Source organism: Oncorhynchus clarkii, unplaced genomic scaffold, assembly GCF_045791955.1.
Source record: "Oncorhynchus clarkii lewisi isolate Uvic-CL-2024 unplaced genomic scaffold, UVic_Ocla_1.0 unplaced_contig_7596_pilon_pilon, whole genome shotgun sequence".
In the NCBI taxonomy this organism is placed as follows: domain Eukaryota; kingdom Metazoa; phylum Chordata; class Actinopteri; order Salmoniformes; family Salmonidae; genus Oncorhynchus; species Oncorhynchus clarkii.
This window is the reverse complement of record NW_027261112.1, coordinates 6208-78296: the sequence shown is the minus strand read 5'-3', so window position 1 is coordinate 78296 and position 72089 is coordinate 6208. Positions and strand designations below refer to the sequence as shown.

The window sequence follows — 72089 nt, the reverse complement described above, 5'->3', positions numbered from 1 at the left end:
TACTTACATTTGCTCCCATCCTAGTATTTTTGTCAGCCATCTTTGCTGAATAAAGTCTCCAGCCTTGGGTCTCCTAGCATCAAATTGGTAATGGGAACCACTCAATATGATTGGTCATCGCCCAGTGGTCGCCGCTGGTGATGTGCATAAAGTTGGGAAATGTTGAACTTTTTCACTGCCTCCCACTCCACCTACGCGCCGCACAAAGATCCCCCGCCCTCTCCGCTTCTCACCGCTTTCCTTCCATTGAAAATGAATGGGAAGCAGTGTTTCACAGCGCGGCACCACCTGCTAGTGTACAAGGTGCATAAGGGTAACGATAGGTAGGACAGTGGGTCCATCTGGGATAGAAACCCAAATCCCTCTGCAACAGTGCCCCCTGGAGGTACACTGTGAATGCATTACTTACCTGCAAAAAATGTCCCACCCTGCAGTAAAGACAACACACACACACACATGCACACATACACACACACAGATACACACAGATAAACAGACACCAGACACACATGCACGCACAGACACACACACACACATGCACGCACACACACACCCCATGCTGTGTTTGGGAGCGGCTGCAACGTCGCTGACCTCTCCTTTCATCTCAGATCCAGTAACAACCATGTTGACTTTTCAACCCAGCCCCAGTAATAACACTGGGACTAACAAGCTTTAGACTGATATCCCTAACATCCACAGACTGGGAGCAACAAAAACCATTACATTCGTCTCAGAGCTATGGGATCTGATGAAGCTGAATGGGAGATATTTCAGTTTTATGCCTCTACTGCCTAAAACACATGCAACGTGTGACAAATCTGTTGAGCCACAGAACAACATGATGAAAAAAGAGAAGATTTCATCAAACATTTCAACCCTGTTCCCTGTACTAAACACGGCATGTCAGAATAAGCCAGTGTACCTTTTAACATTCTGAACATAGAAAAGAGAAATCAGAAACTGAGGGGAAAACGCTAAAGATCAAAAGAGCCTTTTCATGCTATCGTGTTTCTGCTCTGCCTGCTGATGATGCTAACTGATGTTGAAATGCACCACATTCTTGGTGTTTATAGAAAACCTTTCTTCTTTCCTTTCCAATAACTTCAGAAGCCTTTAACACATTTCTCTCCTCTCTCTACAATATACATGATTGATTGACATTTTCCTTTGCCTTTAATGTGAACATGATGGATCTTCCCCATTGGGTTCTACATCGCTTCTGGGAAATGGTCAATTCAGTCAATGTCCTGGTGGAGAAGATCAGACCGTCGGAACACACCCAGTTAAAGGAGAGAAAGCAGAGGATGATCCCAGGTTGTCACCTCAAAGGGAGGAAGATTATGTTGAGGAAACAGATGGGCTGGTAACCTCTTTCACACCTATCTGGACAGAGGGTCTTTACGAGGGGTTGTGGGGGGACTCTTATATCCTTGGATCTCCAGGGCCAGTCAGAGTCAGTGGGTCCAATCCCTGTGTAATCCCCCACCAGTTTGTTCTGCACATTTCACGCCAGGTGGGGGGAGGGGCATAACTCACAGGGCCCCATAACTCACAGGATGGGGTCTGGCTGCTTCAGGCGAGGTGGCAGGTACCCCTGTCAGATGAAAGAAGACAACAAAGACAGCCCCTTTGGACACAGAGCGTGGCAGCCCAGGGGAAAACGGGCACCCCAGTGGCTGATGGGACGAGATGGGGAGGAGTGACACCTCGTGACTCTGTGAAGTCTGTTGAGGGTCTGTTTCTGCCATCAGGATCAGTAGACGTCTCAGTGACAGTATCACATCATTCTGAAGATCCAAGTCATCACCAACCTGGGCTCCATGTTTTTACAGGACAGACAGGAGTGGTTGACTAACTGGGAGAAGAGGATATTGGGCAAGGGCTTTCTGAATCTCTACAGGCCCTTGTTATGATATGGGGGGGGAGGTTGGTGTTATAGACAAACACACTACCATGATACACTTCCACACTCCATCCCCAGGTGGCAGCACTAAAATGGTCTATCTGCTGAGCCAAGCTTTTATTTGCACACAGGTGCTGCCAATTAAGATGATTGTCAGTCCGGGAGAGAGAGGAGGTCGGAAACCTCTCAGAGGCCTTTCTTTGTGTTAGTCAACCTCTGAAGTTGGGAATGCTTTTTTGTAGTTATTTTTTGTTGTTGTACATATTTATATTGTCATCATGAATAATCTGCTTGGATTGGTCGACCATTGGAGTCATGACGGAGCTGGCCCTGGCCCTAAGGTGGCTGTCTCCTGGGCACATTCAACACCTGGTCGCATATACTTACTTCTCACATTTATGCACACATCAAATCTGAGCACTGCTGCACTAGGGAGAGAGGCTTGCTCTCTATTGCTGCAGCTGCGGAGGGGCCGGGGTTTTTTGAGATGGGAGCGTGCAGATGGAGGGAGAGAGAGGGAGACGCTGTAGCCAAGGCAACTCGGCGACAGCCAAGACTTGCTAACTTGTAGCAGCCACAACGTTATTTATCATCCCATATAACAGTGCCTGTCTTGACTGGAGTAGCCTAGAGAAGCTAGCTACACAGTATAGCTAGCTAGGCTAATTGAAGCTACATGCTGCGATTCGGGTAAACCACAACCCCATTCAGTAAAACCCAACCCCATTCAAATAAACCACAACCCCATTCACATAAACCACAACCCCATTCATATAAAACACAACCCCATTCATATAAACCACAACCCAATTCATATAAACCACAACCCAATTCATATAAACCACAACTCCATTCAGATTCATATAAACCACAACCCAATTCATATATAACCACAACTCCATTCATATAAACCACAACCCCATTCATATAAACCACAACCCCATTCATATAAACCACAACTCCATTCATATAAACCACAACCCAATTCATATAAACCACAACTCCATTCATATAAACCACAACTCCATTCATATAAACCACAACCCAATTCATATAAACCACAACTCCATTCATATAAACCACAACGCCATTCATATAAACCACAACTCCATTCATATAAACCACAACCCCATTCATATAAACCACAACCCCATTCATATAAACCACAACCCAATTCATATAAACCACAACCCAATTCATATAAACCACAACCCAATTCATATAAACCACAACTCCATTCATATAAACCACAACCCCATTCATATAAACCACAACCCAATTCATATAAACCACAACCCCATTCATATAAACCACAACCCCATTCATATAAACCACAACTCCATTCATATAAACCACAACCCCATTCATATAAACCACAACTCCATTCATATAAACCACAACCCCATTCATATAAACCACAACTCCATTCATATAAACCACAACTCCATTCAGGTAAATCAACAGCCTACCTGTTGATTGCTCGTTGTAGCCTACTCCTGTTCATTTCACAAACTTTTAATTCCGTCATTTTATTCCAAGTTTCATTGCATTAGTGAACTCTGCTACACACTTGCTACACATTGAGCCTCTTTGCTGCTTTGACTGGGCAACGTAAACAACAAGCTCCACATGGGTTGGCCACCGGTCTATTTATGGGTTGGCCACCGGTCTATTTGAAAAGTGTGTTGTTCTATTTTTTTACAATTTCACATGTATACTGACATTTTATTTAGAAAAAGCCTTTCAGCGTTAAAATACATGAAAGCATATGAAAATACAGTGACATAGCAGACATTGTTTGTCAAATAAAGTTGAAGTCAAATTGTAGTTTAAAATTAAACAAACAAAAAAATACCTTCCTTTACCTTTAAAAATATATATATATTACAGAACAGGGAAAAAAAGACAAAAAACACAACATTAATCTAACATAAACACTTGCGACAGCCTCTTTAATTTCTTCCATTTCTCATCCATACAGGATGAGACATGAATGATTCATGGCCCAGCATGCACTGGGACAGGAAATGGAAACAAATAGAGGGAGGCTTAGGTTGCGTCCCAAATGGCACCCAATTCTTTATAAAACACTGCTTATGACCAGGCCCGGGGAATAGGGTGCCATTTGGGATGTAACCCAGGCTAAAACCCCAGCCAGCCAGGTCCCCCAGCCCCAGTCCCCCAGCCCACCTCTCTCCTGCAGCCTGTCTGAGTGACTGAGAGAGCCCCTCTGTGGCGCAAGGCTACTCCCCCGGTAAGTGCAATGGGGAGTATCAACATTCCTCCAACTAGGCTATACAACAGTACAGCACTGCCCACTCATTTATAAAAGAGAAGCTGTTGTAGGAGAAATGTCGTGGTCTGTCTGTAAGGACTGCTCTGACCCTCTCTCCCTCAGTGTGGCTCCAGCTGCAGGTGATGTTGCGTGGGGAACATTGGAGTAGAGGAGTGAGGAACATGACTGGAAATGAGGGATGAGTTACCCTACATACAGTACTGTGTGGAATGTTCTCCACTAACAAAACTGAGGGATGAGTTACCCTACATACAGTACTGTGTAGAATTTTCTCCACTAGCAAAACTGAGGGATGAGTTACACATCTCATGGTGCTCCACACCATGTCTCTGGTGTTCCTATCATGACAACACACTGAGATAGACTCCAGCGCTCCACACCACATCTCTGGTGTTCCTATCATGACAACACACTGAGATAGACTCCAGCTCTCCACACCACGTCTCTGGTGTTCCTATCATGACAACACACTGAGATAGACTCCAGCGCTCCACACCACGTCTCTGGTGTTCCTATCATGACAACACACTGAGATAGACTCCAGCGCTCCACACCACGTCTCTGGTGTTCCTATCATGACAACACACTGAGATAGACTCCAGCGCTCCACACCACGTCTCTGGTGTTCCTATCATGACAACACACTGAGATAGACTCCAGCGCTCCACACCACGTCTCTGGTGTTCCTATCATGACAACACACTGAGATAGACTCCAGCTCTCCACACCACGTCTCTGGTGTTCCTATCATGACAACACACTGAGATAGACTCCAGCGCTCCACACCACATGCCTCTGTTTAACCTCACACACACACATAATGCATACACAAACACACACACTTGCGCACACACACACACATACAGTAGATGAATATACTCAGGACCCTCGCCCACTTGAACCAGCTGCATTTTTCATGCTCTGTTATCCCCTGCTAACATTATACTGTAGCAAGATAGGAGGGATGCTGACATCCCTCAGACAGACAAAATGTAATCAGAACACATCAGAGCATAAAAGCCAAATATAGACCGCCCCAAGAGGATACGTCCCAAATGGCACCCTATTCCTGATATAGTGCACTACTTTTGACCAGAACTGATTTTAGCCAAGGTCAAAAGTAGTGCACTAAATAGGGAACAGGGTGCCATTTGAGATGCAACCCAAACCTCTGAGGCCATGCACTATAAACCTGTCTCTCACCTCTCAGCCTTCCTCCTTTCTCTGAGCCTCTGTCTGTCTCCACTTCTTCCCAATCTGGCAATACAGTACATATTAAGTGTCCCAATCTGGCCCTGCCAAGCACTACACATTAACTGTCCCAATCTTGCCCTGCCCAGCACTACATATCAACAGTCCCAATCTGGCCCTGCCCAGCACTACATATCAACAGTCCCAATCTGGCCCTGCCAAGAACTACATATCAACAATCCCAATCTGGCCCTGCCCAGCACTACATATCAACAGTCCCAATCTGGCCCTGCCAAGAACTACATATCAACAGTCCCAATCTGGCCCTGCCCAGCACTAGATATCAACAGTCCCAATCTGGCCCTGCCCAGCACTACATATCAACAGTCCCAATCTGTCCCTGCCCAGCACTACATATCAATAGTCCCAATCTGGCCCTGCCAAGAACTACATATCAATAGTCCCAATCTGTCCCTGCCAAGAACTACATATCAACAGTCCCAATCTGGCCCTGCCGAGCACTACACATTAAATGTCCCAATCTGGCTCTGCCGAGCACTACATATCAACAGTCCCAATCTGTCGATGCCGAGCACTACATATCAACAGTCCCAAATCCCTATAAACAGCATATATACCATAATGTATACATAACTTACTCATTATAGGAAAGCTATTACTATCATGTATCACATTGTTTTGCAGGTAAAGTAGGTGATCAAATAAATGAAGATCCTACATCTGTAATATGTACATTTAGGTAGGAAAAATAGTGTCTGTGTGTGTGTGGGGGGAGGATTGCGTCATCTATGAATCTGTTGGGGCAGTATGCGAATTGGAGTGGGTCCAGGGTGTCTGGGATGGGTGTTGATCTGAGCCATGACCAGCCTTTCAAAGCATTTCATGGCTATAGATGTGATTTCTACGGGGCGATAGTCATTTAGACAGGTTACCTTGGCGTTCTTGGGTACAGGGACTATGGTGGTCTCCTTGAAACATGTAGGTATTACAGACTGGGTCAGGGAGAGATTGAAAAAGATACTTGCCAACTAGTCAGCGCTCTGAGTACGCGTCCTGTATCCTGTATCAAATTGTACTGCAAAGTAGGTGAAATGTTCTGTATAAAACATGCATTTATGAAAAGTTATGGAGAGATGTTTTCAGCCTCAATCATTTCTGAGGAGATACTGTGAAAAGTACATAGCTTGAATGGAAAACTACATTATATTTTATCATAAGCGCATGACACAGTTTATCAAGTGATTTGTTGGCATATAGCTAATATTCTTGTTTATTGCCAGACAGGCATGAAACCATTTACTTCCTGCCCTCATAACTAAATGCTAAGTAGGTAAATAAATAAATACAAGAAGCATTTGACAGAAGAGCACACTGTTGCCTGGTAACCTAATGGCATGCTGAGGATTCATCTCGGAATTAAACAGAACAACTACCACAGCCTACAAGCCTTTCAATTGCCCTCTATAGAATTCTCTATTCCCAAATGACAACAATGTACTACAATATACAGCATAACGTACACATATAGTCTCCCTACTGTCTGATGTATAGCAACTGTACTGTCTGATGTATAGTAACTGTCTGATGTATAGCAACTGTACTGTCTGATGTATAGTAACTGTACTGTATGATGTATAGTAACTGTCTGATGTATAGTAACTGTATGATGAATAGTAACTGTGTGATGTATAGTAACTGTACTGTCTGATGTATAGTAACTGTCTGATGTATAGTAACTGTCTGATGTATAGTAACTGTCTGATGTATAGTAACTCTCTGATGTATAGTAACTGTCTGATGGATAGTAACTGTCTGATGTATAGTAACTGTACTGTATGATGTATAGTAACTGTACTGTCTGATGTATAGTAACTGTCTGATGTATAGTAACTGTACTGTCTGATGTATAGTAACTGTCTGATGTATAGTAACTGTACTGTCTGATGTATTGTAACTGTCTGATGTATAGTAACTGTCTGATGTATAGTAACTGTCTGATGTATAGTAACTGTACTGTATGATGTATAGTAACTGTCTGATGTATAGTAACTGTATGATGAATAGTAACTGTCTGATGTATAGTAACTGTACTGTATGATGTATAGTAACTGTACTGTCTGATGTATAGTAACTGTACTGTCTGATGTATAGTAACTGTACTGTCTGATGTATAGTAACTGTACTGTATGATGTATAGTAACTGTACTGTCTGATGTATAGTAACTGTACTGTATGATGTATAGTAACTGTACTGTCTGATGTATAGTAACTGTACTGTCTGATGTATTGTAACTGTCTGATGTATAGTAACTGTCTGATGTATAGTAACTGTACTGTCTGATGTATAGTAACTGTACTGTCTGATGTATAGTAACTGTACTGTCTGATGTATAGTAACTGTACTGTATGATGTATAGTAACTGTCTGATGTATAGTAACTGTATGATGAATAGTAACTGTGTGATGTATAGTAACTGTCTGATGTATAGTAACTGTATGATGAATAGTAACTGTCTGATGTATAGTAACTGTCTGATGTATATTAACTGTCTGATGAATAGTAACTGTATGATGTATAGTAACTGTCTGGTGTATAGCAACTGTACTGTATGATGTATAGTAACTGTCTGATGTACAGTAACTGTACTGTCTGATGTATAGTAACTGTCTGATGTATAGTAACTGTACTGGCTGATGTATAGTAACTGTATGATGTACATTAACTGTCTGATGTATAGTAACTGTATGATGAATAGTAACTGTCTGATGTATAGTAACTGTACTGTCTGATGTACAGTAACTGTCTGATGTATAGTAACTGTCTGATGTATAGTAACTGTCTGATGTATATTAACTGTCTGATGAATAGTAACTGTATGATGTATAGTAACTGTCTGGTGTATAGCAACTGTACTGTATGATGTATAGTAACTGTCTGATGTACAGTAACTGTACTGTCTGATGTATAGTAACTGTCTGATGTATAGTAACTGTACTGGCTGATGTATAGTAACTGTATGATGTACATTAACTGTCTGATGTATAGTAACTGTATGATGTATAGTAACTGTCTGATGTATAGTAACTGTACTGTCTGATGTACAGTAACTGTCTGATGTATAGTAACTGTCTGATGTATAGTAACTGTATGATGTATAGTAACTGTCTGATGTATAGTAACTGTCTAATGTATAGTAACTGTCTGATGTATAGTAACTGTATGATGTATAGTAACTGTCTGATGTATAGTAACTGTCTGATGTCAAAAATGGCATTATTTATATTGTTACTGCCTATATATCTACTGTACGTATGAAACTTACAGTAATAAGGTTAACTGCTTTATGTTGTTGAAACTGATTCTATAATGCATTTCAATTTGTCAAGTTAAAACTGATTACTGTTGGTGAAAATGCTGGTTAAATTGACGGCACACATTTTCAATGTGTGAAATTCAATGTGTGAAATTTGACTAACGTCAGAGCTTCTCGTTTCGGTTGGCATACGGGCAATAATTACATAGCAAAATATGATCAGTTTTTTTTTTGCTCCCAATTTTCCCATTTTTCGATTAGTAATGTTATTTTTTACACAGTCATGTTATAAAGCACATGCCTGTTGACTACTGTGCTGTATATCATTCCTCTGACCAGTGTCATCATACATACTTCCTCTTCCTCCATCCCAAATGGCACCCTATTCCCTATATAGTGCAACTACTTTTGACAAGAGCCCTGGGGGGAATAGGGTGCCATTTTGGACACATCACTGTTGTGAACCTCAGTACTCCCAAACCCTACACTCTCACATCACTTTAAAACTGTCATTAGTCTGGTGAAAAGGCCAACAAGGGGGCTCCCAAAGGCCATTTCATATCAATAGGAGAATAACAAAAAGAACAAAATGTTCAGCATTTCTTCTTTCAGTTCCCTTACATGTCCCTCACTACATTACAGGTCAGGTTTCAGTAAGATGTGAGGGAAAACACAGCCAGACACACTGTATAACAAGGCATCAAATCAAACCTGCTATGGAGACATCTACTATATCAAAGGAGTGTTTGTGGAACAGAAACTATGATGACCAAGTCATTCAACAACAGGCCTTTAGTTTCAATTCCCTCTAAACTACAAGGCAATGCACACTTCTCTTTACTGTAACAAGTCCCATTTGAAACAATATCTACGTCCTAAATGGCACTCTATGCACTCGACAGTGCACTACTTTTTTTTACCAGGGCCCATGTTCAACAAGTGCTGTTCTAACTGGTTGAATGAACACATTCACAGGCATTATTCTTTCCTGTGTACAATGTGTCAAAACAATAAACAATTATCATCAAACTCAGTAAACACATTACATTACATTCACTTTGCATTCACAGTGTTATCGCAGAATTGGACCGACAAGTTAAATATCCAACTAGACATGAATGTGTTGTCAGTGTGTGTTGACTAGCAGCACGTACTGTGCTGTGCCTCATTGGATCTGACTTGCCAATGTGCTTAGTAATATGGCCACACCTCTACGGACGTACATTATCATAATCTACAAGTGACTAACAATACCTGTCAAATCAACGTGTTTCGTCCCTCTGTATTTAATCCCAATAAATGTTTTCATCTAAGCAACATTTTGGTACCATGAAACTGAGGCAGCATCCCAAATGGCGTCCTATTCCTTATATAGTGACCAGCTCTGTCAAATGCAGTGCACTATATAGGGAAAAGGGTGCCAATCAGGATGCACTGTGTCAAACCTACTGTAAGTGCATGGAGCTGTTAAAATGACTCGGTCCATCCATGACACAGCTCAGATGGTACCTGCCCCCTCAAGCCATCTGAACAGCACAGAGTGGACATCTGTGAGCCCTCGCACTGCCAAGAAAAAGTCTGATGTAAAAATATCATCATTCTGAGGTGGAGAAAAGACTGAAGGGTCGTTTGCACGTGGTCTGAGAAGGGCTTTCGTATCAAAACACATGAGCATTTTGTTCTTGTCACAGTTGAAAATGTCAAGTGAATACTGGCAAGCCCCCACTTCCTGTGTGTTCTCATTACCACGCCGAAATAACAGTTGGCTTTTGTCAACATCTGACACCTCGAGACAGAACATTGGCAGATACAATAGCTTCATAAAACCTGAAATGTACTCAAAAGTGGAATCAAAGCCATCTAGCAGCATGTCTGCAATAAGTTACCATAGGAAACTTGGCAACTCAAACACTGGGGTCAACAAGACAGTCAAATATGCCCTTTCACCAATATCACAACATCCCTACAGCCAATGCTGATTGATATTTCATTGAGCTGTCCACTCTTGGATTTAGAGTCAAATCTGAAAAAATATTTTAAAATTGCAAGGAATCAATGTTGACATCCTGTTTTTGTATCTTAAGATACGTTTTATTGTGTAGGGGGAATGGGAGGGATGTCACTTACCACTAGCTGGATCTGTTGGTCGTATGGTTGTCTGTGAGACGTAATGCTCGTAGGCGATCAGCCAGGATGACCGTGGTGGGTTTATAACTGTGCTGATTTTTTCTTCTGTGCTGTTGTCCTGTCTTTGCTCTTTGGCTGTTTGACTAGAGAAGCTGACTGTAGAACAAGAGATCCACAGATATTATGATGCTGATGAGAATGGACCATCCCTGTAACCAACAGGTGAACAATCTAGATAAGGGATAATACAAATATACTGATAGCGTGTATTGTAAAACAACACAGACACACACACACACACACACACACACACGTACACACACACACACACACACACACACACACACACACACGTACACACACACACACACACACACACACACACACACACACACACACACACGTACACACACACACACACACACACACACACACACACACACACGTACACACACACACACACACACACACACATATACACATACACACACGTACACACACACACACACTCACCACACGAGGTGGGTGGCACCTTAATTGGGGAGGAAAGGCTTGTGGTAATGACTGGAGCAGAATGGTAGTGGAATGGTATCAAATACATCAAACACATAGTTTCCAGGTATTTAATGCCATTCCTCCCCTCATCAGCCTCTACTGACATAGCTGGCCATATAAACCTTATGTAAATGCATTTAAACAACCACTTTTTAAGTCAGCTGCTTAACACCATGTCTATCTATCTGTGGAGATAATAGCAGAGATGATACTGTTGCAGGCAGCTAACTCATTGTTACTTCAGTCACGTCTGGTGGTGAGATCATACATGTGGGCATTGGTCTATTTATAGTCTGGCTGTGGTACTGCTTGGAGACAGAATCAATGCGCATGGCATTTTATCTGTCTACCGGCGTAAAACAATAAGGGGGACAATATCGGGTAGTTTATGCTCATGCAGATTAATGTGAAGTATGTGCAATATGAATTCAGTTAGGTTATTATTAAGTAAAACATTTTGTATCATGTAATAAACAACCTCTTACATAAAAAGGCAAGTGGCAAGATACAGGTGGGCTATGAATGAAAACATGGAAGTCACTTTTGAACTGTGATAAAATACAATTCAGTTCAGACCAAGCTAGAGTTGACAGTAATAGGCTAAATAACAGTAATACATTCAGATTCAAATTAGTAGATTCTCTACTAAAAACATGATCATGTTTGCTACTGTACCGACCTGGTGCACTATTGTATCTCATTGCAAGGATTTGACACTAGCTATCTTACCTTCTGTACAACAAAACCACGTTGAGTTGAGAAGAAACTCGGTTGGATCAATTTGGTGAAAGTGAATTTAGTACCCTGCTCGAAGGCAGATAGAGGGCTTCGGGTCAGGCGAGCGCCGTGTTTTAAAATCGAAGCGAATAGAAATGCTCAGTGTCTAAAAACGGTATGACGAATGGGCTAAAAATAACTACGAGGAGAGAGCAGGAGCGGTACAATCAAAATTGTAGCCTATGTGGTATTGAGGGACTGTAGACATAGCAACGGTGTTTATAAATACATGTGGATATAAAGTGATGTTATATTTCAACCTCTACAAGATTGCACTGGATAAAGAAGAACTAGTCTTAAAAATCACGCCTTGTTACAGGTGCCAGTGAATATCTTGATTACCCTACATACATTTAAATAATACTAGACTACCTTGTGATTGTGTTTTTACTTTGTACTGCTATTACAATAGATTGCATGTCACAAAGGAATGGTATTAATGAGTGATAGGGTTTATATTTAAGTTTGTCTTTGTGAGAAAGTGCAGTTAGTATGCTGCAGAGCAGGCTGCTTATGTTCTGTTGGTTTGGGCTGTCTGAGGTGTCTGGGGTCCACTGTGGTGGGCGGGAAGCTATGGTCTGTGTATGTGTATGGGTGGCGGGGGTGGTTGTCCTCAGGGCCACTGAAGAGAACTTTCTCCCCTGGGTGTCTTGTGGCAACCTGGTCTCAGAGCATATCGTATTATTCTGTAGGATGATATGTTACGTTTCGTATGGTATGAATTCATTTGTGGCTGTCCATCACTCATTTCGTATCATATGGTACCAATTACAATTAGTATTATATGTTACGAATTTGCAAAATGCACAATGTGTTATAGATTTGTAAATGCATGATATGTTACGAATTCTAGCTAGGTGGCTAACGTTACCGAGCTCGCTAACATTAGCTAGTCTAGCGATTGGGGTTGGGGTTAGGGTAAAGTTTAGGAGTTAGGTTAAAGGGTTAATGTTATGGTTAGGGTTAGGGGAAAGGTTAGCTAAAAGGTTTGAGGTAAGGGTTAGGGGAAGGGTTAGCTAACGTGCTCCACAAGCACTTCGTATTATTCTGTATGAAAATCCAAGGCTAGCTTTTTTCAAACAGAAGTTTGCATCCTGTTGCTGCAAAAAGTTTTGGGACACTGTAAAGTCCATGGAGAATAAGAGCACCTCCTCCCAGCTGCCCACTGCACTGAGGCTAGGTAACAATGTTACCACCGATAAATCCACGATAATCGAGAATTTCAATAAGCATTTTTCTACGGCTGGCCATGCTTTCCTCCTGGCTACCCCTACCTCGGCCAAAAGCTCCACACCCCCCCGCAGCTACTTGCCCAAGCCACCCCAGCTTCTCCTTCACCCAAATCCATATAGCAGTTCTTCTGAAAGAGCTGCAAAACCTGGACCCGAACAAATCAGCTGTGCGAGACAATCTGGACCCTCTCTTTCTAAAACTATCTGCCGCCATTTTTGAAACCCCTATTACCAGTCTGTTCAATATCTCTTTCGTATTGTCTGAGATCCCTAAAGATTGGAAAGCTGCCGCGGTCATCCCCATCTTCAAAGGGGGTGACACTCTAGACCCAAATTGTTATAGACCTATATCCATCCTGCCCTGCCTTTCTAAAGTCTTCGAAAGCCAAGTTAACAAACAGATCACTGGCCATTTCGAATCCCACCGTACCTTCGCTGCTGCCCGACTAGCATCACTACTCTGGATGGTTCTGACAATGTGTGGACAACTACAAATGCTTAGGTATCTGGCTAGACTGTAAACTCTCCTTCCAGACTCATATTAAACATCTCCAATCCAAAATTAAATCTAGAATCGGCTTCCTAATTCGCAACAAAGCCTCCTTCACTCACGCCGCCAAACATACCCTCATAAAACTGACTATCCTACTGATCCTTGACTTCAGCGATGTCATTTACAAAATAGCCCCAAACACTCTCCTCAGCAAACTGGATGCAGTCTATCACAGTGCCATCCGTTTTGTCATCAAAGCCTCATATACCACCACCACTGCGACCTGTGGCCTCTCGTCAACTGGCCCTCGCTACATATTCGTGGCCAGACCCACTGGCTCTAGGTCATCTATAAGTCTATGCTAGGTAAAGCTCCGCCTTATCTCAGCTCACTGGTTACGATAACAACACCCACCCGTAGCACGCCCTCCAGCAGGTATATCTCACTGGTCATCCCCAAAGCCAACACCTCCTTTGGTCGCCTTTCGTTCCAGTTCTCTGCTGCCAATGACTGGAACGAATTGCAAAAATCACTGAAGTTGAAGACTTATATCTCCCTCACTATCTTTAAACATCAGCTATCTGAGCAGCTAACCGATCGCTGCTGCTACACATAGCCCATCTGTAAATAGCCCATCCAATCTACCTACCTCATCCCCATATTGTTTTTATTTACTTTTCTGCAATTTTGCACACCAGTATTTCTACTTGCACATCATCTGCACATCTATCACTCCAGTGTTAATTTGCTAAATTGTAATTACTTTGCTGTTCTATGGCCTATTTATTGCCTTACCTCCTCACGCCATTTGCACACATTGCATATAGACTTTATTTTTTTCTATTGTGTTATTATTGACTGTACGCTTGTTTATTCCATGTGTAACTCTGTGTTGTTGTTTGTGTCACACTGCCTTGCTTTATCTTGGCCAGGTCGTAATTGTAAATGAGAACTTGTTCTCAACTAGCCTACCTGGTTAAATAAAGGTGAAATAAAAAATATATTAAAAAAACACTCCATTTAGTATGATATGTTATGTTTAGTATGGTTACAGGAGGGTGGAAATTTAACGTGAACGTCTATAAGTAGTTGCAAAGTAGCTCAAACGTAGGAAGTAGTTGAAAGGTTGCTACTTAGGTAAAATGCTAAAGTTGTCTGTGATGAGATTTGAACTTGCAACCTTTCGGTTGCTAGACATTCACGTTAAAAGCCCATCCAACCACCATCCTTTTGTTTTTTCTGTCTTATGCTACCATACCAAACAAAGTATAGCATACTAAATTAAGTGTCTCAGATTTACGTACAGAATAATACGAAGTACTCTGAGACCAGGTTGCTCCCCTGTTAGAGGAGGGGAGCCACGATGAGGGATGAACTCTGATTTACTGAGGATTTATATGATTTATGGCTGTAGTGTAAAGTATGTGAGGTATTTGTCAGAATCAATTGTCGTGGGAGTGTCAGGACAAAAACTTACCTGAGGATTTCAGTAATACTGCCTGTCTCCTAAATGACACCCTTTTTCCCATAGAGCTCTGGTCAAAAGTAGTGCACTTTGTATGGAATAGGGGTGTCATTTGGTACACAACCAATGTGTTGAGGTATTTGTCAGAATCGTCATGGGAGTGTACCTAAAGTGTACCTGAAGATTTCAGTAATACTGTTTGCCTAATTTTGACCACAAAAATATGCAACCTATATCGTTTATGCATGCCAATAAAACAATCACTCAGAGTTATGTGAGGAAGGAAGGGTTACACAGAGAAGCACTTGAACAAATAAACAGTGTTGCTGTCTGTCTAGCTGCAGCTGGGTGCAGCAGGAAGGAGCAGATAAAACACTGGTGTTCACTCTTCACCTTCTAGGAAACAGCTTCCCCTGCTGCCTACGTCTGAAGTTGCATGGAGGTCCAACAACTGTCTTATAGCACGTCTGTACCACTTCCAACAGTTGTGGCTATCTACCAACCAATAATCTATCACCACCAGCTAAGCCTATGCTGCACTAGTGACATATTTATGATTCTCTGCTAGGGATACCCCTACATATTTATGATTCTCTGCTGTAGCCCATTCTGCACTAGGGATACCCCTACATATTTATGATACTCTACTGTAGCCCATTCTGCACTAGGGATACCCCTACATATTTATGATTCTCTGAGGTAGCCCATTCTGTACTAGGGATACCCCTACATATTTATGATTCTCTACTGTAGCCCATTCTGCACTAGGGATACCTCTACATATTTATGATTCTCTGCTGTAGCCCATTCTGTACTAGGGATACCCCTACATATTTATGATTCTCTACTGTAGCCCATTCTGCACTAGGGATACCCCTACATATTTATGATTCTCTGAGGTAGCCCATTCTGTACTAGGGATACCCCTACATATTTATGATTCTCTACTGTAGCCCATTCTGCACTAGGGATACCTCTACATATTTATGATACTCTACTGTAGCCCATTCTGCACTAGGGATACCCCTACATATTTATGATACTCTGAGGTAGCCCATTCTGCACTAGGGATACCCCTACATATTTATGATTCTCTGAGGTAGCCCATTCTGCACTAGGGATACCCCTACATATTTATGATTCTCTGAGGTAGCCCATTCTGCACTAGGGATACCCCTACATATTTATGATCCTCTACTGTAGCCCATTCTGCACTAGGGATACCCCTACATATTTATGATTCTCTACTGTAGCCCATTCTGCACTAGGGATACCCCTACATATTTATGATTCCCTTCTGTAGCCCATTCTGTACTAGGGATACCTCTACATATTTATGATTCTCTGAGGTAGCCCATTCTGCACTAGGGATACCCCTGCATATTTATGATTCTCTGAGGTAGCCCATTCTGCACTAGGGATACCCCTACATATTTATGATTCTCTACTGTAGCCCATTCTGCACTAGGGATACCCCTACATATTTCTGATTCTCTGAGGTAGCCCATTCTGCACTAGGGATACCCCTACATATTTATGATTCTCTGCTGTAGCCCATTCTGCACTAGGGATACCCCTACATATTTATGATTGTCTGCTGTAGCCCATTCTGCACTAGGGATACCCCTACATATTTCTGATTCTCTGAGGTAGCCCATTCTGCACTAGGGATACCCCTACATATTTCTGATTCTCTGCTGTCACCCATTCTGCACTAGGGATACCCCTACATATTTATGATTCTCTACTGTAGCCCATTCTGCACTAGGGATACCCCTACATATTTATGATTCTCTGCTGTAGCCCATTCTGTACTAGGGATACCCCTACATATTTATGATCCTCTACTGTAGCCCATTCTGTACTAGGGATACCCCTGCATATTTATGATTCTCTACTGTAGCCAATTCTGTACTAGGGATACCCCTACATATTTATGATTCTCTACTGTAGCCCATTCTGCACTAGGGATACCCCTACATATTTATGATTCTCTACTGTAGCCCATTCTGCACTAGGGATACCCCTACATATTTATGATTCTCTGCTGTAGCCCATTCTGTACTAGGGATACCCCTACATATTTATGATTCTCTACTGTAGCCCATTCTGCACTAGGGATACCTCTACATGTTTATGATTCTCTGAGGTAGCCCATTCTGCACTAGGGATACCCCTGCATATTTATGATTCTCTGAGGTAGCCCATTCTGCACTAGGGATACCCCTACATATTTATGATTCTCTACTGTAGCCCATTCTGCACTAGGGATACCCCTACATATTTCTGATTCTCTGAGGTAGCCCATTCTGCACTAGGGATACCCCTACATATGTATGATTCTCTGCTGTAGCCCATTCTGCACTAGGGATACCCCTACATATTTATGATACTCTGAGGTAGCCCATTCTGCACTAGGGATACCCCTACATATTTATGATTCTCTGCTGTAGCCCATTCTGCACTAGGGATACCTCTACATATTTATGATCCTCTACTGTAGCCCATTCTGCACTAGGGATACCTCTACATCAAATCAATCAAATCAAATCAAATTTTATTTGTCACATACACATGGTTAGCAGATGTTAATGCGAGTGTAGCGAAATGCTTGTGCTTCTAGTTCCGACAATGCAGTAATAACAAGTAATCTAACTAACAATTCCAAAACTACTGTCTTGTACACAGTGTAAGGGGATAAAGAATATGTACATAAGGATATATGAATGAGTGATGGTACAGAGCAGCATAGGCAAGATACAGTAGATGGTATCGGGTACAGTATGTACAAATGAGATGAGTATGTAAACAAAGTGGCATAGTATAGTATAAAGTGGCTAGTGATACATGTATTACATAAGGATACCGTCGATGATATAGAGTACAGTATATACGTATGCGTATGAGATGAATAATGTAGGGTAAGTAACATTTATATAAGGTAGCATTGTTTAAAGTGGCTAGTGATATATTTACATCATTTCCCATCAATTCCCATTATTAAAGTGGCTGGAGTTGAGTCAGTGTCAGTGTGTTGGCAGCAGCCACTCAGTGTTAGTGGTGGCTGTTTAACAGTCTGATGGCCTTGAGGTAGAAGCTGTTTTTCAGTCTCTCGGTCCCAGCTTTGATGCACCTGTACTGACCTCGCCTTCTGGATGATAGCGGGGTGAACAGGCAGTGGCTCGGGTGGTTGATGTCCTTGATGATCTTTATGGCCTTCCTGTGACATCGGGTGGTGTAGGTGTCCTGGAGGGCAGGTAGTTTGCCCCCGGTGATGCGTTGTGCAGACCTCACTACCCTCTGGAGAGCCTTACGGTTGAGGGCGGTGCAGTTGCCATACCAGGCGGTGATACAGCCCGCCAGGATGCTCTCGATTGTGCATCTGTAGAAGTTTGTGAGTGCTTTTGGTGACAAGCCGAATTTCTTCAGCCTCCTGAGGTTGAAGAGGCGCTGCTGCGCCTTCTTCACGATGCTGTCTGTGTGAGTGGACCAATTCAGTTTGTCTGTGATGTGTATGCCGAGGAACTTAAAACTTGCTACCCTCTCCACTACTGTTCCATCGATGTGGATAGGGGGGTGTTCCCTCTGCTGTTTCCTGAAGTCCACAATCATCTCCTTAGTTTTGTTGACGTTGAGTGTGAGGTTGTTTTCCTGACACCACACTCCGAGGGCCCTCACCTCCTCCCTGTAGGCCGTCTCATCGTTGTTGGTAATCAAGCCTACCACTGTTGTGTCGTCCGCAAACTTGATGATTGAGTTGGAGGCGTGCGTGGCCACGCAGTCGTGGGTGAACAGGGAGTACAGGAGAGGGCTCAGAACGCAACCTTGTGGGGCCCCAGTGTTGAGGATCAGCGGGGAGGAGATGTTGTTGCCTACCCTCACCACCTGGGGGCGGCCCGTCAGGAAGTCCAGTACCCAGTTGCACAGGGCGGGGTCGAGACCCAGGGTCTCGAGCTTGATGACGAGCTTGGAGGGTACTATGGTGTTGAATGCCGAGCTGTAGTCGATGAACAGCATTCTCACATAGGTATTCCTCTTGTCCAGATGGGTTAGGGCAGTGTGCAGTGTGGTTGAGATTGCATCGTCTGTGGACCTATTTGGGCGGTAAGCAAATTGGAGTGGGTCTAGGGTGTCAGGTAGGGTGGAGGTGATATGGTCCTTGACTAGTCTACATATTTATGATTCTCTGCTGTAGCCCATTCTGTACTAGGGATACCCCTACATATTTCTGATTCTCTACTGTAGCCCATTCTGCACTAGGGATACCCCTACATATTTATGATTCTCTACTGTAGCCCATTCTGCACTAGGGATACCCCTACATATTTATGATTCTCTACTGTAGCCCATTCTGCACTAGGGATACTCCTACATATTTATGATCCTCTACTGTAGCCCATTCTGCACTAGGGATACCCCTACATATTTATGATTCTCTGCTGTAGCCCATTCTGTACTAGGGATACCCCTACATATTTATGATTCTCTGCTGTAGCCCATTCTGTACTAGGGATACCCCTACATATGTATGATTCTCTACTGTAGCCCATTCTGTGCTAGGGATACCCCTGCATATTTATGATTCTCTGAGGTAGCCCATTCTGCACTAGGGATACCCCTGCATATTTATGATTCTCTGAGGTAGCCCATTCTGCACTAGGGATACCCCTACATATTTATGATTCTCTACTGTAGCCCATTCTGCACTAGGGATACCCTTACATATTTATGATTCTCTGAGGTAGCCCATTCTGCACTAGGGATAGCCCTACATATTTATGATTCTCTGAGGTAGCCCATTCTGCACTAGGGATACCCCTACATATTTCTGATCCTCTACTGTAGCCCATTCTGCACTAGGGATACCCCTACATATTTATGATTCTCTACTGTAGCCCATTCTGCACTAGGGATACCCCTACATATTTATGATTCTCTACTGTAGCCCATTCTGCACTAGGGATACCCCTACATATTTATGATTCTCTGAGGTAGCCCATTCTGCACTAGGGATACCCCTACATATTTCTGATTCTCTACTGTAGCCCATTCTGCACTAGGGATACCCCTACATATTTATGATCCTCTACTGTAGCCCATTCTGCACTAGGGATACCCCTACATATTTATGATTCTCTACTGTAGCCCATTCTGCACTAGGGATACCTCTACATATTTATGATACTCTACTGTAGCCCATTCTGCACTAGGGATACCTCTAGATATTTATGATTCTCTGCTGTAGCCCATTCTGTACTAGGGATACCTCTACATATTTATGGTTCTCTACTGTAGCCCATTCTGCACTAGGGATACCTCTACATATTTATGATTCTCTGAGGTTGCCCATTCTGCACTAGGGATACCTCTACATATTTATGAGTGATGTACTACACATATAACTGAAGTGGTAGGTGTGTGCTTCAAATCACAGGTCATACATTTATATTGTCCAGTAAACATCTTGAAGTCATGCAATAGCATATGTGGATGTGTTTGCCCTTACCTAATGTGTTTAGGGCCAGGTATCAATGGTGAGGGTCTGCGTCCCAAATGGCACCCTATTCCCTATGTAGTCAACTACTTTTGACCAGAGCCCTGAGGGGTGAAATTAGTGTATGTGGGCCCTGGTCAAAAGTAGTGCCCTATATATGAAATAGGGGCCCATTTGGTACACAACCAGGGTCTTCTCTTGTTCCCCATCGAAGTATGGGGTAGGGTGGGTTGGGGTGGGGTATGTCACGATGTGTCACGGTGTGTCACAGCAGCCGGTTGCTCACTTCAAAGCCAGTCAGTGAACCAGAAGCTGTGGGCCCTCAGACCTGACACTTTCCCACTCCTCTGGTGACATCACCGGTCATTGCTGGGAATGTAGGGAGAAGAGAGATGCTTTTATCTTAACCAGGAGCAAAGGCATGCACGATTAGGGCAGATTATATGCAGATTTGTCATCGTCATAAATCCACAGCTGTCCAGGGCCTCACATTTTTATTTGTCACTTCAAAGGCATTCTTCACTGTCTCTCTTTGGTTCATTGTTTTGGGCATGGGCTGCCGGTGGACAAATGCATTTTCAGTCAGTCAGTGTGAAAGTTGTTTTTCAACAATGCATATTGAAACAATGTTTTTCTGACATAAAAGTAGTGTTCTGTAGGGGCCAATGATTTGGATGTCCAGGGTGGATGGTGACTACAGAGCTGTCCATTCAATTCCCTCTGCTGAGTGACTGGCTGAAGACCCAAAACTAAAGAGGAGAATGTAAGACGTTCCAAGACCACACTAGCATGTCTCCAGTGACCACCTGAAGCACCAGTAGCAGCCATGGCAAGACATTATCAGTCTTGATTATGCAGAAAGGCCTTGTGGCCCATAACCATTGCACCCCTGCAGCGATGGGAAATGACTGGTGAGCTGATGCAGTTCCTGTTCTTCTTGTTCTTGTTCTTGTTTTTGTTTTTGTTCTTCCCCTCTTCCTCCTGCTTCCCTCCTCCTCCTGCTCCCCTCCTCTTCCTCCTGCACCCCTCGTCCTCCTGCTCCCCTCCTCCTCCTCTCCTCCTCCTCCCCCTCCTCCTCCTCCTCCTCCGCCTGCTCCCCTCCTCCTCCTCCCCTCCTGCTCCCCTCCCCCTCATCTCCTCCTCCTACTCCACTCCTCCTACGCCTCCTCCGCCTGCTCCCCTCCTCACCCTCCTCTCATCTTCCTGCTCCCCTCCTCCTGATCCCCTCCTCCTCCCCTCCTCCCCCTACTCCCCTCCTACTCCTCTCCTCCTCCTTCTCCCCTCCTCCTACTCCTCCTCCACCTGCTCCCCTCCTCCTGCTTACCCTCCTCTTCTCCTCCTGCTCCCCTCCTCCTCCACTCCTCCCCCTACTCCTCCCCTACTCCCCTCCTCCTCCTCTCCTCCCCCTACTCCCCTCCTCCTCTTCTCCTCCCCCTACTCCCCTCCTCCTCCTCTCCTCCCCCTACTCCTCCTCCTCTCTTCCTCCTGCTCCCCTCCTCCTACTCCTCCTCCGCCTGCTCCCCTCCTCCTGCTTACCCTCCTCTCCTCCTCCTGCTCCCCTCCTCCTCCACTCCTCCCCCTACTCCCCTCCTCCTCCGCTCCTCCCCATACTCCCCTCCTCCTCCTCTCCTCCCCCTCCTCCTCATCGCCTCCCCCTACTCCACTCCTCCCCCTCCTCCTCTCCTCCCCCTTCTCCCCTCCTGCTTACCCTCCTCCTGCTCTCCCCCCCTACTCCCCTCCTCCTCCTCCTTTCCTCCTCCTACTCCTCTTGCTCCCCTCCTCCTCATCTCATCCTCCTACTCCCCTCCTCTCCTCTTCCTCTTCCTCTCCTCCTCCTCTCCTCTCCTCTCTTCCTCTCCTCCTCCTCCTCTCCTCTCTTACTCCTCCTCCTCACCATTCAGCAGCAGCAGTAACAGCTGAGTGACCTGGTGGGTGACAACTCTTTCATCTGAGGTACTCCTCTCCACTGGCCAGCTGTTTGCTATTCCTCATTCTGACAGCCTGAGACAGAGGACCAATGCTTCCATGCAGAATCTCTCACACTCACACACACTCACACACACACTAGCACTGCGCGGGTCAGCAGTTTTCTCACCTGCAACCATCTGCAGTTGCTAATAACTATTAGCGACCGCCCGACTATAATGTGATGAAGTGAAAATCCAGCGCCAGACCCGCTAATAAAGAAAATGCGCTGTAGTCAGAGACGGCAGAACGATTTTTGCAGGATTTTTATTACTTGATTTAGATATGTTTCTGCTTATAATTTTCAACATTTTGGAAGGCTATTTGTTAGTCAACTTGTCTGTAATTAGATACATGCAGCCTCTCTTCTGTCATTATACGTTGCCCTAGAAGACTAACCTTGCTCACCAGAACAATGTCATGCATTGATAGAATGAATGATTCAATCTAGTTGACATTGGTAAAGTTTTCTCTGTGATCTCTGCTTCTTTCATGGAGAAAAGACGTCTAGGGACCGGGGAGAAAGTCCAATAACAAAAAATAAAGGGAAAAGTTTGACCGGTTGTAAGGAAATATAAAGCTGTGAAAACAACCCAACATATTTCTGATAACATTTCAGTTCGGCTTGGATGCACATTTTATGTGGTTGAAATACTATCGGCTTTTATGACGCTGATAAATATAGATACTGTCTGTAGAGGCGGTATCTGCACATTCATAGAGGCGCTATCTGCACATTCACATTGGCTCAAGATCAACATTTCTCCACTCCTGTTCCTGAGTAAAAATGTAGCCTATATTCGGTGTAGTCCTGTCATTAAACTGTAAGAAATGCTTGATTCTACAGGAGTTAATATTAAGGCTATGTGAGAGGTTATAGACCGACAGTCAGTGTCCAGATATCAGTATCTATTTAACCCATCTGAACAGTAGGATTCAGTTCCCTTGACGTGCCACAGGCCTATTTAAGTCACTGCCTTGTGACTGTTGAATTCATAGTACCTCACAATCATCACACACAACACATCCGGCACTGCTATCATCCTCTTTCACCACTTCACCAAATCTTTCCTAAACATGACGTTTCTGGCCCTTCATTGTCTTTACTTTCAACTCTCCATTTGACAGCTTTTCTCTTATTGAATTCAACGCTGACATTGTCCTTTTTCCTTCTGTGTATCGACCCCTTTCCCAAAAAGGGCCATAAAGATTAGGTGTATGCACTAATGCCACTGATAAAATAATTACAGAAAAACCTCAATGTAGCCTAGAGATACACATTTCACAAAAATTATACATGCATTTCTTAAGGTATTGTTTTCTCTTTATTCAATTCACCCCCCACCAAACTGCCTTTCATCCACACAATCTCTCATGATCACCCGAAACCCGCCCACCATGCGGATATAACCTCGGTAACTGCAGGTTATTAGTCAACCCGCACATCACTAACACACACACAGACACACACACGCCACTGTGGCCCACTGCAGCACAGGATACAACCACACCTGGACTGAGTAGCCCAATCATCAGATCAACATCACGCATCAGGTCCTAGTGCCATAGATCCCTGCATTAGCAGAATATACAAGCTGGCCTGGGCTTCCTCAGTAGTCAGGGGAGAGAGGGTAGAGCACAGGTGCTACAGGTCAGTGTACACACATTACAGAGTCCAGGGATGGGGTGGAAGGGGGAGGGGGTTAGGCTGCTGTTCAGGAGAAAGGGGGTTAAGATCAGGGTGAGGCATGTGAGAGCGAAGGGCATCTGTTTTCTCCATCTCCCTGTGTTTACTCCCCTTCTCCCTCTCACCCTCCTTTCTGCTCCTCTCTTAATTCAATTTGTGGGAACCCCCATCCCTCCGCTCTCCCCTCCCTCCCATCCAGCTGTCCCCCGTGAGAGTGCATTCCAGCTGGGGTTTCTAGGGCCTTAGGGGGGCTTAGGGACAGATCCTGGAGGATTACCTCTGGCTAAAAGGGACCAACCCACCCAAAACCATCAATTCAGTGGTGGAACTGCACACCATGGCTGCCATACCCACCACCTTTCCTCTCTCCCCTCTCTTTCTCTCCTTTCCTTGAAATGTGAGACTGCCAGGCATAACTGGTGAGCATAACCCACAAGGAGCTCTGTCTTTCTCTCTCATTCTCTCTCTCTCTCTCATTCTCTCTCTCTGCCTACTACTAGAACAGTAGGACATTCACCAGAGAGTGATAATGAGTGTGTTCAGTTTTCAGTCTCCCCAGATAGATGAGAGTTGACACCACATCCTGACCTGGCTGCTCATAGCTCAACTGTGGAAGGAAGAGGCTAGACTTGATCTGTGATGTAATGGCCACCCAATGGGACAACTATACAGGATGTATCATAATCGGTCGTGATTTGGAGTCCCAAAGGGCGGCGCACAATTGGCCCAGGGTCGTAAAGGTTAAATAAATAAAAAAGTCTCATCAACAGAATGGCTGTTTGGTTCACAATATGTCTGAATTTGCTGTGCGGTTATTTAACTCTTATTTTACCAGGTCAGTTGACTGAAAACACATTCTCACTTACAGCAACGACCTGAGGAATAGTTACAGGGGAGAGGTAAGGGGGATGAATGAGCCAATTGGAAGCCAGAGATGATTAGGTGACCGTGATGGATTGTGGGCCAGATTGGGAATTTAGCCAGGACACCAGGGTTAACACCCCTACTCTAACAATAAGTACCATGGGATCTTTAGTGACCACAGAGTCAGGACACCAGTTTAACGTCCCATCCAAAAGACAGCACCCTACACAGGGCAATGTCCCCAATCACTGCCCTGGGAAATTGGGATATTTTTTTAGAGGAAAAGGGCCCTCCAATACCACTTTTTTTGTAATGGCTGGTTGATACTTTGTGAGTTACAGTTGAGCGTGGTAACTGAATTATAATACCATTCATGCTATCATGAGTTACTTCAACTAGTCTAATATTGCTTCAATGTTAAGGAATATGGGAGATTTTTGTATCAATCATTTTTCTGTCAAGGATTCATTAGCACTCTTGAGAGAGTGAAAAGGTCATATTTAAGTTAACAGATCATCATGAGCATAGAGGAGTGTGAAAGTCTCCTAACATGGAATGTTAGCCACAGCAGCTGATGATGCAGGACAATAATCTCCTCTGGATGGACAGTGGAAATAGCTCCGACAGGACTGGCCGGGAATGGAATGCCAGCGTGGCTTAGAGCCAGACAGAACTGGCAAGGAATGGAATGCCATTGTGGCTTAGAGCCAGACAGGACTAGCGGGGCACCAGTGTGGCACAGCGCCAGAGGCTTGGACACAAGACAGGCAGTGTGTGGAGCACAATAGACCAGTTCCCACAAACCAAATCCATCCTGACTCCAATGATTCCAATGAACATGTCACATTCCTAGCATGGCCAAAATCCCTGTCATTGATAGCTTGGCATTTTAGAATATTTTTTGGGGAAAGAAATCTGCAGTTGTTCCCCTGTCTGGAAAGAGATGCCTCACTCTGTCAACCTGATGTGTAATTTAGACCTAAATATTGCACATTCTCTCATGGCTCTGGTGCTGTCGTGGTTTCAGGGAGAGTAGACAGCAGGGGGCGGTGTTATACCACATTTCAGAGAGATCAACCCAGGAAATTACAAGACAATACTAAGACCTATTATATCTGTCTAAAATGAGAAAAATACACTCAGCTAGTCTAAAATAAAATATATACAATGTTGGTCTACAAAAACCAATACTTTTCTGTATCTACAGATTTTCACAGAAAAAAGCTGTGAGAACCGAATGCCACCAAACTAGACGATTCACATTCCTCAACAGTCAACCGAATTAGACATGTCAGTTTAGCCACAAATAAAATATGTCACATTTTATTCTCCCATAGACAACAGGCCTCATGTGTGTTTCAACATGACATAACACATAACCAATGGGGTTAACAGGTTGTTACTACCAGTCGATAGAAAGTTATGGAACGGCTATCCTTTCTGCCTACCTACTTCACATATTGTATTAGTGTAAAAACACCCTCAGAACTGGGACATCCCTGGTTGACTTATGTTAAGTATTATCATGAGATTCCAGGAGCCAAGATGTAAACATTCCGTGAGGAGCACAGTAGTGGTGATCTATATAGGTTAGTTACCATCATAGTGGTGATCTATATAGGTTAGTTACCATCATAGTGGTGATCTATATAGGTTAGTTACCATCATAGTGGTGATCTATATAGGTTAGTTACCATCATAGTGGTGATCTATATAGGTTAGTTACCATCATAGTGGTGATCTATATAGGTTAGTTACCATCATAGTGGTGAACGACGGTGATATTGTAGCTGTGTTATAAGGGTTAAGACACACTTTTCCATCATTATGGACTGGTTTCCAAATGGCACACTATTCCCTTTTTTGTGCACTACTTTTGACTAGGGCCCATAGGGTGCCATTTGGAATGCATACCATGACTTTAGACCTCTGTCAGAATCAATCCTCCTCCTTCAGACTGACTTCTGTCTGGCCTCATCTCTCAGTCTAATACTGACTACATGTCATGTTTCTGGCCTCATCCCTCAGTCTGATACTGACTACATGTCATGTTGCTGGCCTCATCCCTCAGTCTGATACTGACTACATGTCATGTTGCTGGCCTCATCCCTCAGTCTGATACTGACTACATGTCATGTTGCTGGCCTCATCTCTCAGTCTGATACTGACTACATGTCATGTTGCTGGCCTCATCCCTAAGTCTGATACTGACTACATGTCATGTTGCTGGCCTCATCCCTCACAGTCTAATACCGAACGGCACCCAATTCCCTTAATCGTGCACTACTTTTGACCAGAGTTGTAGAGAATATTTATAAAGCTGAGGATGAATGGGCTTGAAGGAGGATAGGACTCAACATGCTCTGCAGTGCAGCAGTCCATGGGTACTGCTCTGACTGTCAAAGCTACAGTGCAAAGAAAGAAGCGCATTGGCTTGCAGTCTAATTAAGGTTCATTGAGGATTTGAAGCAAGCTAGATGTGAGTCACTCTAGGACAGTGGAAGTTGAATTGAAGATGTTTATTATTGAATGGTGCATTTCATCCTTCTTCAGGGTGTTATAAAGCTGCATCAGCTCTACTGTGTTCCTGTCTGTCCAGGGTGTTGGGGTTTTACCTAGCGGCACTCTAAAAAGTTTTGTAACTTTCAAGAATTTTTTGTCATTTAGCACATCTAGTGGCCATGTTTGGTTCTTCAGATTATTACAGGTGTCTAATCATCTCTGGCCCACTGTGTGGCCTTATCACATGTAAAATATGAAATAATTAAAGATGACAACACTGTAAAACATTTTCCTAAATATCAACCAAACTTAGCAAATACCATCAGTGTTAAATATGAGGGTTTCAGCATAAAATATCCTTTATATATTTTGCTACTATGTCAATATGTATTTGTTATCAACGTTTTGCCATAAAACTAGTGGCAGCTGTGATAAAAGTCAATAGTTGAAAGAGTTGGAGAGTCAAATGATAATAATGCCATTGTTGATTAGATGCTTTTTTCCTTAGTTAGGCTAATTTCTCTAAATACGCGTCACTACAGATCTGGGTTTGATCCCCATCTGTGTCGCAGACGGCCATGACCAGGAGACCCATGAGGCAACGCACAATTGGCCAAGCATTGTCCCGGGATGTCCTCGTCACATCGCGCTCTAACGACTCCTGTGGCGGGCCGGGCGCATGCACGCTGACACGGTCACCAGATTTTCCTCCAGAAACATTGGTGCGTCTGGCCCCCGGGTTAAGTGAGCAGTGTGTCAAGAAGAAGTGTGGCTTGGCAGGGTCGTGTTTCGGAGGGCTCTCGACCATCGCCTCTCCTGAGTCCGTATGGGAGTTGCAGCGATGGGACAAGACTAACTACAAATTGGATCTCACAAAAATTGTGGAGAAAAAGGGATCCAAAGTACAACAAAAAAAAGTATAATAAAAAAAGTATAAATGACTGAACTTAACGGAGTTTATTGCAGTCTATGCTAATTACCAAAATTATAGAAGATTCCAGTAACTTTGGTAAATTACCGGTAGCTTTACAAGCCTACCTGGGACATCGTTTAACCAACTTATTTATGACAGAAAACCTACTCTGTACAGCAGTATAAATAAAACCCTTCAACTGTACTTGGTCAAGGGCTAGTGTAAATAAAACCCTTCAACAGTACTTGGTCAAGGGCTAGTGTAAATAAAACCCTTCAACTGTACTTGGTCAAGGGCTAGTGTAAATAAAACCCTTCAACTGTACTTGGTCAAGGGCTAGTGTAAATAAAACCCTTCAACTGTACTTGGTCAAGGGCCAGTGTAAATAAAACCCTTCAACTGTACTTGGTCAAGGGCTAGTGTAAATAAAACCCTTCAACAATACTTGATTAACATCAGCTTGTGAAAGAACAGAATAACGGTAAACTTTCTCTTCCTGCAGTGTCATGATTGCTCATTACATAAATTGTACACAATTTCATACAAAATACAAACAAATGCAAAACTGAACATTTTCGTTGATTGAATTTGAACATATTCAAAGTTTGATTTGTCTTTTGACAAAATAAATTAAATAAACCCTGACTTTCACTGACTTATGTCAATGAAGTGACAGACCTCCAAACAACAAGGGGTCTAATGTTCCACTGCACTATTCTGCATAGCAACATGAACATGATTGGCTCAGTTAAACAAGGTACATTATTTATAGTGCTACATACAACAGTCTTCTACTTTCACTAAGAATAGGTTATTTTGCCATAAATAAGTGCATACATTTTCTTCAAGTTAGATATGTAGATCAAACACATTGATCTGCCACTTGAACTCGATGGCAAAGACCCAGATGGCACCCTATTCCCTATAGATGGCACCCTATTCACAATATAGCTCACTACTTTGACAAGAGCCCTATGGGTCCTGGTCAAAAGTAGTGCACGACATAGGGCATAGAGTGCTATTTGAGATGTAGAAAATGTAATTGGGTCTTGGACTACTAACTCATCTATAAATCATTATTACTTTGCCTGTCTTGCAATGCAAGTGAGTGGGCTGAAGAACAGATAGACAGGATCCATAAAGCGATCAAATTGCCCATAATATTACATCATGATTTAGTAGGATTGTCAATGCATTCTGTACAAAAATATGAAGCACAGCGTAGACAGATACTCCATCTCATGGATAGCTCAAATAGCTTATGGTTTGTTTCATTCAACTGCACTTTTAAATGCAAGTGATTATTTCTAAGCAATCAATGGCTTATATATACTTAAAAGCAAGGCTCCGTATTCATAAAGTGTCTCAAGGTAGGAGTGCTGATCTAGGATCAGATCCACAACCCTTCTCCATATAATCATATTCATTATGATCTAAAAGAAAACACTGATCCTAGTTCAGCAGTCCTACTCAGTGATACTTTATGAATATGGGCTCTTCGGATTGGTAACATTTGAGTTCTGCATCATCTCATCTTACTCATTGACCAATGGAAGAACTGCTTGTTCAGTATTACATCAGGTTCATGACCTGGCATGCTGACACACTGACCAGTAAACCATGACTGCAACCAACAGGATGTTTTTCTGGACAAATAAAATGGCTGACAAGAGTTTTCTTTTTAAAGCAAGTCCACATTCAAACATGTCATTAGTCCATTACATTTCTATGCACTACCTGGCCCGATGACTCCTTGCTGTCCCCAGTCCACCTGGTCGTGCTGCTGCTCCAGTTTCAACTGTTCTGCCTGCGGATATGGAACCCTGACCTGTTCACCGGACGTACTACCTGTCCCAGACCTGCTGTTTTCAACTCTCTAGAGTCAGCAGGAGCGGTAGAGATACTCTGAAATGATCGGCTATGAAAAGCCAACTGACATTTACTCCTGAGGTGCTGACCTGTTTCACCCTCTACAACCACTGTGATCATTATTATCTGACCCTGCTGGTCATCTATGAACATTTGAACATCTTGCCCATGTTCTGTTATAATCTCCACCCGGCACAGCCAGAAGAGGACTGGCCACCCCTCATAGCCTGGTTCCTCTCTAGGTTTCTTCCTAGGTTCTGGCCTTTCTAGGGAGTTTTTCCTAGCCACCGTGCTTCTACACCTGCATTGCTTGCTGTTTGGGGTTTTAGGCTGGGTTTCTGTACAGCACTTTGTGACATCAGCTGATGTAAGAAGGGCTTTATAAATAAATTTGATTGATTATCCACTTCCTCTGGTCTCCCTCCGTCTGTCTGTCACAATCTCTCTGTCTCGGACTGTCCCTCTGCCTGCTGTCTGACGTTCAGACAGTCTCTCTGGATGTAAATCTCACTTTTACATTTGATTATTTTAGCAAATGCTCTGATCCAGAGCGACTTATAGTTGTGAGTGCATACATTTTCATACTGGTCCCCCATGGGAATCGAACCCACAACCCCGGCGTTGCAAGTGCCAAGCTCTAACAAAATGATCCACACGGGACCCCTCCAGTCCAAGTCCTCCATACTCCCAGACATGCCCTGGTTCCTGTTTTAGACAGCAGCCCAAATTGTACCCTATCCCCTATATAGTGCACTACTTTTGACAAGGGCCCATTTCGGAAACAGTCTTAGTGGTCGCAGGGGAGCCATGTGCAGCTGGGTGCCAGACAGGAGGATCCTTATCCCTCTAGCTTCTGTTGTGTGGTGCTGTCGTCAGTCAGGGCTCTGCTCCCTCCGGGGGACCGGGGGCAGCTGGCTGGCCTTGGAATGTCTGGCTCTGGAGCCTCCAGGGAGGAGGGCCTTCAGTCTCACATAAATCCACTCAGAGGGAGGTCAGGGTAGGGCCTGCTCTCAGCAGAGGGAGGAGGAGGCTGGTGAATTGGCTGCCCCGCTGCTGCATGTCCATGGTCAGCCCCCCTGGAGGACCCAGGGTTGGGTACAGGGCCAGGGGCCGGACCAGCCTCTTTCAGGCTCCCGTTCTGGAACTGGAACAGAGGAAAATGGCCGACTTAGCTAAGCCTCCCTTTTCTGGTCTAAATTGCCTTGATGTGTAAATACCCACTGGCTTTCAATGATCAAATGATAATGACCTTCTGTTTCTAAAGTCTCATTCCCTTGGTAAATCTGATGCGTGAGTAAGTATGTGGCATTGGTATTCAACGTTCATATGATGAGCATATAGCTAGAGGAAGTAAAGCGCATAGGTCTAACATTTTACATAATTAGTTCAGGGCCCTAGTCCCGGTGCTGCTACATCTGCATTGCTTGCTGTCTGTGGTTTAAGGCTGAGTTTCTGAATAAGCACTTTGTGACATCTGCTGATGTAAAAAAGGACTTTATAAATACATTTGATCTTGTTCCTTGGGGCACAATTTTGTATTTATTAGCATTTTTATTAGACAAGTTCAGGTAGGACCCCCTTTACCTGTTTGACGCCTAATGAACACTACCCAGGTTAGTGTCACCTTTCTTACCTGTGTGGTGAATGGCCACTCTGCTCTATTGACCTGGCTGAGCCCCATAGCCAGGGGATAGGCATGCTGAGCGCAGCCCTGGCTGGTGGCCTGAGACTGAGCCAGGCCGTCAGGGAGGTGCCTCTGCTGCTGGAACACACCCAGGGCCTCCACCACACTCCACTGGAGCGCTCCCCTACCATCCTCTGTCCCTCGGGGACCACTGGACTCCAGGCTGCCAAGCAACTCCTCAAAATTCTGGGGCATGAGGTCTCCGTCCACCCCCTGGCTCTGGAGGCCCGTGGTGGGTACATAGGAGGAGAGCACTGAAGAGCGGCTAACAGACAAAGTGTTCAGCTGGTTCCTGTAGGGGAGGCCCAGGGAAGCTTCCCCCAGGCAGAGGTGCCCATGCTGGGGGTGGCCGTGGTGAGTCTGGAGCCCCCCTGGCTGCTCCACATTGAACAATGGAGGAATCTGCTGCTGCTTGGTGATGTCTTTCTGTCTTTGTGTTATTGAACCCGTCCCAGTCACCTGCATGTGCTTCAGTCTGTTACACAGCTGCTGCTGCTGTTGGTTTGGCAATACCTGTCCATTTAGATGGCTCTGTTGATGCTGCTGTGTTGCCTGTGGGTGGGGCTGTGTGTGTAAACACTGCTGCGGTATTGGCTGCTGTGGGTAGTGGGGAGGAGGCCGATAGTGGTGAACTGATAGGGGATGGACTACAGGCAGCTGTGGTGGCTGTATCTGTGACTGACACTGAGGCACTGTAGAAGAATGTGGTCGTGAGGTTGATGGTTGGTGTAACGGAACTGTAGTAGAATGTAGATGTGGGGTTTGTGATTGTTCCATAGATGGTTGGTGTAACAGCGTGGTAGGGCAGCTATAGTCCTGTTCCCCTAACTTAGCCCCCCTGCAAGAGAATACAGTCTGACCCCAGTCCGACCTCTTCCTCAGAGACTCCTGTACGTAGGAGAGAATCTCGTCTGTCAGGTCAGGAAGGAGGTCGTCTCGGCCAGTGTCCAGATCCACATCAAGGAACATCTCATCCTGCTGGAACAGCTCCAGATCCTCCCTACTGATGCCCAGGTTCATCATGAAGCTCCACAAATCCCTGTCTCTGTCAATCAAATCAATATCTTCATAGTCACAATTGGGAAATGTGTAGTGCAGTCAAGGTTACATTATTAAAAACAGTAGCAACCACACAGATACACATAAGATAAATATTAAGTGATCAGTTACCTGTCCTCCGATGAGAAGCCGTCGATCCCCCCGCCACCACCAACCCCCAACGGCTCCTGCTTGAAGAGGACACTCTCCGACAGAGAGAGGATGCTGCCCTCTTGCCAGCTGCTGGAGAAGATGCCCCCACAATCCCCCTGTGGAACCCCTGCCACCTCCTCCTGTGGAACCCCTGCCACCTCCTCCTGGAGTTGGAGAGGGAGTTGGAGCTCATTCTGAGTGTGAGGGGAGCAGCAGTAGATGGACTTGTCCTGTTTCAGCAGAGAGCCCAGCAGTGAGTCAGGGTCCAGGGTTCCATCCTGGTTGTTGTTGGTGATATTTCCTGCAGGGCTGGTGGTGTCGCCTGCTAAGGAGTCCCCTGTTAGCAGAGTCTTGGGGAAGCTGGTGTTGTAGAGAAGAGCCTCCCCAGTGGTGTAACTGAAAGGCAGCTGGAGGCTCCGCTTCCTTAGGTTGTCCTCTCCCTCTTCATCACTAAAAACAAGTACATTTTAGTCATTTAGCAGACGCTCTTTTACAGAGTGACTTTCAGGAGAAATTAGGGTTAAGTGCTTTGCACTTAAGGATTCCAACCAGCAACCTTTTGGTTACTGGCCCAACGCTCTTAACCACTAGGCTACTTGCCGCCCCAATGGAATTACATTAAACAATGAGGTTGTGTGTGTGCGTGCCGAGACGTACGTGAGGACTCTTTGGGATGTGATGATACACTGAGGCCGTCCGTTCTTGTAGACCAGTCTGGCGTTACCCTGCACCCACACCCAGCCTGTCAGCTTGGTCAGCAGCCTGAATACTGTCATCCCACTCTCTCCGGTCTTTTATCACTGGGCATGGCAACACACACATTGACCAAGTTGCACAGCAGAAATGTGTATAGGACACATTCATGCAGTTTAACTAATAAACTAAAAACATCACCAAAAGTCACTAGGGATGTGGCATACAGTGAAAAAAAAAAGCTGACATTTAAACAGAATTTTCTCCTTGCTGTTTCTGTAACAAAGATACAGAAAATTCATAACGTTTCATGTGAATTGACAATGCAGCTGCCAGCAACGGTTTGGGTCTCACGGTGCATCCCTTTCAGATGCTGAAGCATTGCACCGGTACTACAATTCCTGTACCTCAATTCCAAAGTTGCCATTTACTTCTCATTTAACGGGACTTCGCTGCTGTCGCTTGCCTTTCTCAGCCATTTTTCAAAAGTTAACGACAATGACGTAGTGGTGGAGAGTCGACTACAAAATAATAGATTCCTCGACTCCTTGCACAACGACTCCCGCTGCCGACTCCTGTTTCTGAGTGTTAAGATTAGATTGCACTAAGAATCGACCCCTAAGATTCAGTATTTTTGGAACGGAGGAGAATTATTAGTTGCCAAACTTCTGAGAACACAAACACTGGCATCTTTCATAGAGAGCTAGCGAGGGCAGGGAGAGAGGAGGCGCACATTATAGGCAGGTCGGCCACCAGGCAAACAGTCAGAAACACGCACTAGGCCTATCTATCTGTAATCAAAAGCTGTATCTCGTAACGTAAACTCGTACATCGCCTTGGTCCGTACAATTGCCCTTATTTTAGCGCCCCAAAAACGTAATACTTCCAGATCAACTGTAATGTCAATACCATTGTAAAGCACAATTTCTCCCTTTCCAACAGAATCAATTACATGACCTAAACATTGCCCGTTTCTGCATAATTCAAGCAGGCAATGAGCCCCGTTGGGTCTTTTAAAAAATAGAGGGTGGGGAAGCGAAACTAATGCGTGATAGTGAGAAGGAGAGATGTCGTGTGGGAAAATTGCTTTTTTTCACTTTATCGCCTCTAAAATGTTAAAAATAAAAAATAAAAAATAAACACTATAAAGAGTTTATATAATGTGTCATTACATACATATTTGAAGGTTTGTGTCGAATTTGAATCAAGTTTTTAGGGCAGTGCTAAAGTGATGTTCAGAAGTAAACCGTTTTTTGAGAGATGTGATCGCTTGCAGTGAAGACTCAAAAAATGACTAGGTACCCCCCCTTACCTCCGTCACTGTCCATTTCTTGTTTTTAAAGGATGATAGAAGTGCTACACCTGGTGGAGAGAGACTATAAGACCGAAATAGTAGCTTTAAGAGTGCTATACGTTATGACATGACACGTCTAGATGTAACGGAGGGTCTGTTTTTTCAACTTTTCTCCAATAGTAGAGCCATTACCATGTCGATCAACGCTTGAATAGAAACTTAGTTCACATCCCTGATTTTGACGTAAACACAGTCCCATTAGTTTTCTTTGTAGCCTCGTTTGAATGTTGCGGTTGCGCACATTTGTACAGAATGGGGTGAGTTTACGTTAATGGAATGCTTGTATCTTGCCATTTCTTGGCTTGCAATGTTTCGTAACTTCAGCAAAGCAGGGCCTATCACTAGGGCTGGGCGCTATACCGTATTTGACGATACACGGGCATTGATGCAGGGACCGGTTTGGGTTTTTACTTTACCTTCAATAACGGTATTTGAATGTTTGGTTTGTTAAATGTGGTACACCTTGTGTAACGTCCATTTTTATAGTTTACTTCGCTACTTGAGTCATCTCTATCCACTCTTTCCATGCTGCTTTCCAGACAGACCTAGGCCTGCACCATGCATTGCATGGGCAATGCAGCACATGCAACAATGTTGATGAAAATGATGCTGTTTTCACCTTGCTTCTTAATATAATTTTACTAGCGTTCTACAATTACACTATTGATTTGTGTTTCTTACATCTGAAAACAGCTAGTTGTCTTTTCTTAGCAAGTTGGGCCTGAATCCTGTTAGCCGCTAATGCTAATCGCTAGCTAGCTAGCTAATAAATGTACTGAGTCAGAGCAAACGTAGTTAGCTATACAGCCTGATAATACCAGTGATGGTGTAGACCTAAATCAACATGCTGTCTAAATCAGAGGAATACGCGAAGCAAGAATATGTTAGCTACATGAAGTAGCTAAGAGAGAACTTTCAATGTAGCCAAAGATTATAGGGTCTCCTAGGAAACACTTATCAACAGTTCCTACCCTGTCACAATAACTCTCCCTGGCATTTTCATTCGTAGTCATGTCAAACACTGAATTCAAATGGCCCACTATTATATTCCAACTATAGAATTAGAATAATCCTTCTATTTTCATGATTCCAACAGTTCAATCATTTTTTTGGTTGAAGTTGAATTGAACAGTATACAGCAATCAGAATGGAGACCCATTGAAATCACTTGTGTTGCCACCCTAGGGTTACACTTCTCAAAGAAAATTGTGAACATTTATTATTCAAAAACATAAATTATTGTCAATATAATTTTGCCTGATATGATATTTTGGCCATATCACCCAGCCGTACCTATCACCAATGAATAGGCTAGGATATATTACACACAACAGACCGAAGACTGAACACACACTCGCATCATTAATAAAGAGCTGGTGAGCCAGCTAGAAGGGTAGGGGGCAGGCAAAAATGATGTCTTGTCTTGCATGTTTCGCAAATTCACCAAAGTAGCCTAAGGTTTTATTTAAAATGACCCAACTTTCCACAGGCATTTATAAGCATACTGTTTAGTTAGGCTATAAAACTGAAAATAACATTTTAACTGCACTGATTTTAGCAAAAAAATATATATTTTTCATAACATTAAGGATCCCAAGTTTGAATGTTTAAATGTTCACACCTCTGCGTGTCACTAAAAGTCTAAATCAAATTTCAATCAAAATTGCCTTCAGGGATTAATAAAGTGTGGTCTTGTCTTGTTTTATCATATCTTAAGACACCATTCATTTTTTAGAAGTTGCAGGAATGAATCTGTTCAGAAAGTCCCCTCAGGGACACTGGCTGTAGAATGTGCAACTCAACATGTAGAATGTGCAACTCAACATGTAGAATGAACTACTCAACATGTAGAATGTGCAACTCAACATGTAGAATGTGCAACTCAACATGTAGAATGTGCAACTCAACATGTAGAATGTGCAACTCAACATGTAGAATGTGCAACTCAACATGTAGAATGTGCAACTCAACATGTAGAATGTGCAACTCAACATGTAGAATGAACTACTCAACATGTAGAATGTGCAACTCAACATGCAGAATGAGCTACTCAACATGTAGAATGTGCAACTCAACATGTAGAATGTGCAACTCAACATGTAGAATGTGCAACTCAACATGTAGAATGTGCAACTCAACATGTAGAATGTGCAACTCAACATGTAGAATGTGCAACTCAACATGTAGAATGAACTACTCAACATGTAGAATGTGCAACTCAACATGTAGAATGAACTACTCAACATGTAGAATGTGCAACTCAACATGTAGAATGTGCAACTCAACATGTAGAATGTGCAACTCAACATGTAGAATGAACTACTCAACATGTAGAATGAACTACTCAACATGTAGAATGAACTACTCAACATGTAGAATGAACTACTCAACATGTAGAATGAACTACTCAACATGTAGAATGAACTACTCAACATGTAGAATGAACTACTCAACATGTAGAATGAACTACTCAACATGTAGAATGAACTACTCAACATGTAGAATGTGCAACTCAACATGTAGAATGTGCAACTCAACATGTAGAATGTGCAACTCAACATGTAGAATGTGCAACTCAACATGTAGAATGTGCAACTCAACATGTAGAATGTGCAACTCAACATGTAGAATGTGCAACTCAACATGTAGAATGTGCAACTCAACATGTAGAATGTGCAACTCAACATGTAGAATGTGCAACTCAACATGTAGAATGAACTACTCAACGTGTAGAATGTGCAACTCAACATGTAGAATGAACTACTCAACATGTAGAATGAACTACTCAACATGTAGAATGAACTACTCAACGTGTAGAATGTGCAACTCAACATGTAGAATGAACTACTCAACATGTAGAATGTGCTACTCAACGTGTAGAATGAACTACTCAACATGTAGAATGTGCAACTCAACATGTAGAATGTGCAACTCAACATGTAGAATGTGCAACTCAACATGTAGAATGTGCAACTCAACATGTAGAATGTGCAACTCAACATGTAGAATGAACTACTCAACATGTAGAATGAACTACTCAACATGTAGAATGAACTACTCAACATGTAGAATGAACTACTCAACATGTAGAATGTGCAACTCAACATGTAGAATGAGCTACTCAACATGTAGAATGAACTACTCAACATGTAGAATGAACTACTCAACATGTAGAATGAACTACTCAACATGTAGAATGAACTACTCAACATGTAGAATGAACTACTCAACATGTAGAATGTGCAACTCAACATGTAGAATGTGCAACTCAACATGTAGAATGTGCAACTCAACATGTAGAATGTGCAACTCAACATGTAGAATGTGCAACTCAACATGTAGAATGTGCAACTCAACATGTAGAATGTGCAACTCAACATGTAGAATGTGCAACTCAACATGTAGAATGTGCAACTCAACATGTAGAATGAACTACTCAACGTGTAGAATGTGCAACTCAACATGTAGAATGAACTACTCAACATGTAGAATGAACTACTCAACATGTAGAATGAACTACTCAACGTGTAGAATGTGCAACTCAACATGTAGAATGAACTACTCAACATGTAGAATGTGCTACTCAACGTGTAGAATGAACTACTCAACATGTAGAATGTGCAACTCAACATGTAGAATGTGCAACTCAACATGTAGAATGTGCAACTCAACATGTAGAATGTGCAACTCAACATGTAGAATGTGCAACTCAACATGTAGAATGTGCAACTCAACATGTAGAATGAACTACTCAACATGTAGAATGAACTACTCAACATGTAGAATGAACTACTCAACATGTAGAATGAACTACTCAACATGTAGAATGTGCAACTCAACATGTAGAATGAGCTACTCAACATGTAGAATGAACTACTCAACATGTAGAATGAACTACTCAACATGTAGAATGAACTACTCAACATGTAGAATGAACTACTCAACATGTAGAATGAACTACTCAACATGTAGAATGTGCAACTCAACATGTAGAATGTGCAACTCAACGTGTAGAATGAGCTACTCAACATGTAGAATGAACTACTCAACATGTAGAATGAACTACTCAACATGTAGAATGAACTACTCAACGTGTAGAATGAGCTACTCAACATGTAGAATGAACTACTCAACATGTAGAATGAACTACTCAACATGTAGAATGAACTACTCAACATGTAGAATGAACTACTCAACATGTAGAATGAACTACTCAACATGTAGAATGTGCAACTCAACATGTAGAATGTGCAACTCAACATGTAGAATGTGCAACTCAACATGTAGAATGTGCAACTCAACATGTAGAATGTGCAACTCAACATGTAGAATGTGCAACTCAACATGTAGAATGTGCAACTCAACATGTAGAATGTGCAACTCAACATGTAGAATGTGCAACTCAACATGTAGAATGAACTACTCAACGTGTAGAATGTGCAACTCAACATGTAGAATGAACTACTCAACATGTAGAATGAACTACTCAACATGTAGAATGAACTACTCAACGTGTAGAATGTGCAACTCAACATGTAGAATGAACTACTCAACATGTAGAATGTGCTACTCAACGTGTAGAATGAACTACTCAACATGTAGAATGTGCAACTCAACATGTAGAATGTGCAACTCAACATGTAGAATGTGCAACTCAACATGTAGAATGTGCAACTCAACATGTAGAATGTGCAACTCAACATGTAGAATGTGCAACTCAACATGTAGAATGAACTACTCAACATGTAGAATGAACTACTCAACATGTAGAATGAACTACTCAACATGTAGAATGAACTACTCAACATGTAGAATGTGCAACTCAACATGTAGAATGAGCTACTCAACATGTAGAATGAACTACTCAACATGTAGAATGAACTACTCAACATGTAGAATGAACTACTCAACATGTAGAATGAACTACTCAACATGTAGAATGAACTACTCAACATGTAGAATGTGCAACTCAACATGTAGAATGTGCAACTCAACATGTAGAATGAACTACTCAACGTGTAGAATGTGCAACTCAACATGTAGAATGTGCAACTCAACATGTAGAATGTGCAACTCAACATGTAGAATGAACTACTCAACATGTAGAATGTGCAACTCAACATGTAGAATGTGCAACTCAACATGTAGAATGTGCAACTCAACATGTAGAATGTGCAACTCAACATGTAGAATGTGCAACTCAACATGTAGAATGTGCAACTCAACATGTAGAATGTGCAACTCAACATGTAGAATGTGCAACTCAACATATAGAATGAACTACTCAACGTGTAGAATGTGCAACTCAACATGTAGAATGAACAACTCAACATGTAGAATGTGCAACTCAACATATAGAATGAACTACTCAACGTGTAGAATGTGCAACTCAACATGTAGAATGAACAACTCAACATGCAGTATGAACTACTCAACGTGTAGAATGAACTACTCAACATGTAGGATGTGCAACTCAACGTGTAGAATGTGCAACTCAACGTGTAGAATGAACAACTCAACATGCAGTATGAACTACTCAACGTGTAGAATGAACTACTCAACATGTAGAATGTGCAACTCAACGTGTAGAATGTGCAACTCAACATGTAGAATGTGCAACTCAACATGTAGAATGTGCAACTCAACATGTAGAATGTGTAACTCAACATGTAGAATGAACTACTCAACGTGTAGAATGTGCAACTCAACATGTAGAATGTGCAACTCAACATGTAGAATGTGCAACTCAACATGTAGAATGAACTACTCAACATGTAGAATGTGCAACTCAACATGTAGAATGAACTACTCAACATGTAGAATGTGCTACTCAAAGTGTAGAATGAACAACTCAACATGCAGTATGAACTACTCAACGTGTAGAATGAACTACTCAACATGTAGAATGTGCAACTCAACGTGTAGAATGTGCAACTCAACGTGTAGAATGTGCAACTCAACGTGTAGAATGAACAACTCAACATGCAGTATGAACTACTCAACGTGTAGAATGAACAACTCAACATGCAGTATGAACTACTCAACGTGTAGAATGAACAACTCAACGTGTAGAATGAACAACTCAACGTGTAGAATGAACAACTCAACGTGTAGAATGTGCAACTCAACGTGTAGAATGTGCAACTCAACGTGTAGAATGAACAACTCAACGTGTAGTACACTGTGCGTTTGAAATGTGACCCTCACGTTTTTGATCTCGGTCTGTCAGTCTCCATGAACTACACTACATGATAGGACTGTGTGCAGCAGGAGAGCAGTCTTACTCCTCATGTGGTTCTCAGCACAGTGCAGCATGTCAGCAGCATGGATGAACTGGTATCCTGAGCCATGGTTGCACAGCTCAGCCTCAGTGTAACCCAGCACCATCGTCCCTCTGTACAGGAGGACAGGAAAAACACAGGAAGCACAATGAAAACATGATCAAAACATGTCTCCTCCCTACTTCTGAATAGATCACACTTGTGATCTAAAAGCATAATTAATCATTAAGGCACAAGAGGGTGTGGTATGTGGCCAATATACCACGTCTAAGGGCTGTTCTTAAGCACGACGCAAAGCGGAGTGCCTGGATACAACCCGTAGCCATGGTATATTGGCCATATACCACAAAACCCCAATGTGCCTTATTGCTATTATAAAGTGGTTACCAATGTAATTAGAGCATTAAAAATATATGTTTTGTCACACCCGTGGTATACGGTATACTGATATACCACGGCTTTCAACCAATCAGCATTCAGGGCTCGAACCACCCAGTTTATAATCTCAAATATGATGAGATTGCGCTGATGGTTCCTCTTAAAATGTATAAATGATTTGAATTATTAGGTTTATTTGACAGGGACCACATACAATTAAAACATACATCTCACAAGACACGTGATGCATTGTACTAGATTTAGCTCAATAGCTCGTTCACAACTCCAGTACCCGGGCAGGTGAACAATAAAATGATTTACCATTCAGACGGCAAGCTTTGAATTCAATGTAAAATATTGTAGTGAAGTGGTCATGTTCCCTGTGTATTGTTGGTGCTTAGCAGCAGTAAGCCCCCCTAGACAGGCCCACTAGACAGGCCCACTAGACAGCCCCACCTAGACAGGCCCACCTAGACAGGCCCACTAGACAGGCCCACTAGACAGCCCCACCTAGACAGGCCCACCTAGACAGGCCCACCTAGACAGGCCCACTAGACAGGCCCACTAGACAGGCCCACTACTGTTATCGTCACTCACTTGGCGTCGCAGGCAATGGGGGTGAAGTCCAGCTTGTGCTTGGTCTTGAAGATGAAGTTCTTGGTGCGGATCTCCAGGATGGTGGGGGGCTGCAAGGGAGAGGCCAGGGCGAACAGAGCCAGCTGAGGCGGGATGGCCTTGCCCTCCTTTGTCCTCTCACTCTGGCCATGGAGGAACTTTAGACGCCCCTGGATGTTCAGGGCCTGGAGAACGCAGAATAGCCATTAAACATAGGGCTGTGTCCCAAATGGCCCCCTATTCCATCCTGATGACGGTCGATTCAGACAGGAACATTGGTTAAATAAGATCCCATTAAACTGTTGGAAGGAGCGTCAAGATTATCAATGAGCTGGAGCTCTTTTTATTGAGTACACTTTTCTCCATGCAACTGGTAGCACCTTAAAAGGGAAATTTCACAAATGTTCAACTTCCTATTCATCATCAACATATGTGAAAATGGCATCTTTCTATGTACTGTAGTAAAAAAATATGGAGGAAGATAAGTGTTTCCAATGACATCATCGGTGCACATCATGTGATTTTAACCAATTATGAGCAGGCATTACCTACTAATTGCCTCCTAATTGTCTATGAATTGGTTGTCATTGGAAACACATCTTCCTCACTTTTTTACTACAGAACATAGAAACACGCCGTTTTCACATATATTGATGTTGAGGTGGTGCTGGATTTAAGCTACAATACTGAGTTTATGTAATAAGAAAACAATTTCCAATTCCAGCTAAATCTAATTATTCAGTGATTATAACTTGACATTCACAAAACTGTAGAGAAATGCAAAAACAATCCAAAAAAGTAGAGAATATTTTTGTGTTCTCAAAGCTTGACTGCAAACGCCATCTGTAGGAAAACTTCCTGGTCTGGATAAGCAGTCTTTGGCCCCACCCTTTCCTGAACTCAAAGGGAAATTGGAGAAGCCTCACACTGATTCCCCCACTTCAGGACAAAACATATTTAACCCCTTCCTGACACACCACTCATCCTCAAAGAAAGTGACTTCAGTGGCTGTCATAATGCAATTACAATCTCAAGAGTATCAGCGGGAGATGAGAGTTGATTTCCATTGCGCTGTAGTACACTGTTCACAAGTAATCTTTTAAAATAATTATTTTAATTAAATGATTAGGGTTGAAAAATCCTTCCCTAAAATTCCCTAAATTTCCAGAAATGGCAGAGATTTCCTCCACGAACTTACTAGGAAGCCAGTGGAGTTGTCCAGGAGACATCTTAACCTGCAGACAAAGTTGCGTTCCAGGAAGGTGGAATTCTCTGGTGGGAGTGTCTCTGGCTTGTAGACTGTGACAGCCTGTGGCGAGGCTGAATCTTCAAAAGCCAGAGAGGTGTGGGGGGGGGGGGGGTCATAAAATTACAAATACAGCATACTATATCTATAATGGTGAATTACAGGATGTCTAGAGAAAATAGTATCTTCATATAGTAGACTAACTCTTCGCAGCAGCCCTCACCACGAGCTGCAAACCTCACCCGGAGGGGACTGTTAACAGTCTCGTCCCCACACTACAAACCAGAATGTTATGCCACATGTCATTAGCCATTTCCTACTGAGGAAAGACATAATGCTAGGTAAGAGTTTCTTATCCAGGGCTGGGCCTAGGTCAGGCTCACCCCAGCCAGGTGCCACTTCTGGTCCAAGGTGCTAAACCGCCTCTCAGGATGCAAGGTGAAACACTGCTCCACACTACGATATGGAGAGAGAATACAGTGACAGACTGGATAATATCAAAGATAGTAAACCACCAGTCCTCTATGATCAGTGTAACACGAGTAGGGCAAAGGACCCGTACAAAAAAATATGGTTCTCCCCATGGAAACAACGTTGTTACTCGTATGACCAGAGAATGTGAAATACTCCTCGATTTTAGAAAGACACAACCGAGTGGATAGGTAGAGGGTGTTTTATGGCTTTATAAAAGTGTTGACGGTGCTGAATAAAATCTTAAACATGAACTCTCATAAAAACAGCATCTCTTCACTGTATTTGTTGACAGTCTCTCTAGTCATGAGTTTGTTTCTCGCAGTAGTTTTGAAATCTCACAGTAGTCGACGATCAACTTCACTGTGGGCTCGTGGAAGCTGTGACACAGTGATCTGAGATATCTGATTGACCAGCGGTAGGCCTATAGGTGCACTTGATTTGCTATCCGGACCTGCCAGGTAGGTGGAGTTTGTACTGTCAGACACATGAAATGGGACAAAATGGGAACACTTCAACTACCCGGCGTGCAGGACAGCTGAATCAAGTGCACCTAAAACAAACATTGTAAAAGTAATACAAAAATAGGAATGCAAGGCTTTATTGTTGGGCTTTATACAGAAATGTTTGGCGATCTACTTGGAAAGGTTTCTAGATCGACCAGTCGACTGCAATAGACCGGTTGGATGGACTAGAACATCTAGGCCTACATTCCTGGCTGACACAGCAGAGATACTGTACATTCAAGGAGGTTATTTCCTTTTGTTGCTCTCTTCACTTCCTAGTAGATACCATGTGTCCCTGTGCTTCACCAGCATACATGGAGCTGCTGGACTTCATGTCATATTAGAACATTAGGTAGCAGACACCCTAGGACTAATATATATAATGAAGGAACCTGCCAACGCAGGGGGAGCTCAATTAATATAAGATCTGGGGCAAGATGGGTTAGATAGTGTGGATTGGAGAGTGATAGCCTATAAGAAACAGACGTGCTGGTACAAATTGCATGTCGGCTGTCTATGTGGTGAAAAACTCATTCCAGCGCAGGTGAAAAATGCAGCTTTACCTGAGACCAGTGTCAGGGTGGGGTTGGAGGTTACCTGAGACCAGCTGTCCAGTGTGAGGGTGGGGTTGAAGGTTACCTGAGACCAGCTGTCCAGTGTGAGGGTGGGGTTGAAGGTTACCTGAGACCAGCTGTCCAGTGTGAAGGTGGGGTTGGAGGTTACCTGAGACCAGCTGTCCAGTGTGAAGGTGGGGTTGAAGGTTACCTGAGACCAGCTGTCCAGTGTCAGGGATGAGGGTGGGGTTGGAGGTTACCTGAGACCAGCTGTCCAGTGTCAGGGGTGAGAGTGGGGTTGGAGGTTACCTGACACCAGCTGTCCAGTGTGAAGGTGGGGTTGGAGGTTACCTGAGATCAGCTGTCCAGTGTCAGGGATGAGGGTGGGGTTGGAGGTTACCTGAGACCAGCTGTCCAGTGTCAGGGGTGAGAGTGGGGTTGGAGGTTACCTGAGACCAGCTGTCCAGTGTCAGGGATGAGGGTGTGGTTGGAGGTTACCTGAGACCACTGTCCAGTGTCAGTGATGAGGGTGTGGTTGGAGGTTACCCGAGACCACTGTCCAGTGTCAGGGATGAGGGTGGGGTTGGAGGTTACCTGAGACCAGCTGTCCAGTGTCAGGGATGAGGGTGGGGTTGGAGGTTACCTGAGATCAGCTGTCCAGTGTCAGGGATGAGAGGGGGGTTACCTGAGACCAGCTGTCCAGTGTCAGGGGTGAGAGTGGGGTTGGAGGTTACCTGAGACCAGCTGTCCAGTGTCAGGCGTGAGAGTGGGGTTGGAGGTTACCTGAGACCAGCTGTCAGGGGTGAGAGTGGGGTTGGAGGTTACCTGAGACCAGCTGTCCGGTGTCAGGGGTGAGAGTGGGGTTGGAGATTACCTGAGACCACTGTCCAGTGTCAGGGATGAGGGTGGGGTTGGAGGTTACCTGAGACCAGCTGTCCAGTGTCAGGGGTGAGAGTGGGGTTGGAGGTTACCTGAGACCAGCTGTCAGGGGTGAGAGTGGGGTTGGAGGTTACCTGAGACCAGCTGTCAGGGGTGAGAGTGGGGTTGGAGGTTACCTGAGACCAGCTGTCCAGTGTCATGGATGAGGGTGTGGTTGGAGGTTACCTGAGACCAGCTGTCCAGTGTCAGGGGTGAGGGTGGGGTTGGAGGTTACCTGAGACCAGCTGTCCAGTGTCAGGGGTGAGAGTGGGGTTGGAGGTTACCTGAGACCAGCTGTCCGGTGTTAGGGGTGTTCAGGGCCCAGTGGAGCTGTCTCTGTAACTCTGCTCGGTCCTCCACAGTGTCAGGGGTGAGGGTGGGGTTGGAGGTTACCTGAGACCAGCTGTCCGGTGTCAGGGGTGAGAGTGGGGTTGGAGGTTACCTGAGACCAGCTGTCCGGTGTCAGGGGTGAGGATGGGGTTGGGGGTTACCTGAGACCAGCTGTCCGGTGTCAGGGGTGAGAGTGGGGTTGGAGGTTACCTGAGACCAGCTGTCCGGTGTCAGGGGTGTTCAGGGCCCAGTGGAGCTGTCTCTGTAACTCTGCTCGGTCCTCCATATGGTTACCTGAGACCAGCTGTCCGGTGTCAGGGGTGTTCAGGGCCCAGTGGAGCTGTCTCTGTAACTCTGCTCGGTCCTCCATATGAATGACGTCATAAACACTCTGATGGACGACGTCTGACTGAGAAGCAAAAACATCCACCATCATCAAAATACAAGTCTAGTAAACTACAAGAAAACAATGCAAACATGGACATTAATGTTGCTAGATAATACATCCTTCCTCTTCCCATCACTTATTCTGATGGATCTTAGTCCTGACTTGTACTCTACAAATGTGCTCTGTACTGGGCCTTAGATTCAACCTGGGTTTAGTTCCGATACCCAAATGGACTTATTAGACTTGGTATCTGTTTAGGTCCTGGCTTTCGTTCATGTTGAGGAAATACCAGAGCAATCAACCGGTAACACAAATAGTGATATGGACACTAGTAAATAAGCAGTGCTTACGCATTAGTCAGATGTTTAAACCCTAGAAAATAGACTAATGTTTCAAGTTCTAAAGGCACATGCAGTGAAATGCCTTTAACCCCAACAATGCAGTATTCAATACCAATGTAATACTAAAAATGGAGGGTAACACTAGTTAATTAATAGCACAAAGTGAATGTGGATGTGAGGTGTGTGATTGTAGTGAATGTGGATAGTATTAAGCTATTTGAAATTGGGATAACAACAGGATTTACATTTGGCTAGTAAGCTGATTGAAATGTGAATAATATGTACTGAGTGAATGTGTGGAAGTGTGTGTGTTATTCTATATGTATGCAGAAAGACAAGCCTATAGAGACCATAGCATTTATGACTACATAAACTATTGATAGTATGGATGCTGAGGGTTTTTAGATACTATGGATGCTATAGGGACTGTGATGCTCAGGGACTACAGATGCTGTAGAGACTATGGGGACTGTGATGCTCAGGGACTATAGATGCTGTAGAGACTATGGGGACTGTAAAGACTATAGAGGAACCGTGGCAGTGATTCACATGGCTGAACAAAGATAGAGCTAGTCTTAGAGATTACCGAGTGTGTTTGGAAATAGTACTAAGTGAATGTGGATGTGAGAGTTGTGGAAGTGTCATCCTACCCCCTCCTTTTTTGAAAATTCTGTTAAAAATCGCGCAACTTTTCAGCGTCCTGCTACTCATGCCAGGAATATAGTATATGCATATGATTAGTATGTGTGGATAGAAAACACTCTGAAGTTTATAAAACTGGTTAAATCACGGCTGTGACTATAACAGAGCGTGTGTTTCATTGAAAAACGCAAGAAAAACTGCTCTCTGAAAGCAAAAAATAATTTCCATAAGTCACTTCCACCAGTTGTTAAAGGAGAACAGAATTTAATGGGAATTTGCCTGCACCATCTACAAATTCCGCACGATGGCGCCATTGTACTAATTTTCAATCGAATTAATTGTTGGAAAATCCATCTGTCTGACCCCAAGTTCTCCAGTCTTCACCCGGATGCAGTTTAGCGAGAGATCAGATTGCATTGTTGTTGAAGTGAGGACCTATTGAAGAGACATCGCCCTGTAATCGTTTTGATAGATTATAAACGTTTACTAATACCTAAAGTTGGATTACAAAAGGATTTCGAAGTGTTTTGTGAAAGTTTATCGTCGACTTTTTTAATTTTAAAAAATTACGCAGCGTTTAAAAACGATGATTTTTTCTGAATGACACAGATCCCATACAAAGCTATTTTGGGTATATATGGACCGATTTAAACGAAAAAAAGACCCAATAGTGATGTTTATGGGGCATATAGGAGTGCCAAGAAAGAAGCTCGTCTAAGGTAATGAATGTTTTATATTTTATTTCTGCGTTTTGGGTAGCGCCGTCTATCGCAAAATCTGTTGTTTACGTGTCGAGCTGGCATTTTGGGGGGTGCATGCTATCAGATAATAGCTTCTGATGCTTTCGCCGAAAAGCATTTTAAAAATCTGACTTGCTGGCTAGGTTCACAACGAGTGTAGCTTTAATTTAATACCCTGCTTGTGAATTTTGATCAAGGTTTGAGTTTTAACGAGTACATTTAGCATTTAGCGTAGCGCATTTGCATTTCCAGGTGCCTACTTGGGACATATGCGTCTCAAGTAGGGGCAAGAAGTTAAGCTCATTGAAATATCGATGTTTAGGTGATTGACATTTGGACAATAAGAAAATAGAAATTTGGATATTAAGCTGAATGAAATTTGGATAAGAGTTTGAAATTGAGAATAATAAGAGATATTATTACTATTAAGTGCTGAGTGAATGAGAGCTGCCAGGGGACTGGCTCCGGTGTGAAAGAGGTAATATGGGAGATTACTGAGTACGTGTCTGAATGGATACCCCAACCTGTTCTGTGAGCTGAGTTTTCGATCTATAACGTTAACTACGGTTATTATACATGTATAGGAAGTATCGACAAGCTGGTCTTAGGAGAAGGATAGAGTGAGGCCAGAGAGGCCTCAGTGACAATTGTCTGTAGGCATTTATAAAAGGAGGTGTCTACGTGGTCAGAGAACCACTGAAACCGTTGAAGTTACATATGCATAATAACTATGAAGTGTCTAAATGTGTCTGCAGCCACTACTCGTGTGTAACGATAGTCTACATGGTCTGAGAACCACTGATAATAGCACAAGGTATTATTGTAGGCATTTAGAGTCATTGATGCACATGAATGGTATGGATGTCTGTAGGCATTTAGGATCTGTAACGTTATATAGGGAATCTGTGTATGTGAGAGATATGAAAGGGGAAAGTACTATTCCCGAATATGCTGTTAAATAGAACTAGTGTAAATATCTAAACCCATGTATGAATAGAACACTAGTCTAAAGGAGAAATTGGCGAAGAAAAGTATACTGGGTTACTAGAGATTTGATAGTAACAATGGAGAAAAATAATAATTATATACAACTTGCACACCCAAACGTAGACGTACGGAAGTGGTGTACAAAATAGAGAAATTAATAGTATAATGGGTTACTAGATTTGATAACGTAACAAAATGTATGAAAGTATAATTGGTTACTTGAGTTTAACTTGCTAGGTAGAGATTTATGGATAGACCACGCCTTCTACAGCGTATTACAAGTTCATCTTAAAATAAGACATTTAGTGTGAAGTCCTAGTTGAGGGAAACCGATATGGAGGTTAGTGAAAATAAGAAAGTGAATGGTAATATGTGGCTTTCAGATAGCACTCTAATAATGCAATATCGTAGTAATTTGAAGAGTAAATGTTTCAATATAAGGTCACATGACGAACAGATGGATTGTGCATTGGGACTGATATTAAATTAGAGGCCACCATCTGGTGTTTGGGTTAGAGATACGTTTCCTGTGGAACAATAGATAGCAGCCAGTATTAACTGAACTCAAACAGGCTGTAAGGGACACCGTGGGGACATTTGGGACAGCGGTATGAATAAAACACATTTTTGACAAGTTAAATTATTGTTACTCAATTGTATAGTGTGGTTAGCACAAATGATTTAAGGTAATGTCATCTAAAACAATAATATGTTTCCATTGTGTGGAACTGTGTCCAGAATTGAAGTAGATTCAAGTAAATGTTTTTCGTAACAAACATTGATCTGATAAGCCAGCACCAACTCTTTGAAGGTCCTATCAGATTTGTTAAACAACAGGTTTCATATTTTGACTAGTTGATGTCCCAGGGACAGTCAGGACAGAACTGTATGTCAATGCAACAGGTTAAAAAGACCAAGATGACAAGAGATGGGAGGGGCTCTAGGATTCTTTACTTTAGGTGCCTATTCAGCTTTACGGGACACTGTATCGTCTGATGTGTCTGAAGTATAATTCTGTAAACGCACACTTTTATCAAGACTTCCTGCCTAAGATGCAGTAAACTCGATTAACGATGTAGAATTTTTAGGACCGATTCAAATCTAACAGTGAAAACTAAGTACATGTTTATTTTCTTTGTTCCAGGACAAGTTTTTGTTTTGTTTACATGTTCACCAATGATTATGTATCTTTCCTTTGAAATGCATTCTGAGGCAGGCACCTTGGGAGTTGCTATAAAAGGTACCCGAATCCGGCTGTTAAAGGAGCCCCAAATTAAGTAAGGCCTGGCCATTGTTTGTTTTTATCTGTTATTGAATATTTGTTAGTGGTGTTACTGATTTATTGTGTGGGGTCTTTTTATTTTATTTTTTTTTTCGTGGGTTTTTCACAGGTTAGAAAGGATGCACCTTAAAAGGAAACACAAATGAAGTATCTATCATCACAGTTTTGGTTGTACACATGGAAATTCTCTTGATAAAGAAATGTAAATCCCATTGTAAACCTGATACACAAAATGTTTGAAATGATTGAAATATCTTGAAGTAATGTCTGAGGTACAGGGAAAGAAACACTCACTTAATGGGGTTGATTGACCTCTGACCTCTGTTCTCTGTTCTGACTTTCTGGTGAGGCCTGATCACCCTCATTAGAAAGACTAGAGACATTGGTTGAGATTTAAAATTGGCTTTTTAAACACTAGAGAATTAGGAAGAGGTTTATAATTTATCAACATTCCTGTGTGTGATTCAGAACACGAGAAGGAGAGAGAGAGAGCTGCCCCTGAATGAGGGACACCTGTCTCTAGTCTATTTGACCATTACCTTATGGGATACAATTATTTCCTTGTAGAGTTATCAAGGGTTGTAATTATCATTTTATTTGTATTTAACAGGCAGTGTTGTCATTTTTTTGTTGACGCATGAATCATGATGTGAGTCATGTGTCCAAAGGGGGAATTACCAGTCCCCTGGGGCCCTTTGGTAAATATGCAAATTGATTTTATTCACATGACTGCCTGTAAAATGAAAAAAAGAAAGAATGTTGGTAATGGTTGACAGTCACTCCAAATGGATTAAAGTTTTCCCTACCTCTAGTTTTATATGAAGAAGTGTATTTCTGTTGTTGTGTTTCTCTCACCAGATTGGGCCTGCTAGATGGTCAGGATTTCTCCCTAAGGATTAGCACTCTGATCGCTGACTCTGCGGTGAGATCGCCAAGATGATAAGCTAATTTGGGGAGGGGGGGGGGGGGGGGGGGTTAGAATAAGAATAACAACTGTGTGTTGTTATTCTCTGACATTTGTCTTAGACATTTGTATTTCTACTTGCACGTCCTCATCTGCACATATCACTCCAGTGTAAATATGCTAAATTGTAATTACTTCGCCACTATTGGCTTATTTATTGCCTTACCTGCCTACTTCATCTGCACACACTGTATACAGATTTTGCTATTGTGTTATTGACTGTACGTTTGTTTATCCCATGTGTAACTGTGTTGTTTTTGTCGCACTGCTTTGCTTTATCTTGGACAGGTCACAGTTGTAAATGAGAACTTGTTCTCAACTGGCCTACCTGGTTAAATAAATAATAAAATAAAATTAATAAGAATATTGGTAGTAGTAATAATTTGTCATACAGTGAATCATTTGTCTGGATTTCCGGAATCAGATATGCCCTAAACTAAACTGTTGTTATGGTCGGTCCTCTCTCGAGGTTATGGTGAAGGTGACCACAGATGGTATCTAGATGCATAGAAGGTATAATTAGGCCGAGAACAAAGTGAATCTCACCCCCACTAACCGGCTGAAGTAATGGCAACAATGGCGTTCACTATGGTCCTTCACCACCTGAAACCTGAGTCCGAGCCAGCAACCTGTACACAGCATCCAGTCGAAACTATCAACTGCCTTTTCTCTCATGCAATTTTCTCAGGAGTGCAACATGTGTCCACGTGGAGTGAGCATGGAGAGATCCCGTCCAAACTTCTCTCATGCTGCTGGAGTACTGGTAGGATAATGGACAAGACATAATGGACTGGAAAGAACAGTGGCGGCTCAGGTGAGAGAAATGGGGACATTATCAAGGGCCATCCATTTGGAACATGTGCCATTGGGAGGACAAATGGAAACGCCACAAGAATGAGTCCCGAGGAGGAGGGGGTGGAGTCAACCGTGCCCGTAATTAATTTAGGGTTGTCCTAAATTGTTTATTTGGGGTATCAGGTTGATTGTGGAGGTCTGCACACGGCAAATGTATAGTACTTTAGACTAGAAATGCATTGAGATAATCTGTCATTACCACAAATGAAGGCTGTGATGAAAAAAGTTAATGCTAGAAATATAAGATGAATATACTGTGTCAATGTAAATTCTACCTAGGTGTGTGCTGAATTGAGGGTCTTCAAATTTTAGTGAGAGAACCAACGTGAAGCACTAAGCGGGGACTGTCATTATAAATGTGTGCTGGATAATTTATCAATAGTTCTATTATGATTTGGAAAGGCTTCTAGAGACAAAGCTATGCCCAGAAAATGTGATGAGCCACTAGATTGTAGCTTGGGCTAATCTTGCCCTAATCTCATTCATATCAAGGTTGGTGTGAAACTGTTATAACGTGTGCTCTCTCTTCCCTGTGAAATTCAATATGGATGTGCCCTAGACCAAATTCTGGAGATCTCTAGAAACATAGATGCTAAAAGAATTGTGTAAATTGGCTCTGCCAAACAGAGAGGCTTTTGACTATCTTTTGGCAGGTAAAGGGGGCACATGTGTAATCATTGGTGATGAAAGTTGTACTTTTGTCCCAGATCACTCTTCGAATATGACTGATCTCACCAAATACATTGCCACTGTTGCTAAGAATAATTCCCCACAGAGTGGACGCCTGCAACTTGGTTGGAATCCCTGTTGGGAAGTTGTGGATCCCAAATGACCAAATGGGCTGCATCATATGTTTCTTTTAGTTTGCCTAATTGTGTTATTTAACTTGCTGTGCATGTGTGTGTATTTTATATAAATTCACTCCTGTTAATAGCAGTATAACCTCTATTATGATGATAGTATTACCATACTAATTAGATTGTATAACCCAGAATGAAGGGTTTTAAATGATGAAGTGTCTGGTTTTATGTGTAGATTTCCCTTTAACAGAAGTATAGTAGCTTTTGAGAGAAGCTATAATCTAATGCTTACCTTAAAATATAATGATAATCATCACAGATTGACTGGTAAGAGGGAATGTGATGGAGCAATTTATGTTTGTGCTTTTCTAATAACCCATTTCTGTGTTCATGCTAGTGAATGATTGAACAAATCCTCAATATCAGGATCTACAAATGTGCAATTTGGCAGTTCGCCCCAATATCTCAGTTTCAAAGTCTCAGCCTAGAGAGAAGAAGCCTCATGAGGTATTGTTCGGTCACATGAATGAAGCAAACGTTAATGATTAATTAATTATGAAATGATGAATAAGCTAAATCATGCAAATATAACTTGTCTGCAGTATATAAGAGAACTAACGGGACTGTCCCGGAAGAGCTCCTGATCGACATGTGTACTTGATGCATTGAGTTGGTTGGAACCTCTCCAGTGCGGATAATAAAGAATGATTAATTTAAGATGGACTTTGGGTGACCCTGTGTAGAACTTCCACGACAGAGGCATTCCAGAAAGTACTTTTACTGGATTAAACTATGGAAACTCCATACATAACATTGTTTAATGCAAGAACTACTAGCATAGTAATCAAATGTGCTTCAATAACTATTATTTTGAATGAGGATGAGAATTAAGAATCTATAGCCTACTTTTTTATCACAGTCAGAACTAACACTGACATATGAGGTGTGCCACAAATGCACTGGCTGGCTAGGCTACCTAGACCTTTTCATTCCAAATTATTGACTGAAAGTGTTGACAAACTATCAACAAAGTGATGACATATAAGGTGTGAATAACTTTTTAATTACAGGTGCACACTAGATGAAGCACTCTGCATAAAGCAAGCTGAGACATATTTGTTCTATGGTCCAATTGCAGTTGGTCTCTGTGTTTCCCTCAGAATCAGCCTGAACAAGAATTGCTCCACTGCACCAGAGTACAGAGAGGAATGAAATACACCTTCACTCTACATTTTCCCTGAGTTTACACCTTCACATTTCAAATTCATTCCATGTTTGCTTCATGCATTATATCATCCTGTCAAATAAAGAGAATGTTGTACATGCACTCTGGTTTATTTTTACAGTAGTAAATGTTGTACATGCACTCTGGTTTATTTTTACAGAAGTAAATGTTGCACATGCATTCGTTTTTACAGTAGTAAATGTTGTACATGCTCTCTGTTTTATCTTTACAGTAGTAATTGTTTCATTAGACATTCTAGGCTGACTTGATGAAAGAGGATTCATCTCTCTTTTGGTTTTCATGGTCATACTTGCTGTAGTCTGATCTTGGTAATATATTAATGTTTAGGGTAGTTCATGTTCATGCAAAATTAGGAGGCAGGGAGGAAACTTGCCAGAACTGTAGTACAGTAGTAGTTAGCTAGCTAGAATGCATGTAAGATTCACATTTCTCTACTATGTAAATCGAAGACATCCAAGAAGGAAAATGAATAACTTTAGTGGGTTAAGGAAATGTTCAGCCTATAATTAGAGAATTAGTTAAATTTGAAACAAAACATACATTTGATTAGCTGGCCGATTTTGATTTGATAGCCAGCAAGCTAACGTTATTAGCTGTCTGGGTTTCTATGGGCTGAACAATGTTAGCTAACGTTAGCTATGCTAGCTAACGTTAGTTGCTGCTTGCTATCCACAAGATTGTAACGTTTAACAAGTTGCAGTTCTCTATCTGTCACTCATTTTAGTATAGAAGGGTTTTAATAACGTTTGGAAAATGTGTGTGATGTTTTATGCACCCTATTCATCATGTTAGCGGCAAACGATGTCCAAACTCCGAAGGTTTGTGCTAGCTACAGTGTGTTTTTGCTTATCCTGGAAGGGCTGGCTGGAAGCTGAAGGTGGTCCTATGTAAAAAAAATAACAGATCATGATTCATTCAATTTGAAATGGGGATATCCAACCCTTCACTATTGATGCTTCGTGCCGACACATCAAAGCAGCCATTCCAGTCTCAGGAAGACTCAGAGCTGGTGTCAACCAGACTACATTTATAGAAAGCTAAAAAGAGGCCCTTTACTTGGTGAAAGCCCAGTTGTAGAGAGGTTAAAAGAGCCTTTACTTGGTGAAAACCCAGTTGTAGAGAGGTTAAAAGAGCCTTTACTTGGTGAAAGCCCAGTTGTAGAGAGGTTAAAAGAGCCTTTACCTGGTGAAAGCTCAGTTGTAGAGAGGTTAAAAGAGCCTTTACCTGGTGAAAGCCCAGTTGTAGAGAGGTTAAAAGAGCCTTTACTTGGTGAAAGCCCAGTTGTAGAGAGGTTAAAAGAGCCTTTACCTGGTGAAAGCCCAGTTGTAGAGAGGTTAAAAGAGCCTTTACTTGGTGAAAGCCCAGTTGTAGAGAGGTTAAAGAGCCTTGACCTGGTGAAAGCCCAGTTGTAGAGAGGTTAAAGAGCCTTTACCTGGTGAAAGCCCAGGTAGTCCTGGATGGTGGAGGATGCATAGAAGATTGTGCCACCAGCCGTGACGACCAGAACAAAGCCATTCAACACCTGAGAGGAGAGTGGAATAGAACGGATTAGTATATCGTTATACACTGAACAAAAATATAAACGCAACATGTAAAGTGATGATCCTATGTTTCATGAGCTGAAATAAAATCACCCCTGTTAGTGAGCATTTCTCCTGTGCCAAGATAATCCATCCACCTGACAAGTGTGGCATATCAAGAAGCAGATTAAACAGCATCATTACACAGGTGCACCTTCTGCTGGGGACAATAAAAGTCCACTTTAAAAAGGTGCAGTTTTGTCACACAACACAATGCCACAGATGTATCAAGTTGAGGGAGCGTGTAATTGGCATGCTGACTGCAGGAATGTCCACTTGAGCTGTTGCCAGATCATTGAATGTTCATTTCTCTACCATAAGCTGCCTGCAACGTAGTTTTAGAGAATTTGGCAGTAAGTCCCACCCACTTGGATGATCCCAGGCCCACCCACAGCTCCACCCCTGTCCAGTCATGTGAAATCCACAGATTAGGGCCTAATGAATTTATTTCAGTTGACCGATTTCCTTATATGAACTGTAACTCAGTAAAATCTTTGAAATTGTTGCCTTTATATGTGTTTAATATACATGTTTACACACATCTAGACTACATGTGGTCATATGAAGTAGGCCTACAGCTATAAAGAGAAAACAGCAAAATGTCAAATGTCAAAGGAACTGAAAGGCCTATAGAGTTTTGTCTGTGTCCCAAATGGCATCCTATTCCCTATGTATTACAATACATTTGGTCAAAAAGTATGACTCAATAATCCCTGCTTTCTGGGAATGTTCTAAAGACAAAAAGTTATGGGCGGAGTTAGAATGTTGTCTGTCAGAAGAATAACAAGGTAAATGTAAAAAACATGCTTAAAAGCAGGAAAATCAACCAATCCTCTGTTGTTAACACAATGGAAAGGTCAAATTCTTTATTATCTAAATGTTGAAAGTGTGTGGGCGACTCAGAGAAACAAAATGGTGCAGTTTGAGGCCACGTGGCGGAGAGTGATGTGGGCGCTGGAGATGGGGGTGTGTGGGTCTGTCTCGGCAGGTGTGTTATAGTCAATGTTTGTGTGATGTTGTCGTTTGTATGGGTATGTTTTGTATTGTTTGAAAAAATAAAATCAACATTTAAAAAAATGTTTTTTTAAGGAATAGGGTGCATTTGGTCAAAAGTAGTGCACTATACAGGGAATAGGGTTCCATTTGGGAAGCAGACATTGTGTTTGTATCTACCCTATTCCATGTAGAGTCAGTTCAAAGATCAGACAGTTCAAGGATCAGACACGCAACAGTATATGATTAACTCTGGAATTATTTGGACAGGAAAAGCTAACATGCCACATGACCCTGCATGGTGTGGTTCAACTGCAGTTCATCTCAACTTAAACCAATAACTTTCCAATGTAAAAGATCAGGTCCGTACTGTTAATGTAAGCTTACTCATTAAGATCTAAAAAAAAAAAGGACAAACTGATCCTAGATCAGCACTCCTACTCTGAGACGACAAAAATATGAGCTGCTTTTAATATCGGTTTGTCCTTTGTTGTGTTTTATTAGGGTATGTATTGGCTGGTGCAATCAAATGTACCCTGTGTGGGATTAATAAAGTACTTACCTTATCATGAATACAGGCCCTGGAGTGCTATGGTAACAGACAGGGTGGCTACTGAATAGACCCCCACTAACCTGTAGTAACAGACAGGGTGGCTACTGAATAGACCCCAACTAACCTGTAGTAACAGACAGGGTGGCTACTGAATAGACCCCCACTAACCTGTAGTAACAGACAGGGTGGCTACTGAATAGACCCCCACTAACCTGTAGTAACAGACAGGGTGGCTACTGAATAGACCCCCACTAACCTGTAGTAACAGACAGGGTGGCTACTGAATAGACCCCCACTAACCTGTAGTAACAGACAGGGTGGCTACTGAATAGACCCCCACTAACCTGTAGTAACAGACAGGGTGGCTACTGAATAGACCCCCACTAACCTGTAGTAACAGACAGGGTGGCTACTGAATAGACCCCAACTAACCTGTAGTAACAGACAGGGTGGCTACTGAATAGACCCCCACTAACCTGTAGTAACAGACAGGGTGGCTACTGAATAGACCCCCACTAACCTGTAGTAACAGACAGGGTGGCTACTGAATAGACCCCCACTAACCTGTAATAACAGACAGGGTGGCTACTGAATAGACCCCCACTAACCTGTAGTAACAGACAGGGCGGCTACTGAATAGACCCCCACTAACCTGTAGTAACAGACAGGGTGGCTACTGAATAGACCCCCACTAACCTGTAGTAACAGACAGGGTGGCTACTGAATAGACCCCCACTAACCTGTAGTAACAGACAGGGTGGCTACTGAATAGACCCCCACTAACCTGTAGTAACAGACAGGGAGGCTACTGAATAGACCCCACTAACCTGTAGTAACAGCCAGGGTGGCTACTGAATAGACCCCCACTAACCTGTAGTAACAGACAGGGTGGCTACTGAATAGACCCCACTAACCTGTAGTAACAGACAGGGTGGCTACTGAATAGACCCCACTAACCTGTAGTAACAGACAGGGTGGCTACTGAATAGACCCCCACTAACCTGTAGTAACAGACAGGGTGGCTACTGAATAGACCCCCACTAACCTGTAGTAACAGACAGGGTGGCTACTGAATAGACCCCCACTAACCTGTAGTAACAGACAGGGTGGCTACTGAATAGACCCCCACTAACCTGTAGTAACAGACAGGGAGGCTACTGAATAGACCCCACTAACCTGTAGTAACAGCCAGGGTGGCTACTGAATAGACCCCCACTAACCTGTAGTAACAGACAGGGTGGCTACTGAATAGACCCCACTAACCTGTAGTAACAGACAGGGTGGCTACTGAATAGACCCCACTAACCTGTAGTAACAGACAGGGTGGCTACTGAATAGACCCCCACTAACCTGTAGTAACAGACAGGGTGGCTACTGAATAGACCCCCACTAACCTGTAGTAACAGACAGGGAGGCTACTGAATAGACCCCACTAACCTGTAGTAACAGCCAGGGTGGCTACTGAATAGACCCCCACTAACCTGTAGTAACAGACAGGGTGGCTACTGAATAGACCCCACTAACCTGTAGTAACAGACAGGGTGGCTACTGAATAGACCCCACTAACCTGTAGTAACAGACAGGGTGGCTACTGAATAGACCCCCACTAACCTGTAGTAACAGACAGGGTGGCTACTGAATAGACCCCCACTAACCTGTAGTAACAGACAGGGTGGCTACTGAATAGACCCCCACTAACCTGTAGTAACAGACAGGGTGGCTACTGAATAGACCCCACTAACCTGTAGTAACAGACAGGGTGGCTACTGAATAGACCCCCACTAACCTGTAGTAACAGACAGGGTGGCTACTGAATAGACCCCCACTAACCTGTAGTAACAGACAGGGTGGCTACTGAATAGACCCCCACTAACCTGTAGTAACAGACAGGGTGGCTACTGAATAGAGCCCACTAACCTGTAGTAACAGACAGGGTGGCTACTGAATAGACCCCCACTAACCTGTAGTAACAGACAGGGTAACTACTGAATAGAGCCCACTAACCTGTAGTAAGAGCTCTCCCTCTGGAACGTGAAGTTCTTTCTTCTTCAGAACATTACTCTCTGGGCGCTGGGAGGCTGTGGATTGTAGGGTCACTGCAACACAATACAATAAAATCAAGATTAAGGTTGTTGTCCCATAGAGGATTTCCATCACACACTGAAGGAATGCAGAGGAACCAGTTACAGCGCATCACTACAGACAGAGACCCATTCACAATAATGTGAGATAGACCTAATGTGCACACCGCTAATGATACTAGTTGTTCCTGTGGAAGAGAATTTGATGGGCATTTTAAATCAACCAAAAATGTTATTCTATTTGTGTGTACTGTGGTAGCCATATAGGCTAGGCAACGGCAAATCATCTTCAGATAGATGGTGCAGTGTGATGCCTTATGTTTCAGTGTGATTAGGAGAACAGACCCTAACTGTGCTGGTCGGGCCCTATAGCCTAGCTACAGTAGGAGAGTTGTGCCAGTAGAACGTGGATAGGGAACTCAAAGTCCTCAGGGGCCAGAATGGTGTCACACTTTCTCCCCGTCTAGCAAACACAGCTGATTCAACTAATTACATTTTAAACTGATGATCATGATTAGTTGATTATTGGAGTCAGGTGTGTTGGCTAAGGCTGGAGTAAACGTGTGACACCAATCAGGCCCCCGAGGACTTGCCCATCCCCGCAGTAGAATGACGTCCTCTCAGGCAGTCCCATCCCCGCAGCAGAATAACTCAGGAAGTCTGCAACCACAATTATTTCCCCCCCTTTAGTCATACAGGTAAGTCATTTAAGAATGTTTTCTTATTTACAATGACGACCTGTCCACAATCTTGACTGTGTTCTCATACGATGGCCAAAATAATCCCCCTCCACCTCTGGTTCACATCAACCTACACCCATCCCCTTCTCAGAGCCGAGTCAACACTTCTCACTCATCTAAACAAGTATAAGTTTAGTTGTTGGCTCACACTACAGACTATCAAACACTCTGCACCCCAAATGGCATCCTATTCCCTATAGTGAAATACTTTTGACCAGAGCCCATGCCCTTGGCAAACGTAGTGCACTGAACAGGGAATAGAGTGCCATTTGGGATGCAGAAGACCCTCAGGAGTCTGTGGAGTCAAGAGTTGAACAAGTCTGTTCTAATATAGATTACTCAAGCAAACACCCCCCTCTCCCCTCCCCTTGGGAGTCTAGGAACTCTGCCGATTACACAAAGCACCACAGCAGCAGGCAGCAACACAAAGGCCAGGAATCCTGGCTGCTAGCAGGTCTCGGAGGAAACTAAAATAAGAGTAGAACATTTTATTCTGCTGGCTTTTTCCTCATGCAAGTCGAGCTAATTGAATTGTTGAGTCACTCTAAATATAAAGGGCTCCCCAAGGGAAGATCTTGTAAAAATGAAGGCTAAATGTTACATCTCAGACAGCCTACAAGATCTAAGCAAAACATTAAGATCAGTCTACATTTTTCAGCTTCCTTGCTTTTTTTGTGGTTCTGCAAATGTTGGATTGAATGCACAATTTAAAACACTTACCCACCCCCCCCATTCCTAATGCATGTTTAAATATTGGACTATAAATTGTGCCTTCCTGTATTATACTTATACACTGCTCAAAAAAATAAAGGGAACACTAAAATAACACATCCTAGATCTGAATGAATGAAATATTCTTAAATACTTTTTTCTTTACAAAGTTGAATGTGCTGACAACAAAATCACACAAAAATGATCAATGGAAATCAGATTTATCAACTCATGGAGGTCTGGATTTGGAGTCACACTCAAAATTAAAGTGGAAAACCACACTACAGGCTGATCCAACTTTGATGTAATGTCCTTAAAACAAGTCAAAATGAGGCTCGGTAGTGTGTGTGGCCTCCACGTGCCTGTATGACCTCCCTACAACACCTGGGCATGCTTCTGATGAGGTGGCGGATGGTCTCCTGAGGGATCTCCTCCCAGACCTGGACTAAAGCATCCGCCAACTCCTGGACAGTCTGTGGTGCAACGTGGCGTTGGTGGATGGAGCGAGACATGATATCCCAGATGTGCTCAATTGGATTCAGGTCTGGGGAACGGGCGGGCCAGTCCATAGCATCAATGCCTTCCTCTTGCAGGAACTGCTGACACACTCCAGCCACATGAGGTCTAGCATTGTCTTGCATTAGGAGGAACCCAGGGCCAACCGCACCAGCATATGGTCTCACAAGGGGTCTGAGGATCTCATCTCGGTACCTAATGGCAGTCAGGCTACCTCTGGCGAGCACATGGAGGGCTGTGCGGCCCCCCAAGAAATGCCACCCCACACAATGACTGACCAACCGCCAAACCAGTCATGCTGGAGGATGTTGCAGGCAGCAGAACGTTCTCCATGGCGTCTCCAGACTGTCACGTCTGTCACATGTACTCAGTGTGAACCTGCTTTCATCTGTGAAGAGCACAGGGCGCCAGTGGCGAATTTGCCAATCTTGGTGTTCTCTGGCAAATTAAAATGTCCTGCACGGTGTTGGGCTGTAAGCACAACCCCCACCTGTGGACGTCGGGCCCTCATACCACCCTCATGGAGTCTGTTTCTGACCGTTTGAGCAGACACATGCACATTTGTGGCCTGCTGGAGGTAATTTTCAGGGCTCTCAGGGCAGCTCTCAGGGCAGTGCTCCCTCTGCTCCTCCTTGCACAAAGGCGGAGGTAGCGGTCCTGCTGCTGGGTTGTTGCCCTCCTACGGCCTCCTCCACGTCTCTTGATGTACTGGCCTGTCTCCTGGTAGCGCCTCCATGCTCTGGACACTACGCTGACAGACACAGCAAACCTTCTTGCCACAGCTCGCATTGATGTGCCATCCTGGATGAGCTGCACTACCCGAGCCACTTGTGTGGGTTGTAGACTCTGTCTCATGCAGAACCACTCCTTTATTGGGGGTGTCTTGCTAATTGCCTATAATTTCCACCTGTTGTCTATTCCATTTCCACAACAGCATGTGAAATGTATTGTCAATCAGTGTTGCTTCCTAAGTGGACAGTTTGATTTCACAGAAGTGTGATTGACTTGGAGTTATATTGTGGTGTTTAAGTGTTCCCTTTGTTTTTTTGAGCAGTATATAAAAATGTATTCTATTCTACTGAGCCATTTACCTTGTTCGTATTCTTACCCTTTTATTAGGTCTTCTTGTCAAGAAGGAACCTTTTAGGGTTGGGCAGTATCAAGATATTCATATCGTCATACAGACCTTCTCGCATACAGAGATAAACAGTACTACAGGCTTATTAGTACACAAGGAGGTGCCAAAAAAACAAACAGGCGTCCATTAACAGAATGCCAACAAAATTAGCACACAAATTTCAATGGAGGCTGCTAGCTAAATATTCTAATGAGCGCAAATGAAAATAAACGAATTGCAAAGACAGGCAATCCATCTCATAAAGTTACACATACATAGGTAGGCACTACCGAAGGTTTTTTGACATTTCCAAGTGATTGTGAACGAGAGACATTGTGCAAATGAACAAAGTTTTGACACATGCTTGTCTGAAGGAAGAACAGTACTGGCTCTGGAGCAGCATGTGTAGGCTACATGCTGTGTCTGTGTGGAGTCTGGAGTCGCTAGGGCAACGGACCTGCCTGCTCTGCTCGGAGAATAGGGGGTAGGAGAAGACGGCTGAGAACGGAGGAGAAAAAAACGCAAGGAAATGAAAAGATAGCAGTGCCAGCTGTACAGATAACTCATTCAAATGACTTTGACTTCTCAAACATGCATAGTTTTCGCAAAACAATATTATGACCCATCACCTTATTAATTCAGCCACTTAGATTAAGTAGCAAGTTAAACTTCGGGGTCACGTTTACACAGAATTTTGAAAACTCTTTAGAAAGATCTTCCCACGTTCTGTAAATGCAGATGTAATATGGATCTTATTGTAATTTCTGCTCGGCATTAGACTCATTTTGTGCTTCAGTTGCACTTCTCCACTCAGATGAGAATTCAGGAATGGGCATTCTATCAGCAGACAGCGTTCTGACTGATGTGTAGCTACTGTTCTCCATCATTCTATCAGCAGACAGCGCTCTGACTGATGTGTAGCTACTGTTCTCCATCATTCTATCAGCAGACAGCGCTCTGACTGATGTGTAGCTACTGTTCTCCATCATTCTATCAGCAGACAGCACTCTGACTGATATGGAGCTACTGTTCTCCATCATTCTATCAGCAGACAGCACTCTGACTGATGTGTAGCTACTGTTCTCCATCATTCTATCAGCAGACAGCACTCTGACTGATGTGTAGCTACTGTTCTCCATCATTCTATCAGCAGACAGCGCTCTGACTGATGTGTAGCTACTGTTCTCCATCATTCTATCAGCAGACAGCGCTCTGACTGATGTGTAGCTACTGTTCTCCATCATTCTATCAGCAGACAGCGCTCTGACTGATGTGTAGCTACTGTTCTCCATCATTCTATCAGCAGACAGCGCTCTGACTGATGTGTAGCTACTGTTCTCCATCATTCTATCAGCAGACAGCACTCTGACTGATGTGTAGCTACTGTTCTCCATCATTCTATCAGCAGACAGCGCTCTGACTGATGTGTAGCTACTGTTCTCCATCATTCTATCAGCAGACAGCGCTCTGACTGATGTGTAGCTACTGTTCTCCATCATTCTATCAGCAGACAGCGCTCTGACTGATGTGTAGCTACTGTTCTCCATCATTCTATCAGCAGACAGCACTCTGACTGATGTGTAGCTACTGTTCTCCATCATTCTATCAGCAGACAGCGCTCTGACTGATGTGTAGCTACTGTTCTCCATCATTCTATCAGCAGACAGCGCTCTGACTGATGTGTAGCTACTGTTCTCCATCATTCTGGGGCGGCAGGGTAGCCTAGTGGTTAAGAGCGTTGGACTAGTAACCGGAAGGTTGCATGTTCAAACCCCCGAGCTGACAAGGTACAAATCTGTCGTTCTTCGCCTGAACAGGCAGTTAACCCACTGTTCCTAGGCTGTCATTGAAAATACGAATTTGTTCTTAACTGACTTTAAAATGCCAAACATGAGGAAATTTAGCTTGCTTTATGTGAAATATTAGAAATATGATGGCTATGCATAGTTTTCGCAAAAAACACCTTGCTTTTTCAAGCTCATGTACTTGGTTGCATTTCTGCTGCCATCTGATGAAAATGAATGTGTTGCACTAATGTTTTTCCTGTGAAGGAAAGTCCCTGATCACTCTATTGACTTTCAATATAAAACAGGTTCATGTCAACACACAGCTGGACTCACCTGCTCCCGTTTTCTCCTGTTGTGCCATTTACAAACAAACACGTGACTGTCTCAACGGTTCTGGGGAACTACGGTGAGCTCCATAATGTGACTGTCTCAACTGTTCTGGGGAACTACGGTGAGCTCCATAATGTGACTGGCTCAATTGTTCTGGGGAACTACGGTGAGCTTCATAATGTGACTGGCTCAACTGTTCTGGGGAACTACGGTGAGCTTCATAATGTGACAGGCTCAACTGTTCTGGGGAACTACAGTGAGCTTCATAATGTGACTGTCTCAACTGTTCTGGGGAACTACGGTGAGCTTCATAATGTGACTGTCTCAACTGTTCTGGGGAACTACGGTGAGCTTCATAATGTGACAGGCTCAACTGTTCTGGGGAACTACGGTGAGCTTCATAATGTGACTGACTCAACTGTTCTGGGGAACTACGGTGAGCTTCATAATGTGACTGTCTCAACTGTTCTGGGGAACTACGGTGAGCTTCATAATGTGACTGTCTCAACTGTTCTGGGGAACTACGGTGAGCTTCATAATGTGACAGGCTCAACTGTTCTGGGGAACTACAGTGAGCTTCATAATGTGACAGGCTCAACTGTTCTGGGGAACTACGGTGAGCTTCATAATGTGACTGTCTCAACTGTTCTGGGGAACTACGGTGAGCTTCATAATGTGACTGTCTCAACTGTTCTGGGGAACTACGGTGAGCTTCATAATGTGACAGGCTCAACTGTTCTGGGGAACTACGGTGAGCTTCATAATGTGACTGTCTCAACTGTTCTGGGGAACTACGGTGAGCTCCATAATGTGACTGTCTCAACTGTTCTGGGGAACTACGGTGAGCTTCATAATGTGACTGTATCAACTGTTCTGGGGAACTACGGTGAGCTTCATAATGTGACTGACTCAACTGTTCTGGGGAACTACGGTGAGCTTCATAATGTGACTGTCTCAACTGTTCTGGGGAACTACGGTGAGCTTCATAATGTGACTGTCTCAACTGTTCTGGGGAACTACGGTGAGCTTCATAATGTGACAGGCTCAACTGTTCTGGGGAACTACGGTGAGCTTCATAATGTGACAGGCTCAACTGTTCTGGGGAACTACGGTGAGCTTCATAATGTGACTGACTCAACTGTTCTGGGGAACTACGGTGAGCTTCATAATGTGACTGTCTCAACTGTTCTGGGGAACTACGGTGAGCTTCATAATGTGACTGTCTCAACTGTTCTGGGGAACTACGGTGAGCTTCATAATGTGACAGGCTCAACTGTTCTGGGGAACTACAGTGAGCTTCATAATGTGACAGGCTCAACTGTTCTGGGGAACTACGGTGAGCTTCATAATGTGACTGTCTCAACTGTTCTGGGGAACTACGGTGAGCTTCATAATGTGACTGTCTCAACTGTTCTGGGGAACTACGGTGAGCTTCATAATGTGACAGGCTCAACTGTTCTGGGGAACTACGGTGAGCTTCATAATGTGACTGTCTCAACTGTTCTGGGGAACTACGGTGAGCTCCATAATGTGACTGTCTCAACTGTTCTGGGGAACTACGGTGAGCTTCATAATGTGACTGTATCAACTGTTCTGGGGAACTACGGTGAGCTTCATAATGTGACTGACTCAACTGTTCTGGGGAACTACGGTGAGCTTCATAATGTGACTGTCTCAACTGTTCTGGGGAACTACGGTGAGCTTCATAATGTGACTGGCTCAACTGTTCTGGGGAACTACGGTGAGCTTCATAATGTGACAGGCTCAACTGTTCTGGGGAACTACGGTAAGCTTCATAATGTGACAGGCTCAACTGTTCTGGGGAACTACGGTGAGCTCCATAATGTGACTGTCTCAACTGTTCTGGGGAACTACGGTGAGCTTCATAATGTGACTGGCTCAACTGTTCTGGGGAACTACGGTGAGCTTCATAATGTGACTGTCTCAACTGTTCTGGGGAACTACAGTGAGCTTCATAATGTGACTGTCTCAACTGTTCTGGGGAACTACGGTGAGCTTCATAATGTGACTGTCTCAACTGTTCTGGGGAACTACGGTGAGCTTCATAATGTGACTGGCTCAACTGTTCTGGGGAACTACGGTGAGCTTCATAATGTGACTGGCTCAACTGTTCTGGGGAACTACGGTGAGCTTCATAATGTGACTGTCTCAACTGTTCTGGGGAACTACGGTGAGCTTCATAATGTACAATAATGTGACAGGCTCAACTGTTCTGGGGAACTACGGTGAGCTTCATAATGTGACTGTCTCAACTGTTCTGGGGAACTACGGTGAGCTTCATAATGTGACTGGCTCAACTGTTCTGGGGAACTACAGTGAGCTTCATAATGTACAATAATGTGACAGGCTCAACTGTTCTGGGGAACTACGGTGAGCTTCATAATGTGACAGGCTCAACTGTTCTGGGGAACTACGGTGAGCTTCATAATGTGACTGGCTCAACTGTTCTGGGGAACTACGGTGAGCTTCATAATGTGACAGGCTCAACTGTTCTGGGGAACTACGGTGAGCTTCATAATGTGACTGTCTCGACTGTTCTGGGGAACTACGGTGAGCTTCATAATGTGACTGTCTCAACTGTTCTGTGGAACTGCGGTGAGCTTCATAATGTGACTGTCTCAACTGTTCTGGGGAACTACGGTGAGCTTCATAATGTGACTGTCTCAACTGTTCTGGGGAACTACGGTGAGCTTCATAATGTGACAGGCTCAACTGTTCTGGGGAACTACGGTGAGCTTCATAATGTGACAGGCTCAACTGTTCTGGGGAACTACGGTGAGCTTCATAATGTGACTGACTCAACTGTTCTGGGGAACTACAGTGAGCTTCATAATGTACAATAATGTGACAGGCTCAACTGTTCTGGGGAACTACGGTGAGCTTCATAATGTGACTGTCTCAACTGTTCTGGGGAACTACGGTGAGCTTCATAATGTGACAGGCTCAACTGTTCTGGGGAACTACGGTGAGCTTCATAATGTGACAGTCTCAACTGTTCTGGGGAACTACGGTAAGCGTCATAATGTACAATAATGTGACAGGTGAAATGAAGAACACAATCTGCTTCATCTCCTAAGATATTGCACACGTTGACTGCAGGCATTTAATAAAAAACATTTGCTACAAATATTAAAATGTATTGAAACACTTCAAATAAATAGTTTAATCTGTATTGGCGATATAGAAAAAGCATCCCGTGGCTATTTCCAAATACCCCGTATACAGCACCTAAAGACTCTCAGACCATGGGAAACAAGATTCTCTGGTCTGATGAAACCAAGATTGAAATCTCTGGCCTGAATGCCAAGCATCACGTCTGGAGGAAACCTGGCACCATCCCTGCGGTGAAACATGGTGGTGGCAGCATCATGCTGTGGGGATGTTTTTCAGTGGCAGACTAGTCAGGATCGAGGGAAAGATGAACGGAGCAAAGTATAGAGAGTTCCTTGATGAAAACCTGCTCCAGAGCGCTCAGGACCTCAGACTGGGGCGAAGGTTCACCTTCCAACAGGACAACGACCCTAAGCACACAGTCAAGACAACGCAGGAGTGGCTTTGGGACACGTCTCTGAATGTCCTTGAGTGGCACAGCCAGAGTCCGGACTTGAACACGATCAAACATCTCTGGAAAGACTTGAGAATAGCTGTGCAGCGACGCTACCCATCCAACCTGACAGAGCTTGAGAGAATCTATAGAGAAGAATGGGTGAAACTCCCCAAATATCAGTGTGCCAATCTTGTAGTGTCAAGAAGACTAGAGGCTGCCAAAGTTGCTTCAACAAAGTACAAAGGTCTGAATAATTATGTAAATGTGATATTTCAGTTTGTTTTTAACAGCCGAGTGGAGGTCCAAACAGCCGAGTGGGGGTCCAAACAGCCGAGTGGGGGTCCAAACAGCCGAGTGGGGGTCCAAACAGCCGAGTGGGGGTCCAAACAGCCGAGTGGGGGTCCAAACAGCCGAGTGGGAGTCCAAACAGCCGAGTGGGAGTCCAAACAGCCGAGTGGGAGTCCAAACAGCCGAGTGGGGGTCCAAACAGCCGAATGGGGGTCCAAACAGCTGAGTGCGGGTCCAAACAGCCGAGTGCAGGTCCCGAGGATGGATACTCGGACCGGGACGATACCAGTATCGCAATATTCGTTAGTATCATGGCAAGGAAACAAAACAAAGCCTTAATGTTGGAAACAAACATCATTATGTTGTCATCCAGAGTGACATGTATCTATTTTCCAAGCTATAGCCACAATACTTTACATACAGCAGGTTTTAAAAGGACCAACGAGTTTACTTCAAGTTTTCATTTTTGCCATGGAAAAAATACTGCAATACGGGTATCGTCACAGCCCTACTTTCTTAGAGTCCAAACAGCCTAGTCTGCATCCCAAACAGCACCTTTTACCCTATATAGTTCACTACTTTTGACCCGAATAGGGTGCCATTTGAGATGCAAACATAATGTCTTGCAAGGGGGAAGATGTGGTCACAGGTTTCCCTTGGCAGATCCCTCAGAACCCTTTAATAATGTATGTGGTTAATGCTAGAAAACTATCTATTGTTGCAGCACTTCCGCTAAGACAGATCACAAGATTACACATTTATATGTTACTTTCCACAGGATTTCACACACCCTGATGGCATCCTGTTATTTCAGAGAGTCCTCCCTTTCTCCTTAGAGAGAACGACAAGCGAGAGAGTGTGAGAGATCTAGCCACTGCCTTCCAGACACCTCAGTAGTTGATAGTGACTGATATAGTTGATCAGGGCAGCAGGCAGCCTAGTGGTTAGAGCGTTGGGCCAGTTGCTAGATCGAATCCCTGAGCTGACAAGGTAAAAATATGTTGTTCTGCCCCTGAACAGGCAGTTAACCCACTGTTCCTAGGCCGTCATCATAAATAAGAATTTGTTCTTAACTGACTTGCCTAGTTAAAATAAAAGTTAAAATGTTTTAAATAAATCAGACAGTAGTCAGATCCATAGCGATAATATCTTTACATAATCCAACCCTAAATATGGACAATAGGGTGTGTTATGATCATGCCTTACCATTGAAGAAGCTCTTGGCACGCAGGTAGCTGACACAAAGCCTGAGGATGGTCAGTTTGTCCAGCTTGGAGATGACATCCTGGGGGTAAGGAAGCAGACTGGCCAGCCTGTCCAACTCCCCATTCAGGCGTTCCCGGTGCCTCTTGGAAGGGTTTGATTTGGCTCCTTCTGGAGGTGGCTTCACACTACGAGGAGGAGAATGTCTGCCATCAATGTCTCATATGATGATATTCCTCGGTCTGGTTATGTAGCCTAAATGGTAGATACTGTATGTTTACGAAAGTGTGAATGAATGCAACTCATGGAGTCCGCAGAAAGAAATATCATAAAGAAGTATCATTGTCCAAGGTTGAAACATGCTTCTTTCTGTACCTCATTCAGACCTCATACAAATCAGACTAGGGAGTGTCAGTCAACCCTATTCCATGAACATAATAACAGTACTACAATTGAACTGTCACTCACAAGGCATCCTAATTCTGTACACTGATGTGGTATACTTAACATGCACTAGACTAGTAGTGACAAACTTTGTCTACAACCCCTAACTAGCTGGCTATGCTGTTGTAGCGGCGATCAGTTATCTAACGTGACTGTACCTTTTCTGGGGCTTTTTCCTCTTGCGACTTGCATACATGTTGGTGCTATTTATTCCCAATGTGTACTATGGAATGCCAAGCGCACTAGAAAGACAACTAGCTAGCTGACAGGACAGGGTACGCAGTCAAATCCCTGCTTCTGCTAGGCTAGCTAATTAACATGTATCATGTTAGCTAGCTGACAATCAAACCAAAACATGGCCAGTAAGATGCATTTTCATGCATACTACAAAACGATATAGCCAGTTAAATGCATACCTGCATTATTAAGCGAAAAGAAAGAGATGTTTGCTACATATATTAACAACCTAATTTAGCTAGAGAAAGTGGAAAAGTTCAAAGAAGAGAAAGATGATAAATTGCCAACACTGAGCCGTTGCGAGCTTCCTTGCCAAACGCGGATGGACTATAAATCAAATCGGAATATATTCGCCGAACATTAGCCACGCGAGAATTTCATAGCTACAACAAACGTCATGCAAACTGCCGAAATTGGACATTTGTGGTCATTTCTTTCACACCCCCTTTAGCTCCACCCACCGGGTTCGCACACGCTTATCCCAGCCAATCGCAAAGTGACTACCATTGCGTTGTTTACACCCTTCGGTCTAGACGAGATGGATGGGACGTCTTAAAAACCAATTGAAAGTTCATTACTGTAGCTACTGCAATTGTAGAACACATGGGAGAGGCAGGGTTGAATAATTCAGGTAGATTTAATATAATGCTTTGTATGAGGTCCCGTGTGGGTCAATTGGTAGAGCATGGTGTTTGCAACCCCAGGGTTGTGGGTTCGAGTCCCATGCACTCACTACTGTACATTTCTTTGCATAAGAGCTTCTGCTAAATTATGTAAACGTATTTATCCTTATAGCAACTCTTAGAT

General features: G+C 43.4%; 1 protein-coding gene across 1 annotated transcript; it reads right to left on the bottom strand.

Annotated features, from left to right (window-relative positions):
• Window positions 1–29223: 29223 nt before the first annotated feature.
• LOC139404894 (aryl hydrocarbon receptor-like) lies at window positions 29224–71259 on the bottom strand. The gene is made up of 12 exons (XM_071147431.1): window positions 71204–71259; window positions 70605–70789; window positions 60265–60356; window positions 56567–56656; window positions 47184–47298; window positions 44063–44190; window positions 42847–43049; window positions 41867–41984; window positions 34201–34334; window positions 33523–33993; window positions 32302–33397; window positions 29224–31812 (listed from the first exon to the last, which is right to left on the bottom strand). The coding sequence occupies exons 1-12, from the start codon at window positions 71239–71241 to the stop codon at window positions 31636–31638; spliced, it is 2847 nt and encodes a 948-aa protein (XP_071003532.1). The 5' UTR covers window positions 71242–71259; the 3' UTR covers window positions 29224–31635.
• Between the last annotated feature and the right edge of the window lie 830 nt (window positions 71260–72089).

Coding starts and splice junctions, on each gene's coding strand:
- LOC139404894 (XM_071147431.1), bottom strand. CDS start 71,241: ATGTATGCAAGTCGCAAGAGGAAAAAGCCCCAGAAAAG. Junction 44,191..47,183: donor CACCGGACAGCTGGTCTCAG/GTAACCATATGG, acceptor TGGCTTTTGAAG/ATTCAGCCTCGCCACAGGCT. Junction 33,994..34,200: donor ACATCCCAAAGAGTCCTCAC/GTACGTCTCGGC, acceptor ACTTGTTTTTAG/TGATGAAGAGGGAGAGGACA.